The following is a 72,089-nucleotide window of genomic DNA, read 5'->3' on the forward strand; positions in this document are numbered from 1 at the left end:
CCACCACCCCCTGGTGGCGGTGGGCAGGCTTGTGGGGCCCACACGGCTCTGCCGCCCCAACCTCAGGTCTATAAGTTCACTTTCGTCCCAGAAAAAATAAAAAGAGAAGTTTTCGTTGCGTTTGCGATACGGAGGCGCCGCCACAACCTGTTCTTCATCTGGTGGGCAGATTTGGAGTCCGTCTTGGGCTCCGGAGAGGGGAAATCGTCACCATCGTCATCATCAACCTTCTTCCCTCTCCAATTCCATGAAGCTCTTCATCGTTCGTGAGTAATATATTCGTAGGCTCGCTGGGCGGTGCTGAGTAGGATGAGATCTATCATGTAATCGAGTTAGTTTTGATGGGGATCGATCCCTAGTATCCACTATGTTCTGAGATTGATGTTGCTACTACTTTGCCATGCTTAATGCTTGTCACTAGGGCCCGAGTGCCATGATTTCAGATCTGAAATTATTATGTTATCGCCAATATATGTGTGTTTTAGATCCGATCTTGCAAGTTGTAGTTACCTACTATGTGTTATGATCCGGCAACCCCGGAGTGACAATAACCAGAACCACTCCCGGTAATGACCATAGTTTGAGTAGTTCATGTGTTCACCAAGTGCTAATGCGTTGGTCCGGTTCTTTATTAAAAGGAGAACCTTAATATCCCGTAGTTTCCTTTTGGACCCCGCTGCCACGGGAGGGATGGACAATAGATGTCATGCATGTTCTTTTCCCTAAGCACGTATGACGACACACGGAATGCATGCCTACATCACATTGACGAACGGGATCTAGCCACATATCTCTCCGTGTTATAACTGTTGCATGATGAATATCATCCAAACAAATCACCGACCCATTGCCTACGAGTTTGTCCTACTGCTGCTGTTACTTGTCTTGCTTTGCTGCTGTTACTAATGTTGCTACTGTTGTTACTTGTCTTCCTCTGCTATTGTTACTACTGTTACTACTGTTGTTACTTGTCTGCTCTGCTGCTCTCACTTGTCTTTCTCTGCTCCTACTGTTGCTACTACTGTCGCTTGCTACTGTTGCTACTTGTTATTGCTGTCACTACTGCTGTTCCTTGCCACTGCCGTTACTCGCTACTTTGCTGTTACTACTTTGCTTGCAGATACTAATCTTTCAGGTGTGGTTGAATCTGACAAATACAACTGCTAATACTCGAGAGTATTCTCTCACCTCCTGTTTTGGCGATCAACAAATTTGGGTCGAATACTCTACCCCCGAAAACTGCTATGATCCCATGCGCTTGTGGGCCGTCAACAACATTCTTCTAGTTTCGATTGCCGGAGAGTGCTAGCAGCATTCTTCTGGTGCCGTTGCAAGAGAAGGTCTCCTGTTAGGGAGTCAGCATTTTTCTGGCGCTATTGCCAGGGAAGCACAACTGACATCAAGCATTTTTCTGGCGCCGTTGCCGGGGAGGTATTGCTATATTCTCTAAGTCACTTGGGATTTATATCTGCTGATCACTATGAAGAATCTAAAGGATCCGAAGACCAAAGTCTTGCCCTCAACTACGAGGGGAGGTAAGGAATTGACATCTAGCTGTGCACTTGATTCACCTTCAGTTATGAGTAACTTTGCGACATCACCTCCTGCTAGAAATCTTGATATGTCGCATGTGCTTGATGATGCTTATGATACTACTGCTAGAGATGCTATGCTTGATACTGCTAGAGATGCTATGCTTGATACTACTTTGCCTGATGATGCTAGAGATGCTATTTTGCCTGTTGATGCTATGCTTGATACTGCTAGAGATACTACTCTGCCTGATGTTCCACTAGGAGTGTTCCTTGATGCTCATATTGCTAGAGTTACTGCCAATGCTCGTGATGCTTCTGATACTGCCGATACTATTGAGATAGAACCTGCTTTTGCTCCTGCTACATCTAGCTCTCCTATATATGAATTGCCTGATATACCTGAGGGTTACATTATGGAGGGCGAGATAGCTGACGATTTTCTTGCATGTAAGGATGCCTATGACGCTGAGAAATTACTTCTCAAGTGGAAGGAAAAATCTCGGGAAGCTAAGATGAAATACGACCTGAAGTTTGCCACTTCACCTATCTTTATCACCGATAAGGATTATGAATTCTCTGTCGATACTGCGATAATCTCTCTAGTCGAGTCTGATCCTTTTCATGGTTATGAGTCTGATACGGTCATAGCCCATCTTGCCAAACTACATGATATAGCCACCCTTTTCACTAATGAGGAGAAGATCCGCCACTACTATATCCTTAAGTTGTTTCTTTCTCTCTAAAGGGTGATACTAAAGCCTGGTTCACCTCTCTTGCTCCTGGATGTGTGAGTAGTCTCCAAGTGATGGTCTATTACTTCTGTGAGAAATATTTCCCTGCCCATAAGAAGCAAGCTGCCTTGTAGGAAATATACAACTTTGCTCAACTCCAAGAAGAGAGTCTTCCACAAGCTTGGGGGAGGCTCGACCAGCTACAGAATGCTTTGCCTGATCACCCTCTTGAGAAGAATGAGATACTTGATATCCTCTATAACGGACTTACGATGCCTCTAGAGACCACCTAGATAGTTATGCCGGTTGTGTTTTTAGGGAACAAACTGTAGAACAAGCTGAGACTCTACTGAATAACATCTTGATCAACGATAATGCTTGGACTATTCCCGAACCAACTCCTAAGACAACTCCGAAGAAAAGAGGTATTCTATTCCTCAGTCCCGAAGATATGCAAGAAGCCAAGAAATCTATGCACGAGAAAGGCATTAGATCTGAAGATGTCAAAAATCTACCACCTATCGAAGAGATCCATGGTCTCGATAACCCGATACATGTAGTAGAAGTGAATTCTCTGCGTAGGTTTGATGAGAGTGATATTCCTTTTGACAAACCTTCTAGCCTATGCTTTGTTGAATTTGACAACTTTGTTGCCAAACAACGGAGTTTGAATAATTATGTTAGCAGACATTTGGAACAAAGTACTCGTATGCTTAGCCATTTAAGTGCTTGTGTAGACTGAAATATCAATGATCTGAAGCCTCTGAGTAAACATGCCTCTATGATTACTACTCAGGCAGAACAAGTACTTAAAGCTCAGAATGACTTGCTCAATGAATTAAATGACAACTCTGTGAGAGTCATTACTAGAGGAGGCAAAATGACTCAGGAACCTTTGTATCCTGAGGGTCATCCTAAGAGAATTGATCAAGATTCTCAAGGAATCAATGCTTATACCCCAGTCATCCTAAGGAGAAGAAGAAGGATGCTAGAAACCTACATGCCAGTTCACCAAATACTGTCACACCTGAAGAAACTAATGATATTTATGCGTCTAATGCAGAAATACAATCTGATGATGAACATGAACCTGGTAACAATATGGACAGTGATGTTCATAATAATGCTCAACCTAGCAATGATGAGGATGTGGAGATTGAACCTTCGGTTAATCCTGATAACCGACAACCTAAGAAATACGATAAGAATGACTTCACTGCTAGGAAGCATGGTAAAGAAAGGGAGCCATGGGTTGAGAGACCTATGCCCTTCCCTCCTAAGCCATCCAAGAAAAAGGATTATGAGGATTTTGAGCGCTTCGTTCAGATGATAAGACCCGTCTTTCTGCAGATGCGATTAACTGATATGCTCAAGATGTCTCCGTAAGCCAAGTACATGAAAGACATTGTGACTAATAACCGGAAGATACCAGATCTTGAGATCTCCACCATGCTTGCCAATTACACTTTCAAAGGTGGAACTCCTAAGAAACTTGGTGATCCCGGAGTGCCCACTATACCTTGCTCTATTAAAGGAAACTATGTAAGAACTGCCTTATGTGACCTTGGAGCCGGTGTTAGTGTTATGCCGCTCTCTCTTTATCGTAGACTTGAATTGGATAAGTTGACACCCATTGAAATTTATCTGGAAATGGCCGACAAATCAACTAATTTCCCTATCGGCATTTGCGAGGATGTGCATGTTGTGGTTTCTAACACCACTATCTTAACAGACTTTGTTATCTTGGATATTCCCGAGGACGATACCATGGCTGTCATCCTCGAAGGACCCTTTTTAAACACTGCAGGGGATGTTATAGATTGCAACAAAGGCAATGTCACTTTCCATGTCAACTGTAATGAGCACACCGTGCACTTTCCGAAGAAACAATATCAAGTACATTGCATCAATGCTATCGAAAAGACTTCATCGATTCTCATTTGGAGCTTTGAATGCCCTATTCCTCGTGTCAAGATGAAGTATGATTTTCTTGTTGGGGAGATACATATCCCCATTGAGGTGACTTAGTAGTTATTAGAAAATTCTTCGTTCTCTTTTGCGATTCGAGAAGGTTTTGTCATGAGGACTTGATCAATCCCATTGATGGATTTCTTTCGATGACCATGAAACGGATGAATCAAAGAGTCACATACCTCTGTTTTGAGCTTTCATTTTATTTTGCTTAGAAGAAAAATGATAGAATTAGTTTAGCTTTTCCTGTTTTCTGTTTTAGCGTCCCGGAGAAAAATACCTCGAAAATAAAAGTTCTCCGATGGTCCTGAAAATTTAGTATGATTTTTCCTGGAATTTTTGAAAATTACTGGGCGTGAGAGCTGGCCTGGGGGCCAGACCAGTGGGCCACAAGCCCTGCCACCGCCACCTACCCCCTGGTGGCAGAGTGCAAGCTTGTGGGGCCTACAAGCACCCCCTCCACTCATTCCAGTTCCCAGCCTCTTCTTCCACCTCCACAAAAAATTGTTTCGCAGCTCAAACCCGTGTTCTTGCTCATTTGGCTGTGATTTTCGATCTCCTTGCTGAAAGCACCATTCTCCGAACCGTTTTGGGGAAATTACACCTTGGTAAGTGACTCCTCCATTGGTCCAATTAAGTTTTGCTCTAGTGCTTTATCCTTCGCGAAATCTTGCTACCTTGGTGACCCTATTCTTGAGCTAGAAATGTTGATTTTAGCTGGTCCAAAGTAGTTTTAGCGCGTGATACGGTCTCTAGGCACTAGTAGGAGTAGTTGCTACAAGGTGTGGTGGGTATTTATTCACTTTTCTCATGAACATCAAAAATTTCAGCAAAAGGAAATTATGTTGAGGAGGAAGTTTCATGGTGGTTCCTCAAGTAAGAAGGGTCCTCGTCTCTCTTTTCGGGAGCCCGAACCTTTTCAACTATGGGACGCACCGGTACAACCATGTGAATGGCCTTCCAATGAGTTCATGATCGAAGCAGGTTTCAAGGATGAGTTTGATACACATGTCTGGAATGCCGGGTTAGAAGAATTCCTCTCAGATAAATGTGAACAATATGCTATGCTCACTGCCTCTTTCGTGCGTAGATTTAAATTTTCAGTTGGCCGTGACTCATGCATACTGTTTGATCTATACGATAAATCCTATACCGTGGATTTGGAGGATTTCAATAGGATTTGCAAGATACCCGATGGGGCTAGTATTAATGAGCCTTCTAAGTCTTCGGTCAGAGACTTTGTCTCCAGTATAACTGTTGGAGAAACCAGAGATATCACGCAAGCTACCATAGGAAGCATCCATTTCCCTGCCGGTCACTACCTTGCCCTCTTCATAGGTAGGTGCATTAACGGCAAGGATGCACATTGTCACCTATGCGCTTCCGACCTTAGTATCCTTAAGAGCACAGTAACAGGTGACAGGAGCTTCAATATGGGAGCTATAATAGCAAGGAGGCTGAATAAAAATGCCAGTGAGGGGGATTTCTTTTGTGGAGTTTATGCTACCCGCTTAGCAAATTTTCTTGGAGTATCCATCCGTCTAGAAGACCCTCCTTTCCGTACAGCCTACCTTGATCGTGTCACTCTAACACGCTACCAGTTCCTTGAGAGAAATCATGGATCCCTCCTATACCGCTTGATATTTAACCGGCAGCGTGTTTTCCATATTACCCTTCCTGCTCCTGCTTTCTTTGACTTTCAGGTAAAATGAAGATACTACATAACCATAGGAGAGGCAGAGGAGTATGAGAGGGAGGTGACTACTGCTCGACTTCGTGAGGTAGCTATTCAGGCAGTGGCTGCAGCACTCCCGTATAACACCCATTATGACTTTGGGTTTTGCGAGGATCATCCATGGGAGTAGACCAAGCTAGGCCAAAAGCCTAAGCTTGGGGGAGTACGTTTCCTCACCGACTTTACATTCATGCTTACGCTTTCACTTTGTTAGCCGGTGTTTACACTTTGCCACTGTATTATCCATGCTAGTTCATTTTTGTTTTCTTGTTTTCTTGTTTTGTGTCCTTTAGAGAAAACCCAAAAAGATTTTCTTTCTTCTTTTGCTTGTTGGGAGCTTTCCCGTGTAAAAAAGTTTTCTTTTTCTTTGGGTCAAGGTAGAAGATATTGGTTACAATGTTTAGTGGTTCTTGCATGCTTACCTTTTTAGCTTTCAAAGAGCCATATTACTTTGTATTCTCCTTTGTGTTTGCTTGTAGATTCAGCTTAGTCCTATGCGCTTATTATTGTTCACATCGTTCGATCGTGCAAATGAAAGGCAACAATGATGATATATGATGAAGTGACTAATACTGAAAAGCTGGTATGAACTCTATTTATTTTGTTTTTGTAAATCTGACTAGCTTGTCGACCCAGACTTAGCTTTGTTGTGAGAGAAGCATGTTTGCAATGACAACTTAGAGATCATAGTTTATGATGCCATGCTTATTTAGCTGAGAGCTTATAATGGGTTGTCTTGAATGCCAACATGGATTTTGAGATGACTATGATGTAGTATGATAGGATGGTATTCTCCTTTGAATGTTTCAAGTGGTTGACTTGGCGCATGTTCATGCATGTAGTTGAAACAAAATCAACATAGCCTCTAAGATGTTCGTATTCATGGTTATTTATATCCTGTTCATGCTTGCATTCAATGTTAGTCAAACTCATTGCATCTTGATGACTGTTGTCGCTCTCTAGTTGGTCGCTTCCCAGTCTATTGCTAGCCTTCACTTGTACTAAGCAGAATACTGCTTGTGCATCCACTTCTATAAACCCAAAAAAATTTCCACGAGAGTCCACCATACCTACCTATTTGCGGTATCTACCTGCCGTTCTATGTAAATTTGCATGTGCCATTCTCTAAACCTTCAAGAAATAATATGTTTTGCATGCCCGAACCGCTCATGTGATGACAGGGGGCTATTGGTATCTTCCATTCTAGGAGTGTTATCCTCGACATGTATTTATTCACTGTCATTCACGAGAAAGGGGCCGGTAATTGGAATGCACAGTTCCACGCTTAAATCGAAAACATAACTGTAAAACAAGACCCCCCTGGATTGATGTTAGTATGGACGGTACCCGAGGATTCAGCTAGCCATGGAGTGTGATTGATTGGTGGTGGGGGAGTTAAAACTTTACTTTTCTGTTTGGTAACCGCCTATAGCATGAGTAGCATGGAAGATATTGAGAACTCTTGGTCAATGCGTGGACAATGAAAGCATGCCACCCAAAATTATTATCTCTGTTTTCAAAGCTTGAGCTCTGGCACCTCTACAAATCAATGCTTCCCTCTGCGAAGGGCCTGTCTATTTATTTTCCTGTTGAGTCATCCTCCTCTTATATAAGCACCAATTAGAGAGCACCTCTGTCATTTTTATGCTTTGCTTTTGATTGATATTGAGTATGAGTATGACTGGATCTTCGTTGCTATGAATTACAATGTTTAGTCAGCCCTTGATCTTTGAAAGTGCTCTGCATTTATGTTTTGCGGTCTCAGAAAGAGCTAGCGAGATACCACCTATTCATATTGCTTCATGCTTGTGTTGATTGAAGTTTTGGTATTTGAAACTCATTATTATTTGCTCGTTAGCTCATTATGCTATTGATATTAGTTTACCGTGAGACCTTTGTGTCATTTGCTTATGTGGTTAACTTGTGATCTTTCTGAAATTCTGGTTATGAGTTAGACATAGTGGCAACAACAAGATCAAACAGAGTTTGCTAAAGTTTTTCTTTCTCTCTTAGTTTGTCAACTCAGTTGCTTGAGGACAAGCAAGGTTTTAAGCTTGGGGGAGTTGATACGTCTCCATCGTATCTACTTTTCCAAACTCTTTTGCCCTTGTTTTGGACTCTAATATGCATTATTTGAATGGAAATAACCTGGACTGACGTTGTTTTCAGCAGAATTGCCTTGGTGTTATTTTTGTGCAGAAATCGAAGTTCTCCAAACATCCTGAAAATTTACGGGGAGCAGTTTTGGAAAATATGAAAAAAATCTGCGCCAAGTTCCACCTGAGGGGGTGGGCCAGTGGGCCACAAGCCCTGGCTCCACCACCACCCCTGGTGGCGGTGGGCATGCTTTGGGGCCCACACGGCTCTGCCGCCCCCAACCTCAGGTCTATAAGTTCACTTTCGTCCCAGAAAAAATAAAAAGAGAAGTTTTCGTTGCGTTTGCGATACGGAGACGCCGCCACAACCTGTTCTTCATCTGGAGGGCAGGTATGGAGTCCGTCTTGGGCTCCGGAGAGGGGAAATCATCTCCATCATCATCATCAACCTTCTTCCCTCTCCGATTCCATGAAGCTCTTCGTCGTTCGTGAGTAATCTATTCATAGGCTCGCTAGGCTGTGATGAGTAGGATGAGATCTATCATGTAATCGAGTTAGTTTTGATGGGGATTGATCCCTAGTATCCACTATCTTCTGAGATTGATGTTGCTACTACTTTTCCATGCTTAATGCTTGTCACTAGGGCCTGAGTGCCATGATTTCAGATCTGAAGTTATTATGTTGTCACCAATATATGTGTGTTTTAGATCCGATCTTGCAAGTTGTAGTTACCTACTATGTGTTATGATCCGGCAAACCCGGAGTGGCAATAACCGGAACCACTCCCGGTGATGACCATAGTTTGAGGAGTTCATGTGTTCACCAAGTGCTAATGCATTGGTCCGGTTCTTTATTAAAAGGAGAACCTTAATATCCCGTAGTTTCCTTTTGGACCCCGCTGCCACGGGAGGGATGGACAATAGATGTCATGCAAGTTCTTTTCCCTAAGCACGTATGACGACACACAGAATGCATGCCTACATCACATTGACGAACAGGAGCTAGCCACATATCTCTTCGTGTTATAACTGTTGCATGATGAATATCATCCAAACAAATCACCAACCCATTGCCTACGAGTTTGTCCTACTACTGCTGTTACTTGTCTTGCTCTGCTGCTGTTACTACTGTTGCTACTTCTGTTACTTGTCTTGCTCTGATGTTGTTACTATTGTTGCTACTGCTGTTACTTGTCTTGCTCTGCTGCTGTTACTTGTCTTGCTCTACTGCTACTGTTGCTACCACTGTCTCTTGCTACTGTTGCTACTTGCTACTGCTATCACTACTGCCGTTCCTTGCCACTGCCGTTACTCGCTACTTTGATGTTACTACTTTGCTTGTAGATACTAATCTTTCAGGTGTGGTTGAATCTGACAAATTCAACTGCTAATACTCGAGAGTATTCTGTCACCTCCTGTTTTGTCGATCAACAAATTTGGGTCGAATACTCTACCCTCGAAAACTGCTACGATCCCATGCGCTTGTGGGCCGTCAACAACATTCTTCTAGTTTCGATTGCCGGAGAGTGCTAGCAGCATTCTTCTAGTGCTGTTGCAAGGGAAGGTCTGTTGTTACGGAGTCAACATTTTTCTAGCGCTATTGCCAAGGAAGCACAGCTGACATCACCCACCCCTAGCAGCATGAAAGTTATGAAGCAAACCCTTTCCCCTTTGAGGGGAAGGGAAATTTTCTGCGAAGGCTTCGCCATTGGCAGAGTTCAGTCCGACGCGAGTGGGCATGAGGTCTGACAGGGGAAGATATCCTTGAGTTTCGAGTTCGCACAAGCGGAGAAGGGAAATGGAGCAACTCGCTCAGTCCCATGGAAGGGGGCGTCAGGAGGAACGTGCCATGGCTCCGAAGTCCTGTAACCCTAGGGTTTGTTGGTGGCACTAGGAGGGAAATGGAGCCTCGAAACGGATTTTGATTTGCTTATGAAGGGTGTTACCTCCTTTGGTTATAAGGAGCGGTTCCATCAGGAATAACTAAAAGTGCTTGCCTTTATCAAAGCATGCGAAAATCGATAATTGTTATTAACCTTTGTGCAGAGTTAAAGCCTATGGGCCCCGTAATCCTTCGGTAATCATAAGTCACGCGAGGACTAAATCATCATTCTAGGAATCGGAGGGAACACGGGAACTCGCCTCACAAGCTGAGCACTCCGGGCACGAGCATCCGAAGACCGTGTACATCCGTGTTGAAGGCCAGTTCGGGGGCTATTAAGGGAGTCCGGGATTAAGGGGTCCTCACGTAGTTGGCTCGTTTCGTAGAAGGCCGACCTAATGGGCCGTATTAGTTGAAGGCCAGACTGTGTGGTCATCTCGTATTCAAGGAGGAAAGTACCAAAGGCCATCGTGACGTCCATGTAAGGTAGGCTAGGTCGGCCCATCTAAGAGATTCCGGGATTAAGGGGTCCTCGGGTAGTCCGCTTACTATGAAGAGGTCGGCCTAATGGGTCGTACTACTTGGAGGCCGACTTGTGTTGTCATCTCGTGCTCAAGGAGGAAAGCACCAAAGACCGGCGTGACGTCCAAGTAATATAGATTTGGTCAGTTGTATTTAACCCTAGGTCCCTAAGTGATTATATAAATTGGGGGTCCTCATCCATGTACACAGGTTGATTCACCTAGGGTTTAGTATACATGGTATCAAGGTAGACTATGTAGTTATCATCCACATCTATACAATCAAGCAGGACGTAGGTTTTTACCTCCTCAAGAGGGCCCGAACCTGGGTAAACACTGCCTCCCCCTCTTTCTTGCAACCCATCGATCTAAGGTCCACAGTTCAGGACTCCCCTACCCGAGATCTACCGATTTTGACACCGACAATTGTGCTTTCATTTAGAGTTCCACTAATTGGAACGCCAGAAGGATCGATGGCATGCCTAATCATCAGCGAGGAGATCATCAACAGGGATGTCTTTGTCCCCGGACAAATCTTCGCTTTTGGAAGCATCGTTCTACATGCCAATCTGGTCAGCCATCTCGGCCTGGTCGAGAACTTCACCTTCGGTCAGTGTTGGGGATATTACCTGTTAATGACCCGCCCTAGTTGGGTCGGGTTACCAATCAAGCGATTCATCCACACCGTTATTTGGGCCTTGTCCTGGCTGGATCAGGGTCGTATGACGGTTAATGATTTTTGGAAGGTCTCCAAGCTTTGGAAGACGGCGACTTAGAGACCACAGGGGTCACGATTTGTAGAAAGGAAATCACCTTTGTAAACCCTAGGGGTTCGACCTGTATATAAAGGCGAGTCTCAGGGGAGGAGAGGGTAGGTTAGAAATCATCGAGTGCTAGGTCCGGCGAGTTACGCCCTCCTTGTAATCGAAACCACATCAATACAAACCAAAGCAGGACGTAGGCCTTTACCACCTCACGAGGGGCCGAACCTGGGTAAATCACCGCTTTTCTCCTGCTTAACCCCTTTGAGTCGCCACCAAGGTGCGATGGCTCCAGTACTAAGTACTTTCACGAGGACATCTGCCGTGACAAAACCACGACAGTTGGCGCCCACCGTGGGGCCTACGCACGGTGGAGTTGAGTTCTCAAAGGGAGCCCTACCAGGGTTTGGGAGTTACGCGACGGGGCTCATGACTCGGAGCCGCCGCGGGATAACCTACATCGACAACCAGCAATGGGGACCTGAAGCGGATTCTATTGAATCTGGTTACAGGGTCCCCTTCGGCAAGATCAACATCTTCATCGGCATGATTGGATCATCCGCGCCTGAGCCGGACATCTCCGCCGACATCGTCGAGCCGGCCAGGTACGTCCGCCCAGTAATAACGCCAACTCTGACTCGCCCGGTCTTTGTGGGGTTCACGCAGGGACCGGAGGAGCCAGAGCACTCGGCGACTCAGGAAACTACACCGGTCAACTCTGATGATGAATCATCCATGGGCGACTCAGATTCAATTCGGTCTCTGCATGGGGATTGTCTTGGGGGCTTGTCGCTGGCCATGGACCCCGGGGTCCTTGACCGAACTCGCCGCCAGATCGCCATCTACATGGCAGGAGCGACTCAGCCCACACAAAACCCCACTGGAGGCGATGGAACCAGCGAGACGTCCAGGAGCCCGCCGCAGTCCTGGTGGATTTAGCGGCGGAGATCACAAGGCTAATGGCGACTCCCCTCACACCAGAAAACCAGGAGGAGATAAACATGGAACTGGCGAAATTCAGACAGGGAGTGGCAAAGGCTCATCGGGACGACGAGATAGAGTCCGCTAGGATCGAGACTCGGCAAGCTCAAATTACGGCCGAAAGGATGCGTTTAAACACTGACCACTGGCGGCTCGAGAGACAGCAGCGCGCGTCCGATGCCGTCCATCAGCGGAGACACCGGGGTCACCTGCCCCATGATCTCAACCCGACCCGCCTGTTCGACACTCCACGAACCACTGGGGCGGGAGGCGTCCCGGGGGGAGGACCTGGCCGCCCGCCTAACCCTCCGGCTCAGCCAGTTGAGGATCACATTCCCCGATCCCGAACGCGTCAAGGCCACTTTTCCAACCCGGTGGATAACATGCTTGCCGCAACTCGCCATCTGGAGTCTCTTCCGATTCGCAGCAACACCCCTGCCGAAATAGAAGCAAGGAACGCCATCGAGATGTTGAAGACGGCGGTGGTTCAAAACGCCCAGTTCTCACATAGCCTCGAGAGGTTGCACTCCACCCCCCAAGCAAGTTACACCAGGAGTCGGCCAGAGGACCAGCCTGCCGTAAACAGCGGGCCGCGACACGTCCCACAGGACAACCCGCCTGAACCGAACCCACCGGGCCGAGATCTCCGAAACGTCCAAAACACCCCGGCCCCCCTCGTTGGGGGCGGAGGGCGAGTAGGAGTACCATGCTTGGCCCTCGCCCTTCGTAACGAAAGGATGCCCAAAGACTTTAAGGGGCCAAGAAAGGTGCCTAATTACACCCCGGACCTTGAGCCGGCATCATGGATCGAGAGTTATGAGATCGCCATCGACATGCTCGATGTGAACGAGGCGGTTTGCGCCAGATACTTCACAATGATGCTCGACGGGTCAGCACGTACTTGGTTGAAAAACTTACCTCCCAACTCCATCCAGACTTGGGCCGAGTTAAGAGAGCGTTTCCTCAAAAACTTCCGAGGAACTTGCAAACGCCCGATGACGATCATCGATCTACAGGATTGTGTTCAGCGCCCGGATGAGTCGGCTCACCATTGGTCACGGCGGGTCGCAGAAATTATCCATTCGTCAGATGGTATTACGGCGGCTCAGGCTGTGCTGATCCTCGAGCAAAATTGCCATTATGAACCCTTGGTGCAAAAATTGGGCCGACTCAAACGAAAGGTCCAAGACATGGGAGAACTGATGGACACCCTCACTAGGTACGCGGAGGCTGATGACACCAAAGATCCTAGTGAAGATGGCAAGGCCAATTCGCCCAAGAAGGGCGAGTCATCCAAGAATCATACCCGGTTCCAGGGACGTAACCGCCACAATCAATGGACTAACGACAAGCGAAGACCGCAAGAAGAGTTCTCGGACTTGGTCGCCAATACCAACGCCAACAACGGCAAGAAGAAAAACAGGGGGTTTAGCGGGAAGAGGCCGCATAACTACGAACAACTACTCAAATGCCCTTGCCCGCACCATACCATGGCAGACGGTCCGGCGACTCATGCTTGGGAAAACTGCTTCGTGATGCGAGAGTTTCGGGCGGAGGCGATCAAGAAGAGTCAAAACGATGACCCGGACCAGCGCCAGGAGCAGTTCGCCGCACCCAACCAAAGACAGAACCCTTTCGGTGGTTTTCCCGAACAGGGGGCTGAGGGAGGCCCACAGCCAGGTGGCCGCCAATACCCGGTGCACCACCAACGGCGGTATAACCCGCCAGGAGCCTTTCAGCAGCCACCCCCACAGGGGGCTCCGCAGGGTCAGGACGATAATGGGGGCTTCCGCAGCAACCCCAGTCAGTTAAGTAATGGGCAGTATCATGTTTTCACCACTAATACTTGCAGGCGTGATAAGAAGGTGAGTCACCGGGCGTACACTGTGTCTGAACTGGCGCTTCCCAGATACCTCCATTGGTCTGAGCAAACCATAGCATGGAGCACGGAGGATCACCCGCCGAGAGTTGATAACCCCGGCGATTTGGCGTTGGTCGTGGCTCCGCAAGTTGGGGGTTACACCCTATCAAAAGTGCTAATGTATGGTGGCAGCAGCATCAATATCCTATACTTTGACACTTTCCAAAGGATGAACTTACTGGAAAAAGACCTGATGCCTTCAACTACGGTTTTCCACGGAATCGTCCCAGGCAAGTCGGCCTATCCCATAGGCCGAGTCAGGCTCATAGTGGCGTTTGGAACTGCGCAGAATTATAGGTCGGAGTCACTGATCTTCGAGGTGGTCATATTGAAAAGCCCCTACCATGCGCTGTTTGGGCGGCCAGCTTACGCTCGCTTCATGGCTCGCCCATGCTATGTCAACCTCAAGCTCAAAATGCCTGGTCCCAAAGGACCCATCACGGTTGATGGAGATAGAAGGATTGCAAAGGAATGTGAAGAAGGGGACGCGGCTTATGCGGAAGTCGCCTGTGCTGTGGAAGAGCTCGAACACCATCGGGCGAATGTTGACCCGGCGGATATGTCACCCCTGAAGAAACCGACTACAGATTCTGAGTTGCCCCTCAAGTTCAAAGCAACGGATGACACTAAGACGATCGACTTCGTGCCTGGCGATTCATCCAAGCAGTTCACCATTGGGACGGGTCTGGACCCCAAATAGGAAAGTGCGCTCATCGAATTCATTCGTGAGAGTCGGGACATCTTTGCATGGAAACCTGCTAACATGTCTGGTGTGCCGAGAGAATTCACTGAGCACCATCTTAATGTTGACCCAAAGTGCAAACCCATCCAGCAGTACCTTCGCAGATTTAACGAGGAGCGATGCAAGGCGATTGGGGATGAAGTTGCCCGCCTTTTAGCCGCCGGGTTCGTCGTGGAAGTTTTTCACCCCAAATGGCTGGCTAACCCGGTTTTGGTACTCAAGAAGAATGGTACTTTTCGTATGTGTATTGACTACACAGACCTCAACAGAGCTTGTCCAAAAGATCCCTTCGCTCTTCCCCGCATCGACCAAATCATTGACTCGGTGGTGGGATGCGAACGATTGTGCTTTCTGGACGCCTATTCAGGATATCATCAAATCAAGATCGCCGTGGAGGATCAAGAGAAAACAACCTTTATTACCCCCTTCGGGGCCTTTTGTTATGTGTCCATGCCCTTTGGACTCAAGACTGCGGGGCCGATTTATCAACGCTGCATCCAGAATTGCCTCCGTAACCAAATTGGTCGCAACGTCCATGCCTATGTCGACGATATTGTGATCAAGACCCGCCAGGGGGAGACGCTACTGGAGGATCTCAAGGAAACGTTCGATAATCTACGGATTTATCACATGAAGCTAAATCCCACCAAGTGTGTTTTTGGTGTGCCTGCAGGGAAATTGCTGGGTTTCCTGGTATCGGAGCGCGGCATTGAAGCTAACCCGGACAAGATTGAAGCGGTTACATCCCTTGGAAAGCCGGCGAACGTTAATCAAGTTCAACGACTGGCAGGTCGCATTGCAGCCCTAAGTCGTTTTGTGAGTCGCCTGGGGGAGAAGGCGATCCCTCTTTATCATTTATTAAGGAAATCTGATCGGTTTGTTTGGACAAATGAGGCGGACGAGGCGCTCGATGCCCTGAAACACCAATTGGTTAACCCGCCGGTCCTGGCCGCCCCAACTGAAAAGGAGCCCATGCTTCTGTATATCACGGAATATTCCAAAGCACTAAGTGTGGCAGTGGTCGTTGAGAGAAAGGAGGAAGGGAAGGAATACCCAGTGCAACGCCCGGTATATTTTGTCAGCGAGGTGCTAACTCTTTCCAAACAGCGGTACCGACATTGGCAGAAGTTGGTATATGGGGTGTTTATGGCGAGTCGAAAACTTAAGCATTATTTCCAAGAACACCCTATCACAATGGTTAGCTCTGGCCCCCTTGGGGACATCATCCAGAATCGAGAGGCAACAGGGCGAATCGCCAAGTGGGCAATAGAACTTGGGCCCCATCACATACAGTATACTCCCGCACAGCCATCAAGTCCCAGGCCTTAGTTGATTTCGTCAACGACTGGACGGAGTTACAGGCTCCGGAAGACCGGCCTGATCTCAGTTACGGGACTATTTATTTTGATGGGTCTAGGCAGCTGGAAGGCTCGGAGGCTGGTGTGGTGTTGGTATCCCCTCAAGGAGATAAGTTCTGTTTCGTTCTCCGACTCATGTTTCCGTGCACTAACAATGCGGCGGAATACGAAGCTCTGCTTCACGGCTTGCGACTCGCCAAGGAGATGAATCTAACACGAGTCAGATGCTTTGGCAACTCTGATTTGGTGGCACAACAAGTTTCAGGTACCTGGGATTCTCGGGACCCCATGATGGCGGCTTACAGGCGAGCTGTGTCTGATGTGGCGGGTCATTTTCACGGTTATCAGGTGGACCATATTGATCGACGCCTCAACGAGGCGGCTGACGCCCTCTCACGACTTGGCTCCCAAAGAAAGCCGGTCCCTCCTAATGTTTTTCTAGATACCTTATATAAACCATCTGTGATTCTACCATCAGAGGAGGAATTGGCAATACCGGATCCTGAGTCCCAGCTCGTGGCGGCTCTCCATGTCAGTCCGGATTGGGTTCTTCCTTATCTGGCTTATCTCGCTCGAGGCGAGTTGCCAGCAGACGAAGTTCTGGCTCGCCAAATCGTTCGACGCAGCAAATCCATGGTCATCATAAATGGCGAGTTATATAAGCGGAGCGCCTCTGGAGTTTTTGAGCGATACGTTTCCTCCGAAGAAGGATGCATAATCTTAAATGAAATTCATTCCGGAGATTGTGGGCATCATGCCGGGTCACGCTCTTTGGTATCAAAGGCTTTCCGTCATGGTTTCTTTTGGCCGACGGCTCATGCAGACGCGGAAGATATAGTTCGTCGGTGCGAAGGATGCCAACGTTATGGGTGGCAGGCTCATGTGCCGGCTCAAGAATTAAGAATGATCCCCATCACTTGGCCTTTTGCAGTCTGGGGGCTGGACATGGTCGGCCCCTTTAAAATGTCCTCTAACAAGAAGACCCATTTGCTGGTGGCGGTTGATAAGTTCACCAAGTGGGTTGAGGCAGAACCTATTGGAGCTTGCGACGCGGAGACAGCGGTCAAATTCTTGAAAAAGTTAATTTTCCGGTTTGGATACCCGCACAGTATCATTACTGATAATGGTACTAACTTGTCCCAAGGGGCGATGCAGGATTTTTGTCGTCGACAACATATCCGACTTGATGTTTCTACGGTGGCTCACCCGCAATCTAACGGGCAGGCAGAACGGGCGAATCAGGAGGTTTTGCAAGGGATTAAGCCCCGACTCATGGTTCCCCTGGAAAAAACCCCACGGTGTTGGGTTGAAGAGGTGCCTTCAGTATTGTGGAGTATCCGGACCACCCCGAACCGGTCCACGGGTTTCACCCCTTTCTTCCTGGTCTACGGAGCAGAGGCTGTTCTTCCTACTGATATAAGGCGTGATTCCCTTAGTGTCGCCGCATATGTGGAACAAGACAATGAGTTGGCACATCAAGACTCTTTGGACGCCTTAGAAGAGGCACGTCACCTGGCTGCGGCTCGTTCAGCTATCTACCAGCAGGATCTACGACGTTATCACAACCGCCGGGTTACAAGTCGGACCTTTCAGGAAGGGGACTTGGTTCTTCGGTTGATACAAGATCGTGGAGGCATGCATAAGTTGTCACCACCTTGGGAAGGGTCGTTCGTCGTCAGTAAAAATCTCCGCAATGGCTCTTATTATTTGATGGACCTCCGGCCTAACCGGCCAAACACAGAGGCTGAGTCAATTCGCCCCTGGAATATTGCCCACCTGCGGCCTTATTACACTTGAGCTCTTAAGCTCTACATTTTGTAAGTTTTTCAGTTTTATTATAAGGCAATAAAGTTGAGTATACTCCCTGACTTGGGGGCTTCTTCATCAAAAGAACAATTTTTGCCATCCTGTTGCGACCTTATGAGCCGACAGAATCATCATTTTAGGGTGTGTGCTCGAGCTTTCTGACTCGCCTCATCCTGTCGCGACCTTATGAGCCGACGAAACCTGCATTTTAGGGTGTATGCTCGAGCTTTCTGACTCGCCTCATCCTGTCGTGACCTTATGAGCCGACGAAACCTGCATTTTAGGGTGTGTGCTCGAGCTTTCTGACTCGCCTCATCCTGTCGCGACCTTATGAGCTGACAAAACCTGCATTTTAGGGTGTGTGCTCGAGATTTCTGACTCACCTCATCATGTCGCGACCTTATGAGCCGACGAAACCTGCATTTTAGGGTGTGTGCTCAAGCTTTCTGACTCGCCTCATCCTGTCGTGACCTTATGAGCCGACAAAACCTGCATTTTAGGGTGTGTGCTCGAGCTTTCTGACTCGCCTCATCCTGTCGAGACCTTATGAGCCGACGAAACCTGCATTTTAGGGTGTGTGCTCGAGCTTTCTGACTCGCCTCATCCTGTCGCGACCTTATGAGCCGACGAAACCTGCATTTTAGGGTGTGTGTGCTCGATCTTTCTGACTCGCCTCATCCTGTTGCGACCCTATGAGCCGACAAAACCATCATTTAGGGTGTGTGCTCGAGTTTGCTGACACGCCTCATCCTGTCGCGACCTTATGAGCCGATGAAATTGCTGCTTTTATTCATGGCATAGCCTTAAGAGTTTTTTTACCTTCCTTTATGATCCCTCTGGGAAATATTTGTTATCACTTATTTTGTTTCACATATGTTGTTTTCAAAGCCTAAGTCAGGTTGATGATCAGAATTACTTCATCCATGGCGGGTTAAGCATCATAAAGAAGTCTCAAATATTTGAAATCGCCTTATGGGCGATATAAAGATTCTTTCAAAGAGTATCACAGAAGCAGTATCGACTTATGAAAAAGACCTATTACATGGCTCTCAGGCCAAATTGATGAGATTTATTCTGTTGGCGCCTTAGGATCACTTTGCTGCGAGCTTTGGCCGACCTCAATTTGCAAATCGCCCAATACCCAGTTGCACTTAGCCAGAGCTGCGAAGTCATCTTCATCAGTCAAGATTGATGCCAAGTCAGCTTCCAAGTCGAAAGGGTTCTTGGGTCGCCGAGGAGTTAAATTTGTCGTCACAAAGGTTGGCGGGTTGACCTTTTTGTTTTTGCTGTCATAAGCCGCCTGATACTTTGATAAATCAAGACATGCTGCCAGTTGGGTTGCTGCCAGTCGGGAATCCTTGACAACACGTTGATAGTCCTGTTCAACGAATTCTGACCCGTCGTCTTTGAGTTGAGGGAAGCCTGCCGCTACCTCTTCCGGGTTGATCTCTGGGGCATACGCCAAGCAGCGACTCAAGGCAGTCAGAACACCCCTTCGGGCGGCTGACCTAGTTAGCTCGCCAATCTGAGGAGGAAGTGTTGATAGGCAGCCAAGCACTTTCTTTATGGAAGTTATAGGCTCTTTGGCGCCCATCACAGCCTTGACAGTTAAGACACTGCCGGTGTACAGTTGCTCTGTCAGCGTTTAAATCGCCTTCAGCATCAGCACGCAATCTTCCTGAAGGTTGGTGGATCTTGGACCTGAGTAAGGGGTCATGATAATCAGCGACTTATGATAAGAGTTATTTAAAAAGGAAAAAGGAGGCAGAAAAGACCAAAAGTTTGAGTAAGCTTACCAAAGACGGCTTGCATCATGTTTAAGATATGAATCTTTAAGCCGGACAATTCTTGTTGCACAGTGGCCAGCCTGGCTTCAGCCTTTTCTGCTCTTTTTATGGCAGCATCTTGGTCAGCTTGAGCTCTTTTCAGATCGACTTTTAGTTTTTCCAGCTCAGCCAAGGCCAATTGATATTTCTCCTCGGACTTAGCTCGGGCATCTTGCTGACCAGATAAGTTCTTCTTTAAATCGCCAAGCGCCGATTCAGTCTGAGCAAGAGTTTCCTGTTGAAAGTACAAAAAAGGGGGCAAGTCTCAGAACTATTGCAAGCAAATATCCCTGACACTTGGGGGCTAATGTATAATTTTTTTTCAGATGAAATGATACGATATCAAGACCCGGCTCATCTTTTTTACTAATGACCCGACCCTTGGGGGTTACTGGTCGCAAAGTTTTTTCTAAATTTTTCAAGACCCGACTCATCTTTTTACTCATGACCCGGCCCTTGGGGGTTACTGGTTGCAAAGGTTTTCCTAAATTTTTTTACGACCCGGCTCATCTTTTTACTTATGACCCGGCCCTTGGGGGTTATTGGTCGCAATGTTTTTCCTAATTTTTTATCAAGACCTGGCTCATCTTTTTACTGATGACCCGGCCCTTGGGGGTTAATGGGAGTAATACAATATAACAAAACTTACCTCATGTTTGTTTTTTAACATCCGCAGCAGGCTTTTCTCCATCTCGTAGCTCGCCTCCAGGGGACTTGAAAAACCAGAGCAGAGTTCCTTGAACTCCAGATTTTCATATTCAGAAAGCTTCGTCTTGGAGTGTCTAGATTCGGGAATGGCTTGAGAAGAGGATGCCACATGCCTTGACAAAACCGTTGCCGCCGGCTTAGAGAAGCCGGTACTAGTAATAACTACAGCATCCGGGTCTTCTGTTGTCATCAATGGGCTTGGCGACTTAGGGGCATCCATTGCTTCCTTGGGCGAGTTTGGAAGATCCATTTGATTTTCAGGCTTGCCTTGGTCCGGGTTGTCCTTCGTCGGCATTGATTCTTTGATGGGCTCTGAAGTTGTGACAGGAGTTGATCCGCTGGTTTTCCTTTTCTTGGCCTATGCCCTAAAAGAAGGGAGAAGCGCATTAAGGAACTGGAAGTCTATTACCCTCAGAATTCAAAGTAAAATTATCAAAAGACTTACCCAGGAACTCGAATCATTGGCGGAACTGTCGACATCACAGAGTCGCCAGATGTAGGAGGAGAGTTCTACAAGAATTATACGTCAAAGATATAGGCGGGTTAAAGATGTGATCCAAAGAAACATGAAGAATTGTTATTCATAAGTACCTCATTTGGTTTCGTTTTGTTCGTTGCTGGTAAGCCGGACACCAGATCACCGGAATGACTTCGGGTCTTCCGATTTGAAGTATGTTGTGCTTTCTTTAGTAGGAAATTTGGGTCCAAACAAGCATTTGGGTGTGAGAAGGGAACTTCCCCACAAACTCGCTTGTCCGGCTTAGGTGGAGAAGGAGATGAATCGGAGGAAACAGAAATTACCTCAACAGAGTCCTCCTGGCTTTCGTTGTCTTCATTTTATTTCAAGAGAGACAGAGATATAAATACAAAGATTAACAGTAGTGAATTGCAAGTAAAAAGAGGATGTACTTTTACCTCCGAAAGTGCATCGCCGACTTGAGATTCATCGACTTCAGACGGCTCAGCTCTAGCAGCTTTGCCCTTACCCTTGGTTTTCTTTGAAGGCGGCTTAACATTTTTCATGGCTGGCATTTTGGGTTTCCTGGACCAAAACTTATCGCGTTTCTGAAATAGCGTATGTTACAAAAACCACAATACAAATGAAGCATAAGAAGTAAAGACCAAAGGCGGGTTAGATTTGCTCACGTTGGGCGCCGGGTTAATTTTACAGAAAGGCTTGAGGCCGATTTGGCCGCATTTTCCCGCAGGCTCGCCAGTCAGCTTCTTGATAATGGTGACGATGTCCTTTTCTGTTAAAGACGTATGGAAATAACATTGAGGATGATCTAGGGTGCCATCAAATTTGCACATCAGACCGTCCCGACGACTCAGAGGGAGAATACGCCATTCGACCCAGCAGCGGATTAGGTCAACCCCAGTAAGGCCGTTGTTTGTCAAGGATCTTAACTCGAACAGTACTGCGACGAATTCTGATTCCTCCTCCTCGGTAAGCTTGTCTAGAAGCTTGAAGTTCGTTGGAAGGTGATTTTTCCTGTAGCCCAGAAGCTTGTTTTCGCCTACAGGAGAAGTCTCTTGACAGTAGAACCAAGACTCGCCGCAACCTTTGGGATGGCTGGGCATGGCGAGTGAGGGAAATGGGCTATCCCTGCGGTGTTGGACATTGACACCGCCGAGTTCCAGGCTGGGGCAGTTGTGGAATTCCGTTTGGCGATTCAGATGGAAAAAGTGCCAGAATAAAGCAGCAGAGGGCTCAATCCGCAGATAAGCCTCACATAACACTTGGAATTGGCATGAGTTACTTATGGAATTGGGTCCCAAATCCTGGAGGCGGACGTTCATGAAAGCCATGGCGTCTCTAAGAAACTTCGATCTGGGCGGCTTAAAACCTCGCTCCAGGTGTTCAACAAAAATGACTATTTCCCCTTCTTTGGGGTTAGGGAGATCTTCTCCGAACCCGGTACGCCAGCCGATAACATTCTAAGGGTCCAAGTTGCCCGGTTTCACATAGTCTGCCAGTATGGTGTCATCGACCTTGGTAGGAAGCCAGTCACTTTTGAAAACGGCGCCCATGCTACAAAGAAGTAAAGTATGGATTTATACGCATTGAACATCTACTGTAAGGGGTGAAATAAGTTCATCTAACACGCCAAGTAATTTTTTCGCGGACGGAGAGGGAAACTTGACCCGCCATATCAAGAGCCGAGTTGGGTTGCAATGGCAACTTACGAAGTCTGGTTATTCTCGGGAGCTACGTTCTAAGGATGATGGAGACGTTTGTTCAAAACGTCAAAGTGTAAAGACTACAAACAGATTTTTGCAAAACAGTAGGTAAATTATGGATCTACTGGATAGATGGAAAAACATGAGAAAAATGGCTGGGCACAACAAATTTCTCACCGGGACGAGGTGACGCCCTTCACTTGATGAAACGTTATAATAGGTTCGCAAGTAAGAGCGGATAAATAAATATATTCGAAGCATTTGGTTATCTCGTCGGCGTTTGTGCTAATCAGTTCAGGCAACATATGCTCGTGAAGAACATCAAGAACATGGCAGCGCTGGAGCTTCAAACGAGGATTGGATCTATTCTTAAATGGGCGGTGGCCTAACCTGATGCTCTTGGTAAGATAAGGCCGACGGTGACGAAGGTCGTTGGAGAAGCACGGAGGTCCGGTCGAGCGAAGAGATCTTTGACGGTGGTGGAGTTCGTGGCGAACGGCGAGATGGTCGGCGACGGTGTAGTGGTCAATGACGGCGGACGGATCGGCCGCGGTGCGAAGCTTGACGATGGCGAAGGCCTATGGGCGGCGTCGAAGCTTCTCGGGGGAAGGCGGAAAGAACGGTCGGCGGCGGAGCCCTCGGGACACGAGATTGACGAGACTGGTAGGTGGCAAGCGTCAGTCCTGTCCCCACCCGTCTATTTATCAGGGCGGGCATTGGAATCGAGCCACCGCGAGCAGGAATCTTCGGGGAATAAAAAGATTCGCTATAAATGCGTTCCGAAGATTTTGGGATAACGATGCACTAAGATCCGTTGGGGTTATGTCAGTCTTCCCGAAAATCGAGGGATAAGAAGAGGCCAACAAGAAATGGTTTGGCGACTTAAAGAGTTTTCGGTGCCAGATGGTGGGTTACAATTTCTGACGTATGAAGAAAAATGAGGAATGAATCGCCTTCAACTAAGTGGAAGTATTGGCGTGAAAAGAGGTTCAAGTCAATCTGGGGCCTAATGTTGGGGATATTACGTGTTAATGACCCGCCCTAGTTGGGCCGGGTTACCAATCAGGCGATTCATCCAAACCGTTATTTGGGCCTTGTCCTGGCCGGATCAAGGTCGTATGACGGTTAATGATTTCTGGAAGGTCTCCAAGCTTGTAAACCCTTTGTAAACCCTAGGTACAATGGCTGGGTCGCGCATTGGACCTAGTAGAAAGGAAAGCACCTTTGTAAACCCTAGGGGTTCGACCTGTATATAAAGGCGAGTCTCAGGGGAGGAGAGGGTAGGTTAGAAATCATCGAGTGCTAGGTCCGGCGAGTTACGTCCTCCTTGTAATCGAAACCACATCAATACAAACCAAAGCAGGACGTAGGCCTTTACCTCCTCACGAGGGGCCGAACCTGGGTAAATCGCTGTGTTTCTCCCGCTTAACCCTTTTGAGTCGCCACCAAGGTGCGATGGCTCCAGTACTAGGTCATTTCACGACGACATCTGCCGTGACAAATCCACGACAGTCAGGAAGTCAGGTTCGGGAACCTAGAGTTCACCACTGTCCCTTGGGGAGATCTCGCATTAACAAGACTCTTATCTTCTCTCGAGGAACATGCGGGTCCTAATACTTCGGCATCGGAAACTGCAGATCTCACCACTGGGACGACTACGTCCCCACCCCGGCCCTAGAGATCGACGTGGTAAACACGCCTGAGCTCGTCTCAAATGAGGACACTCTGGAAGCGACCTTGAGCGCCACTAGGGCATCAGTGACATGGGCTAATCTTGAACTCGTAAGTGGCGTGAGCTCCGCCGAAACCCTAGTGCTACACGAAGTACTCGATCAGATACAAGTCATGGGCATGATGAACGATGAGGCTATGGTCTGAGAACAGATCGGGCTTAGACCCTACTACAGGGAAATTTATATCCCACCCATCACACACTTGATCAAGATTGTCGAGTGCCCGGTTATAGGCTCCCCGCACGAGTCACCATAGTTGAGGACGGTTTACGTCCCAATAAATGATCATTCGGACTTACCCGATAGTCCAGAGAACCAATCTCGCCCCAACAATGTTTTGGGGCCAGCGGCAGGTCCAATGCGCGACCCAGCCGGGAACGCGACTACTAGGGTCTCTTGCCCACAAATTACGGGAATTCAAAATCTTTTGCCACCAACCACCCAACTCGAGCATAACACGGAAGGGTGCGGTTTTTCAGCCCCACCTGAAATCACACAATGGCCAGAGGAATGAGCACACAACTTTTGCGCCAGATTCCTCCTCAACAATAGGACCGAAGTCAGCGACGTGCATGTGCTTATTCGTGCTTTCCAGCATCATTGTCGCGACATGGGTATCCTCAATGCCATCTCTCGTCGCTGAATTTAAAACCTCACCGAGTTGTCAAGCCTAGTGCTCAAATACTGTGCCATGCAAAGCACTTGGCAAATACAGCAAATGTGCAACGACCCTAGCCTTGCCAGATGAACTAGACAAACTCGGACAAGACATACACCCTTACTCTCGGGGCCAGTCACCACCAGACTCTCAACAAAGAGAAAACGGAAACGGGATAGGTTGGTCCTTGGCATACTACTGGACAAGCCATGCCCCATACATTCTGCCCCGTCTGAATCAAGATCCACCCATAGCCTTAGAGCATGTTGGGTCATCACGCAGGTTGCAAAAAGCAGGTAGAACATCCTTGTGGCAATACTCGTGGAGCACCGGTTAGTAATGCCGCCGGATAAATCCACAGTAATCTTAACGATCAACAAGACATTCACTTGAAAAAATCAGAGAAAGGGAACCTTTCGGGAGCTCCATCAAATCCATCATGTACCAGCAGAAAACCCATGGTCGAACCCACCTATCACCTTCGACGAAGGGGACAAGTCGATGACTAGCATAGGCCGGGTACCTGCCACCCTAGTCCTGAACCCCATAGTTGACGGCTTCAGACTCAACCAAGTACTGATGGATGGGGGCAGCGACCTCAACCTCATCTATGAGGACATACTTGAAAAAATGCAGTTTGACCAATCTCGAATCGAGCCGAGCGTAGCCATCTTCCAGGATATTGTCCCTGGGAGAGAGGCCGCTGCACCGGACGAGTAGCGCTCGATGTGGTACTTCATATACAGATAACTACTGATCTGAAGAGCTCGACTTTCATATTATCCCATTCCACAGTGGTTACCACACACTGTTGGGACGTGAAGCTTTAACATGATTCCAGGCCATACCACACTACGGGTACATGAAGCTCAAAATAGCAGGGCCACATGGAGGGATCACAGTAAATAGTGACCACAAAAGAGCCCTTCGAGCCAGAAAAAACCCAGCATCCCTCGTCCTCGAGGTGCTAGACATCCTTCAAACCTGCGGATGAAATCATCAAGTTCGAGGTACACCCAACAAACCCCAATAAAGTAGCATCTATCGGGGCACAACTGGAGCCCGAAATCGACGAGGCACTACGTGCCTTTCTACGCGAAAATTGGGATATATTTGCCTAGTACCCCTTATACATGCCAGGAATCCCTCGAGGGTTGGCGGAGCACATCCTGAACATAACTGCCAGTTTCAAACCTGTCCAACAGGCCTTACGCCGACTTTCCGAACCTAAGCATCAAGCCATCGGTGAGGAGCTTGCCAAGCTATTGGAAGACGGGTTTATCAAGGAAATTAAGCACCCCGACTGGTTAGCAAACATGGTCGAGGTACCAAAGAAGGATAAATCTTGGCGGCTATGTGTCGATTTTAAAGACCTAAACAAACCCTGCCCCAAAGATCATTTCCCGTTGTCCCGAATAGACCAAATTATCAAAGCTATAGCTGGACACGATTCCTTGTGTTTCCTTGATGCCTACTCCAAATACCATCAGATCAAGATGAAGGAGTCTGATCAGACAGCAACCGCTTTTATAACACCCTACGAGCCATTCTACTTTAGCACAAGGCCGTTAGGGTTTAAAAATGTGGGCGCCACATGCCAGCGCATGATCCAGACATGCTTGGGGAAACTGTTGGGGAACGTAGTAATTTCAAAAAAAATCCTATGCCATGCAAGGATCTATCTATGGAGAAATCAGCAACGAGCGAAGGGGTAGAGCATCTTCATACCTTTGAAGATCGCTAAGCGGAAGCGTTGCTAGAACGCGGTTGATGGAGTCATACTCGTAGTGATTATGATCGATGTGGATTCCAATCTATGCACCGAACGTTGGTGCCTCCGCATTGAACACACGTACAGCCCGGTGACGTCTCCAACGCCTTGATCAAGCAAGGAGGGAGGAGAGGTTGAGGGAGAGCTCCGGCAGCACAACGGCGTGGTGACGATGGAGCTACGTGGTACTTCGGCAGGGCTTCGCCAAGCACTACGGAGGACGAGGACGAGGAGGTGTAGGGTTGCGCCGACCGAGAGAGAGAAGTTGTCTCAAATCAGCCCCAAAACCTCCACTATTTATAGGAGGAGAGGGAGGAGGGTGCCACCCCCTTAGGGCTTTCCACCCTAAGGGGTGCGGCAGCCCTAGATGGGTTTGGGGTGGCGGCCAAGGAGTTGGCGCCCTAAGGTGGGCCTTGAGGCCCAAGGTGGCCTCCCCATGCTAAGGGTTTTGCCCCTCTCCACCCTTGCTGCACCTTGGGCCTCTTGTGGTGGCGCACTAGCCCACATATGGGCTGGTTCTTGATGACCCACAAGTATAGGGGATCAATCGTAGTCCTTTCGATAAGTAAGAGTGTCGAACCCAACGAGGAGCATAAGGATCTGAGAAGTGGTTTTCAGCAAGGTAATATCTGCAAGCACTGAAATTATCGGTAACAAGTGATTGTGTGGTGAGATGATTCGTAGCAAGCAACAAGTAACAAAAGTAACAACGGTGCAGCAAAGTGGCCCAATCCCTTTTGTAGCAAGGGACAAGCCTGGACAAAGTCTTATAGGAGGAAAAACGCTCCCGAGGACACATGGGAATTTCTGTCATGCTAGTTTTCATCATATTCATATGATTCGTGTTCGTTACTTTGATAGTTTGATATGTGGGTGGACCGGCGCTTGGGTACTGCCCTTACTTGGACAAGCATCCCACTTATGATTAACCCCTCCCGTAAGCATCCGCAACTACGAAAGAAGAATTAAGACAAGGTCTAACCATAGCATTAAACTAGTGGATCCAAATCAGCTCCTTACGAAACAACGCATAAACTAGGGTTTAAGCATCTGTCACTCTAGCAACCCATCATCTACTTACTACTTTCCAATGCCTTCCTCTAGGCCCAAATAATGGTGAACTTTTATGTAGTCGACGTTCACATAACACAACTAGAGGAAAAACAACATACAACACATCAAAATATCGAACGAATACCAAATTCACATGACTACTTATAGCATGACTTATCCCATGTCCTCAGGAACAAAAGTAACTACTCACAAAGCATAGTCATATTCATGACCAGAGAGGTAATGAGTAGCATCAAGGATCTGAACATAAACTCTTCCACCAAGTAATCCAACTAGCATCAATTACAAAGAGTAATTAACACTACTAGCAACCTTACAAGTACCAATCGGAGTCGTGAGACGGAGATTGGTTACAAGTGATGAACTAGAGTTTGGACATCAGATGGTGTTGATGACGATGTTGATGGTGATGAGTCCCCTCCGATGAGAGGAGTTATGGTGATGACGATGGCGACGATTTCCCCCTCCGGGAGGGAAGTTTCCCCGGCAGGATCGTCCTGCCGGAGCTCTAGATTGGTTCTGCTCAAGTTCCGCCTCGTGGCGGCGGCGAATCCATGAAAAAGCCTCTTGATTTTTTCCACGACAAAACCCTTCTTGTAGCAAAAGGGGGGAGCCATAGGGCCAGCTTGGTGCCCACAAGCCCCCTTGGCGCGGCCAGGGGGAGGTCACGCCTAGCAGGCTTGTGGCCACCTGCTGGCGCCCCTCTAGCACTTCTTCGGCCCAGTATTTTTTATAAATCCCGAAAAAATCCTCATTCATTTTCACGGCGTTTGGAGTTGCGCAGAATAGGTATCTCAAACTTGCTACACTTTCAGGCCAGAATACCAGCTGCCGGCATTCTCCCTCTTCATGTAAACCTTGCAAAATAAGAGAGAAAAGGCATAAGTATTGTACCGTGAAGTGAAATAACAGCCCAAAAAGCAATAAATATCAACATGAAAACATGATGCAAAATGGACGTATCAGTTCTCACGCACTCTTAGCCCATGTAGCAACTTGGGGCTGGTGGCCCTTGCTGGTGGACCCCCGGAACTCTTCCGGTGGTCCCGGTACATTACGAGTGTCGCCCGAAACACTTCCGGTGACCAAATCCTCACTTCCTATGTGACGCCCCGGTAAATTAAACTACAGTAAACCTATGCAAATGGTGTCACGTTACCGGGATTATTATTTGTAATCTCACATAGCTTCAAACCGATTCAAATTCAAGTATAAAATAAAATCAAAAGAATAAAAGTTTTCGAATCTTAAAATAAAAATGTCGGAGGAGTTCTAATAATTTTCTAATAAATTATAAAAGTAAGTCGGGCATTCTTAAAATTATTTAAAACCCCTATGTATTTAAAACATAAACTATATACGAATAATAATAGCTAAAAGAAAGTAATTAAAAAAAACAAAAAACAAAGCCCCTGGCCCAACTGGGCCAAAGGTGGCCAGCCGGCCACACCCATCGAGCCCCCCAAGGGGAAACCCTAATCACGCTGCGCCCCAGCACCCCTGGTTCCCATCTCCCGTCGCCGCCACTCCCTCCCCTAGTCCCGTCGCTCGCCTCACCTAACGCCAGCTCCCACGTGGGGATCGAGCCCCACGTCACCCGCTCTCTCTCCCTCCAGTCGCTACCTCCCTACATTACCAGTGTCGCCCGAAACACTTCCGGTGACCAAATCCTCACTTCCTATGTGACGCCCCGGTAAATTAAACAACAGTAAACCTATGCAAATGGTGTCACGTTACCGGGATTACTATTGGTAATCTCGCGTAGCTTCAAACCGATTCAAATTCAAGTTTAAAATAAAATCAAAACAATAAAAGTTTTCGAATCTTAAAATAAAAATGTCGGAGGAGTTATAAATTTTTTCTAATAAATTATAAAAGTAAGTCGGGCATTCTTAAAATTATTTAAAACCCCTGTGTATTTGAAACATCAACTATATATGAATAATAATAGCTAAAATAAAGTAATTAAAAAAACAAAAAAACAAACAAAGCCCCTGGCCCAACTAGACCAAAGGGGCCCAGCCGGCCACACCTACCGAGCCCACCTAGGGGAAACCCTAATCGCGCCGCGCCCAGCACCCCTGGTTTCCATCTCCCGTTGCCGCCACTCCCTCCCCTAGTCCCGTCGCTCGCCCCACCTAACGCTAGCTCCCATGTGGGGATCGAGCCCCATGTCGCCCGCTCTCTCTCCCTCCAGTTGCTACCTCCCCACCCTCACGAGCGCACCCCCGTGTCGCTACCTCCCCACCCGTCGCTCCCCATCGCCCCGTGCCCCCCTCGCCGTTTGGCTCCCTACCCGGTAGCCCTCGCGCGGGCCCTACTGCTCCGCCGTCACCGGCTCCCTTCTCCTCCCTGGCGCCTATCCCCCTGTAACGCCCCGAACACACCCGCCGATGGTCGTTACTCCTCGCAGGATCTAGACTGGCCTCACATATCAATACTAGTCTTTTCTGCGCACTTTGTCCTCACTCTTGCGCACCCGGGATCAACTTCCCGATCGGTCACCCATCCTAGAATTACTCCAAGCTGAGAACGCTTAACCTGGGAGTTCTGTTCAAATGGGCTCCCGGAAAAAAAGGAATTCCTTATTGACATGAGTAGTCTATCATCCTTAATAAGCCAGGCTATCACATGCACCACCACCCAGAGGAACCGACGTCCTCGTCGGGCCACATGAGCGTTCCCTCTTGGTACAAACATTTGTGCATCCAGTCCAGTACATGAACAACATGACCGCACACCTGTCGGCAAACATCCGTGTAACCGCGAGGGTCGGCTCTAATACCAACTTGTAATGCCCCGGACACACCCGCCGACGGTCGTTACTCCCCCCAGGATCTAGACTCGCCTCACATATCAATACTAGTCTTTTCTAGGCACTTTGTCCTCACTCATGCACACCCGGGATCAACTTCCCGGTCGATCACCCATCCTAGAACTACTCCAAGCTGAGCACGCTTAACATGGGAGTTCTGTTCGAATGGGCTCCAGGAAATGAAGGAATTCCTTATTGATATGAGTACTCTATCATCCCTAATAAGCCAGACTATCACAACCCCACAGCCCCCCAGTCTCCTTGTCCTCTCCCAGCGTCCCCCAACGATCGGCCGCCGCCACCAGGGGCCCCCTCCGCCGGCCGGGTCCCTCCGCCGCGCGCCACCGACCCCGGCGGACCCCCTCGTCGGATCCACCTCGACGGACAGCCCCGACACCGAGCTACAACCTCGGCCTCTTCCTCGCTGCTACGACAACAAAAGTTCTTTCTCGGCAATGGTGCCAGAAATCCTTCTATCGTCTCTTGAGCTTGCGTTGGTGTTTCCCTTGAAGAGGAAAGGGCAATGCAGCATAGGAGCAGTAAGTATTTCCCTCAGTTTGAGAACCAAGGTATTAATCCAGTAGGAGAATCTCATCAAGTCCAGAGTCCCTGCACAAACACAAAGAGCTTGCACCCAATGATATAAAGGGGTTGTCAATCCCTTCAAGATTGATTGCAAAGTGAGATCTAAAGGCGGAAAGTGCAACGATGTAAAAAGTGTAAGGCTGAAAATATGGTGTGGAGTAGACCCGGGAGCCATAGTGTTCACTAGAGGCTTCTCTCAAAATAGAAAATATCACGGTGGGTGAACAAATTACTGTCGAGCAATTGATAGAACCACGCAAAGTCATGACGATATCTAAGGCAATGATCATCCATATAGGCATCACGTCCGAGACAAGTAGACCGATACTTTCTGCATCTACTACTATTACTCCACACATCGACCGCTATCCAGCATGCATCTAGTGTATTGAGTTCATAAAGAACAGAGTAACGCCTTAAGCAAAATTACATGATGTAGAGGGATAAACTCAAACCAATGATGAAAACCCCATCTTTTTACCTTGATGGAAACAACACGATGTGTGCCTCGCTACCCCTTCTGTCACTGGATGAGGTCACCACACAGTATGAACCCGAAACCAAGCATTTCTCCCATTGCAAGAATCATAGATCTAGTTGGCCAAACAAAACCCACAACTTGAAGAGAATTACAAGGATATGAAATCATGCATAAGAGAGATCGGAAGAAACTCAAATAAGATTCATAGATAATATGATCATAAATCCACAATTCATCGGATCTTGACAAACACACCGCAAAAGAAGATTACATCGGATAGATCTCCATGAAGATCATGGAGAACTTTGTATTGAAGATCCAAGAGAGAGAAGAAGCCATCTAGCTACTAGCTATGGACCCGTAGGTCTATGGTGAACCACTCACGCATCAACGGAGAGGTCATGGTGTTGATAAAGAAGCCCTCCGTATCCGAGTCCCCCCTCCGGTAGAGCACCGGAACGTGCCCCAGATGGGATCTTGCGGAGACAGAAGCTTGCGGCGGCGGAAAAGTACTTGCGACGATCTCCTGATTTTTTTTGGGATTTTAGGGAATTTATAGGCGAAAGTCCTAGGGCAGAGGTGGCCGAGGGAGCCCACAAGCCAGGGAGGCTAGGGAGCTTCTGGGGTCCCTGCAGGCCCCCTGCCCTGATTCTCAGGCTTCCCGATCTTTTTCTGTTTCGGAAAAAATCTTTTTGGCAGTTTCGTTCCGTTTGGACTCCGTTCAAAATCCTCCTCTGAAAGGGGTCAACAACATGGAAAAACAGGAACTAGCACTTGGCACTCAGTTATATAATGAAGATTCTCACTAGCATATGGTAGTGCCAAAGCAAGAAGCTCTCAATCAAGAAGAACATGGTGCTATTATGAAGCACAAGTGTGGAAAAAGATAGTAGCATTGTCCCTTCTCTCTTTTTTTTATTTGGGCTCTTCGTCCTCTTTTCTTGTATGGGCTCTTTGGCCTCTCTTTTTTATTTCCTCACATGTGACAATGCTCTAATAATGATGATTATCACACTTTTATTTACTCACAGCTCAAAGCTTAGGACGATAATGACTCTATAGGAAATGCCTCCGGCAGTATATCGGGATGTGCAACGATCTAGCTTGGCGTATGACGTTGAAACATCTCGCTAGCTATCTTACGATCATGCAATGGCAATATGAGAGTGACGGCACAAGTCATGAGACGGAACGGTGGGAGTTGCATGGCAATATATCTCGAACGGCTATGAAAATGCCATAGTAGGTAGGTATGGTGGCTGTTTTGAGGAAGGCATATGGTGGGTTTTTGTACCGCCGAGAATTGCGTGGCACTAGAGAGGCTAGCAATGGTGGAAGGTGAAAGTGCATCTATACCATGGACTCCCATTAGTCATGAAGAACTCACATACTTGTTGCGAAAGTTTTTATTAGTAATCGAAACAAAGTGCTAAACGCATACTCCTAGGGGAAGGGTTGGTAGGTGTTAACCATCGCGCGTTCCCGACCTCAACACAAAGGATAACAATCAATGGATCAATTATGCTCCGACTTCCTAACATAGCGGTTCACCATACATGCATGCTACGGGAATCACTAACTTCAACACAAGTATTTCTAGATTCACAACACCCTACTAACATAACTCTTAATATCACCAAATCCATGTCTCAACACTAATTGAGAGGAATCAAAACTTATCTTTCTACTCAATGCACATGAAGATGGAGGTTTTTGTATCCTCTATGGGTACCTATTACCTTTGGGACTACTATCATAGCATAAGCCAACTACCAAGTCACGCACTGTCGTGCTCTAAAAGATCTAAGTGAAGCACATAGAGCAGGATTATCTAGCTCAAAAGATATAAGTGAAGCACTATGAGCATTCTAGCAAAATCGTGGTGAGTCCATGTCTCTCTCTACAGGTATGCAGAAAGGATGATTGTGACACAACAAAAAGAAAAAGACTCCTACGATACAAGACGATCCAAGCAAAACACATATCATGTGGTGAATAAAAATGTAGCTCCAAGTAATGTTACCGATGGATTAAAGATGAAAGAGGGGATGCCTTCCCGGGGAATCCCCAAGCTTAGGCTTTTTGGTGTCCTTGAATTTGTCTTGGTATGCCTTGGGCATCCCCAAGCTTGAGCTCTTTCCACTCCTTATCTCTTTGCCATGAGAACATCACCCAAAACTTGAAAACTTCACAACACAAAACTTAAACAGAAACTTGTGATAACATTAGCACAAGAAAACAAATTACCACCCCTTTAGGTACTGTAGCAATCTTGAATTCTATTTATGTTGGTGTTGGGCTACTGTATTCTCTCTTTTCCATGGCTATTACCCCTCGATACTATCCAGAGTTTCATCAAAACAAGCAACCAACTCAACAAAAACAGAATCTGTCAAAAAAAGACCAGTCTGTAGCAATCTGTATACTTTGTATACTTCTGGTACCTCAAAAATTCTGAAAAATTACGACTGACTGGGAAAAAGGCATATCAACCAGAAGCAAAATGAATCAACTCAAAATCTCTGTCTGAATAAAAATGAAAAATAATCTCGTGAGCGAAAAGTTTCTGTCTTTTCCAGCAGGATCAAACAACCATCACCAAACTAGTCATAACGGTTTTGCTCGGCTCAAACACAAAAAGAAACAAAAAATACACGATCATAAAAGAATTATAATGGTGTGGACACAACAAAACCGAAAGAAAAATTAGCAAAGATAAATTCATTGGGTTGCCTCCCAACAAGCGCTATTGTTTAACGCCCTTAGCTAGGCATTGATAAATCAATGATGCTCACACAAAAGACAAGAATTGAAGCACAACGAGAGCATCGTAAAGCATGTGAAAATCACATCTAAGTCTAACATACTTCCTATGCATAGGCATTTATAGGAGAACAATTTGGCAAGACAACCAATAGTTACCAAATGCAAGGAAGAAGAAAGAGACAATAGCAATCTCAACATAACGAGAGGTGATTTGGTAACATGAAAGTTTCTACCACAATATTTTCCTCTCTCATAGCAATTATATGTGTGATCATAATCAAATTCAACAATATAGATATCACATAGGATATTCTTTTCATGATCCACATGCATGCAAAGTTGATGCTCTTCAAAAATAGTGGGATTATCATCAACTAAAGTCATGACTTCTCCAATCCCACTTTCAATAATATTGCAAATATCATAATTATCATGAGGCTTAAACAAATTTTCAAGATCAAAAGAAAAATCATTACCCCAATCATGATCATTGCAACAAGTAGTGGACATAGCAAAACTAGCATCCCCAAGCTTAGGGTTTTGCATATCTTTAGCATGATTGTCACTAATAGAATTTATAGTGAAACCATTGCAATCATGCTTTTCATTCAAGGAGCCCTCGTGAATCACTTCATGAATTTCTTCATCACGATTTTCAGATTCACGCATCTCAAGCAAAACTCCATAGAGAAAGTCAAGTGCACTCCACTCACTAGCAATTGGATCAACATAATTGGATCTATTAAAGAGATTAGCAAGCGGGTGAGGATCCAAATCACTAGATTTTCAGCAAGCAAAGATGCAAGCATATTGAAGGCACATAGCACACAAGCAACAGAAAGCAAGCGAGAGAAAAGGGCGAAAGAAAAAGGCAAACGAAAAAGGCAAATCTTTTTGTAAATTTTTGTTTTTCACAAGTGGGGAGAGGAAAACGAGAGGCAAAAAAGTAAATGCAAGAGATGAGTTTGCGATACTTACTTGGATGATTTCTTGACTTGATCCTCCCCGGCAACGGCAGCAGAAATTCTTCTGCTACGGCAATAAAAGTTCTTTCCCGGCAATGGTGCCAGAAATCCTTCTGTCATCTCTTGAGCTTGCGTTGGTTTTTCCCTTGAAGAGGAAAGGGCGATGCAGCAAGTATTTCCCTCAGTTTGAGAATCAAGGTATCAATCCGGTAGGAGAATCTCGTCAAGTCCAGAGTACCTGCACAAACACAAAGAGCTTGTATCCAACGCTATAAAGGGGTGGTCAATTCCTTCAAGATTGATTGCAAAGTGAGATCTGAAGGCGGAAAGTGCAACGAAGTAAAAAGTGTAAGGCTGAAAATATGGTGTGGAGTAGACCCGGGGGCCATAGTGTTCACTAGAGGCTTCTCTCAAAATAGCAAATATCACGGTGGGTGAACAAATTACTATCGAGCAATTGATAGAACCGCGCAAAGTCATGACGATATCTAAGGCAATGATCATACATATAGGCATCACGTCCGAGGCAAGTAGACCCATACTTTCTGCATCTACTACTATTACTCCACACATCGACCGCTATCTAGCATGCATCTAGTGTATTGAGTTCATGACGCGTAGAGTAACGCCTTAATCAAGATGACATGATGTAGAGGGATAAATTCAAACCAATGATGAAAACCCCATATTTTTACCCTTGATTGCAACAACATGATGCGTGCCTCGCTACCCCTTCTGTCACGCGGTGAGGTCACCGCATGGTATGAACCCAAAACCAAGCAATTCTCCTATTGCAAGAATCATAGATCTAGTTGGCCAAACAAAACCCACAACTTGAAGAGAATTACAAGGATATGAAATCATGCATACGAGAGATCAGAAGAAACTCAAATAAGATTCATAGATAATCTGATCATAAATCCACAATTCATCAGATCTCGACAAACACACCACAAAAAATGATTACATCGGATAGATCTCCATGAAGATCATGGAGAACTTTGTATTGAATATCCAAGAGAGAGAAGAAGCCATCTAGCTACTAGCTATGGACCCGTAGGTCTATGGTGAACTACTCACGCATCATCGGAGAGGTCATGGTGTTGATGAAGAAGCCCTCCGTATCCGAATCCCCCCTCCGGCAGGGCACCAGAACGTGCCCAGATGGGATCTTGCGGAGACAGAAGCTTCCGGCGGTGGAAAAGTACTTTCGATGATCTCCTGATTTTTTCTGGGATTTTAGGGAATTTATAGGCGAAAGTCCTAGGGCAGAGGTGGCCCAGGGAGCCCACAAGCCAGGGAGGCACGGTGCCCCCTGGCCACGGCTAGGGGGCTTGTGGGCTCCCTGCAGGCCCCCAGCCCTCATTCTCAGGCTTCCAGATCTTTTTCTATTTCGGAAAAAATCTTTTTGCCAGTTTCATTCCGTTTGGACTCCGTTCAAAATCCTCCTCTGAAAGGGGTCAAAAACTTGGAAAAAACAGGAACTGGCACTTGGCACTGAGTTAATTAGTTAGTCCCAAAATATATATAAAAGGCATACAAAACATCCAAAGTTTGACAAGATAATAGCATGAAACCATCAAAAATTATAGATACGTTGGAGACGTATCACTCGCCGGAACCGCGCCACCACCACCGCATCGGCCTCCTCCATCGGCTTCCCCGTCCTCCTCCTCAACGGCTCCACCGAGTCTCGCCGCCCGAGTCCCCGGAAAAGCCGGTGAGCTCCGGGCCCCGGCCGCTCTCTCCTCCTTACCCCCGTTCCAGTTCCGTTCCGGCGAACACCGTCGCGTTCCGGCGCTGTTGAGGTCTTGTAGGTGGAGGTGGAGGTTGCCTCCTCTCTCTCTCTCTCTCTGGTGAGAGGGATGTGAGCACAGAGATGTGAGAGAGATGTGAGAGAGAAAAGAAAATAAGAAGAAAAAGATAATGTATGTATGTATGTATTAATGTATGTATGTATGTACGTATTGCGTATGTATGCATGTATGTAGAAAAAGAAAAAAGGCATAAAAAAAATATAAATATATATATATATGTTTTTATTAATAAAATAAATAAATAAATAGATATATTAGTTAATTAATTAAATAGATAAATAGATAATATATTAATTAGATAATTAAATTATCCTATTAGAGTATCACACGTGGGTCCCTCACTAAATTAATCTCATTAATTAATAATTAAATCTAATTAAAAAATTGTGTCTATGACACGTAGGACCCACTGGTCAGTTGACCAGTCAACTGCTGATTTCAGCATGACATCATGTTGATGTCATGATAGTATTTAAATAATTAATTTAATCTGTTATTAATTCCTAATTATTGAATAAAACTTTAAAAAATAATATTATATAAACTGTAACTCACATCAAAATATTTTCAACGTGAAAGTTGATCAGCACAACGAGACGAACCCGGATACACGGTCCATTCGTTTGTCACGCGTCCCTAGCATAGCAAACGTGGAACTTTTCCTTTGTTTTCAGTCTGACCGGTAGCAGCCAAAGACCCGGAAAATATCTTGTGATATTTTGCCAACCCATCTAAGACGGATGTTACTGCGTTAGCTCATGCCTAGCCTGCATATTGCCATGTCATGCTTACGGTTGCACATGTTGCTATTATTTATTGTTTCTCCCCCCCCCCCCTCTTCTTACCGGTAGACCCCGAGACTGCCGCTGCTGCCGGGTACATCTACGAGCCTCCCGACTAGCCCTTTGCCGTAGAGCAACATGGCAAGCAAACCCCCCTTGATCATTCCTATTCGCCCATTTCTTTCTCCCTCATGCTTGCATTAGTATTTTGCTAATTTATAGTTAGATCCTATATCTGATGCATAGCCTAATTATTGTTGAACTGCCACTTTCAGTCCTATACTTCTAATCTGCTTTGTATAGGTGGAGCAGTCATCCCCTCTGACCCCTTAATTCAGTTGCCCCGCTTTATTGTCGAGTCTCGATCCCTGATCGACGAGCCAGACCTAGTACAACACTTACACCCCCTTAGTTGTGCGATGCTACAGAGATACTGTCGGGTACCGAGAGTGACACCTCGCGAAGTACTCATGATGATACCTCTGTAGTACACCTAGTCGATCATGGTTGTCGAGGGTGATTCCTCTTTCACCATTCCCGATGATGCCTCTGTCGTGCAACCCCTCAAGTGTGGGACCATCGAGGGTGATTCATCTAGGTCCACCTTGACGGATACATCGTTCGGAATCCAACGAGGGTGATACCTCGGATTCCCCCTGATGTTTCTACCACACAGTTACTTGACCATGTTACTGGGATCTTTGATGAATAGATGTTAGGCGGGTGGATTCCCGTGTGTTTGTTTCGATGGATTAATTAAAATGATAATGGATTTGGGTATTTGATCTGGGTTGGATGGAGACCTTTTCGCACTAACTAGCTACGCGGGAAGAATTATGGGTACTCGACGTCGCGGTATCAGCCGAAGCTCTTTAGACATCAGCAATGGAGCGGCGCGCACCCGAGTGGTCCCAAGATGCATAGAGCTTGTGATTAAGGGGTGCTAGGACTAACCTCGGCCGCCCACGCATCGTGCAGGAGCACGGAGGGCAAGTGGGCCCATGAACCCTTTGTGCTTAGGAGTTAGACCGGTGGGCTAGCCTCTTTGCTGAGCTTATATGGGGCTGCGACGTGTCGATATTCCGAGGCCGGGCATGACCAAAGAAAGTGTGTCCGGCCAGAGTGTTATCGAACGTGACGGGAAACTTGGTGCACCCCTGCAGCGATGAAAAGTCGTGTCCACGGTTACAGTACAACTTGGAGTTGTGCCCTGATCTTATACAACTACAACTGTTACTTAACTGGAATTAGTTGCCCCGGGATTGCTTCCTCGGAGGGAGTCGAGGGAGGATCTCTGGGCGTGACCTCATATTAATATTGCTCCAACAATATGACTATAATATTTGTGTTACCCTATTCTACTCTCGTCTATTGCTTCAGGACCCTGAAGATGCTAGTCTACGATAGGACTAGGCCTTTTCTCTCTGTTCTCGCATTGCTGCAGTCAGTCCACATATAAACCCCTTTCTTTGATACTGTTGCATACATAGCTTAGTTCTGATATAAGTCTTGCGAGTACTTTGGATGAGTACTCACCGTTGCTTTGCTTCCCCTTTGCCCCCTTGATCCGTTGCTGCGACCAGATGATGGAGCCCAGGAGATGGAGTTTCCTACCGACTCCTTTCACCCCGTTGGTGACTTCTTCATGGAGGCCGTTGAAGACCAGGAGTAGTTAGGAGGTTCCCAGGCATGAGGCCTCGCCTCGTTCGATCGTTGTATCTTTTGTGCTAGCCTTCTCTAAGGCACCCCATGTTTTATGTATGTACTCAGATATTGTTGCTTCCGCTGACTCGTGTGTTTATCGAGCTTATGTATTCTAGCCCTCGAGGCCCCTGGCTTGTAATATGAAGCTTGTATGTTTTATTTGTGTCTAGAGTTGTGTTGTGATATCTTCTCGGGAGTCCTTCAGTTTGATCATATGCATTTCCGTGTATGATTAGCGTACGTTTAAATCGATGGCGTCACAAGTTGGTATCAGAGACGACTGCCTGTAGGTAGCCCCTTTCCAACTCCTTGGCCGCAGTTGAGTCTAGTGTTTGAAAAACTTTACTAACACTGATGTTGTGGCTTACGGGCCCACATCTTTCCTATAGTCTTTTAGTCCTTTCCTATACTCTGGGTTCTACTCTCTCTTATCTTTCGGGTTAAAGGTTTTACTAACTCTAACTCTAGGTTCTCGTAAATACATCCTCCCGGAGAGCCCCGTATTCCAGACGATGGCTTGATCCGTGAGAAGACTTTGATGATACTCTCTGATGTTTCTCTCAAGAACTTGTGCCCATCGCTCTTGCAATTTCCTTTCCTCTGTCAGCCACTATGGATGACTACATACAAATTTCATTCATACTTTTCTTTTCCAGTTGATCTTGTTTTACAAGATGCAACGAATTATCTTATTGGGGATTCGTTCGTCATCAGTTTGCATGGGTTTCGAAGGTTCTTCGAATTTCTATTCGATCTTTCGGAATCCCCAGCAGCCTTTTTCTCTTGACCTTTCTCACCTGCTTGCATTATGGTTAAACCCATATGTCTAGCAAAATTCATTAAAACCCTTGGTGATTTTCCTATGATCTTATTCATTCTACATTGGTGTGCATTCACACAATCATCTGTTGTGACTCATAAATTATCTTCCGGCTCACACGTCCTTCCAGACAGAGCTGGTTCTCGACAAATCAACTTTGGTTGGTTGTCTATCTAAGTTCATTCAACTTGCTTGTATTTGATCGGAGCACCTGATTATGATACACCAACCTGGGAATCCTAATTCCTTTGGTAATTAAGTATCAATATTTTTCAGATGTTCTATAATCCGATGTCTTGCGTCTTACCCCCCTCTGATTGAGTACCAATACTCGCATCAGGTCTTTTGTGGACTGCTAGACCCATTGCTGGGATATTATCCGACGACATCCTTTACATTCAAAAAATTATGTGATATTGTTCCCTTGATACATAATGCCATTGGTAAATTGTGTCTTCTCCTTCGGATGAGTTGTATCATATGTCCTTGTCAGCCATGCTCTTCAAGCATGTATTAATTACTCTTGAAGTTTGCGGTATATGTTCCTAAGATGCCCCGACGGGTTGAACCTATGCCTTCATAAAACAATATGATCCGACGAGTTTTCATGAGTCTTGCTCTTCTAGTATTTTGCCAGATAATCTTGCCAAGCTACAACCTCATCAAAGGCGAGGAGTAAATGGCAGGTGATGCATTGAGGAAGTGGGAGTCGGCCTTGAACTATGTGTTCATGCCCATGGAAACGGCGTTGATCATGTCATAGAAACTTCTCGTATCAATAATCACTCATTCTGTTGTTTATATCTGGTATTTGTGATCTTGTCCTTCGCAATCATGGTTCTGACCATGTTGTCCTACCTTGATTTCATTCTTAGACGAGTTAAAGTACTTGTCTTCTTCATATCAATACATTGGTCCAAGCTTTAATGTTGGTCTACCATTGAGTATTATTCCTTGTAGCTTGAGGATATCATGGAGCTATATAACTTCTTGTGAGCTCCTCGTCAACTATGATATTTCATTAATTCCAGTTTCCTCGTGTTTGAGTTGTTCGGCACTCAAGGACACTGATAACTGAATTGAGTACGCATCGCGATTCAACAACTCTTAGTAATCTTCTTTGCTTATGAGTTTGTACTCGATCATGTCTTTCCAAGCTATTATGCTACATCATCATTGTCATGCTAAAGCTTGACCATGCTATCTCTGTCCTTCATCCCCGGAACAGATTTTCAACTGTGCGATAAGCTTACATCGATCTTTCAACATCATGTTGGTTGTCTTAAAAGGCAATTTCGGTTCTGAGCTAGCAGTCTTATATATGGTTCCGACAACCTTTAGCTTCACCATTCCTTTGCTTGCTGTCGTCACTGATCTATTACATCTTCGTGAAGTTTCTCGACAAATGTGTCGTGTTCATCATCAGCATTCTGAGATCTTCCAGGGTATCGATCGAATGCATGATGAGAAATACCATCCTTGACCCTCGATGATTTGTGTAATCATCTACATCCTTCTTGCCTCCCCTCCAACACAAACATGTTCATGTTTTGTGTTGTCCCTTAAGTTCCTTACTACTCAACTTATGTTATCTTCTACCTTGGAGTATTACTATCTGGTATGTCAAGAATGTCGTGAAACTTGCACACATCTCAATAATTCTTGATATAGTAATACTTCTCGCCATCACCATTCATTTCTTGGTCATGTGTTGTTTCAAACCGGAATACCAACAAGTGAACTCTGATGTGTGATCCCAATACTTCTGGCAACCTGATTACCTTCAGGTTAACAACTGATTGTTTCATTCTTAGTGTGTTGGGTGTTGACTCATCATTTTTGACATTGGTTGTGCTACTCCGTCCGTATTTCCGAGCGCACCATTCAACCAGTGTCTAATTGTTGTTGATCCCTCGAGCATACGACATTATACCATTTGACTTGACAAATGCTATCTCCTTGATATTATAAATTTTTGGAATTCATCCTTGTCAATATCTTGAGGGATTGTTGCTGAGCCCATCGGTCGGACCCTCAAGTTATCAATGGTTCGTGGTGAAGCTTTTGACAGCACAATCCTTCTGCCTAGCTCATGAAGAATAGGTTGGGTACAAGAAGTGTATTTACCAAAGTTCACGTGCACTCTCTCAGCCGTGGATATGTGAAAGTTTTGTTTCGCTTCCTCTTGGGAAATACCAAATAATTCATGCATGTGTGAAGTGTTATATGTTTTGAAGATTTGTTATCTTCACTTCATATAATTTCTCTTAGCACGCCAAGCCACTGACTGACTTGATCGAGGAAAAGAGGTTTCTTCATCAGAGCTAATTGAGGCCTACGCAAGGGCCTTGATATCCTTGATGATGGTTCTCAAATCACAACTCACTTGCATTTCGTCATAAGAATTCTATGTGGGCACGAATGTCTTGACATTGTGTTCATATGTATTAAATCGAACTCTTGATTCAATAATTGCTTGTGTAGCTCATATCATGAGAATCTGGCATCTTCATCCTTGTTCTCAGACATCTTGAGTCTGAGGTGTCCCTACACCAATCAGATATGAATCTCGGGCAGATATGATGGTTGGAACATTTACCAATAATTATAAGTTTGGTCTTATATAACCTGGCACGATGATGTCTTGACTGGCATACCTTGCCGAAGGACCTATTGTTACAATTTCTTCCATGTGTAAGGATGGCCAATTCTACAATGAGGAAATTGTAGGACTAAGTTTTATAAGTTGTTCCTCATGGATCCTTGATACGTCCATTTTGCATCATGCTTTCATGTTGATATTTACCGCTTTTTGGGCTGTTATTTCACTTCACGGTACAATACGTATGCCTTTTCTCTCTTATTTTGCAAGGTTTACATGAAGAGGGAGAATGCCGGCAACTGGAATTCTGGTCTGAAAAAGGAGCAAGTTTGAGATGCCTATTCTGCACAACTCCAAAAGCCGTGAAAATCAACGTGGATTTTTTTTGGGATTTATAAAAAATAATGGACCGAAGAAGTGCCTGAGGGGCGCCAGCAAGTGGCCACAAGACTGCTAGGCACGGCCACCCCCCTGGCCGCGCCTAGGGGCACTACTAAAATTCAGAATTTTGTCGGCTGCCATGGCAGACGGAAAGGGGGGAACCACGGACGGCAAAGGCTTTGCCGTCAGTCAGCAGATGGCAATGTAGACGGCAAAAAGTATCCGGTGAAGAGGTTCTTTGCCGTCTGCTTTTTTAAAGCGGACGGCAAAGAATCTTTGCCACGAGGGGGCAGGCCGCAAATTAAATGGGACGGCACATACACCAACGGCCCCGTTAAGTGTTAACGGCAGGCCTCCTCTCTTTGCCGTCTGCCATCCCCCCTTTGCCATGTGGGAGCAGACGGTAAAGAGGGGAACCAGCCCCCTCTCTCTCCCCTCTTTGCCGTCTGCCATCCCCCCTTTGTCATGTGGGGGCAGACGGCAAAGGGGGGAACCAGCCCCCTCTCCCCCCCTCTTTGCCGTCTGCCATCCACCCTTTGCCATGTGGGGGCAGATGGCAAAGGGGGGAACCAGCCCCTTCTCTCTCCCCTCTTTGCCGTCTGCCATCCACCCTTTGCCTTGTGGGGGCAGACGGCAAAGGGGGAACCAGCTCCTTTTTATTTTATTTCTTATTATATCCAGTATTTTTCACAATAATCAGGATATATATATATATTTGACATAAATAAATTTCTTTCCGTACTCATAACCATACTAAAATAACTTTCATCCATAGTACATAAATATTATGCAAGTTCCATCCGTACCAAACCATATATTACACCAGTTTCGTCCACATGCATACAAAGTTTCGTATATATCCATATACTACAATAGTTTCAATACAAGCTTCCGTGAAGCCATGGTGCAAGAAATCATCTTCAAGCATTCCATCAATATAATCCAAGCTTCCCATGAAGTGAATGTAATCTACAAAATGGCAAATAAGAAAGTTAGAAGAATAATACTAGATGAAGTATATAGGTTATTTCGGAGAGAAATTAGCTAAGTATAGGCCATTTAATAGCTAAGTTACGTGGAATAGGTCATCTTGGAGCTACACAGCCTTATTATGTCATTTAGAAAAGAACTTAGCTAAGTATAGGTCATTCTAGAGCTAACTTGGATAAAATATGTCATTTTGTAACCAACTATGATTATTAATCCATTTTGACCTATTATGTCATTTTGGAGCTAAATTAGTCATTTTAATGAGCTAACCAAGGTTCTTATGATGTTTTTACCTAAATATGCTAATTATGTCATTTTGGAGGATAATTAGCTAAGTATGTCTTTGTTGGGGAAAATAACCTATGTAGAAGAAGAAAGAGAAGAAGTAAGAAGAGAAGAAGCAAGAAGAGAAGAAGAAGGGGAAGAAAAAGAAGAAGAAGGAGGAGGAGGAGGAGGAGGAGGAGGAGAAGGACGAGGACAAGGAGAAGAAGAAGAAAAGAAGAAGGACAAGAAGAAGGAGAAGGAGGAGGAGAAGAAGGAGAAGGAGCTTCTCTCCTCCTTCTCCTTCTCCTTCTTCTTCCTCCTTCTCCTTCTCCTTCTTCTTCCTCCTTCTCCTTCTTCTTCTCTTCTTCTTCTTCTTCCTTCCTTTCACTTTTCCTCTTTCTTCTCCTCTTGTCCCCTTCTTCGGGCTAAATTAGCTAAGAATGCCTTTTTGTAGCTAATTATGTCATTTCGAGGATAATTAGCTAAGTATAGGTCATGTTTTATTAAATAGACCATTTTGGAGCTAACTAAGCTAATTATGTCATTTAGTACGATAATTAGCCAATTTAGTCTTTCTTTGATGAGTCTAAGCTACGTAGAAGAAGAGAAAGAGAAGAAGAAAGAAGAGAAGAAGAAGTAAAAGAAGGAGGAGGAGGAGGAGAATGAGAAGGAAGAGGAGAAGAAGAAGAAAAGAAGAAGGAGAAGGAGAAGGAGGAAGAAGAAGAAGAAGAAGTTGGAGCTCATTCTCCTTCTTGTCCTCCTTCTTCTCCATCTCCTTATCCTTCTTCTTCTCTTCTTCTTCTTCTTCCTTCCTTCATTTTTCCTCTTTCGTCTCCTCTTGTCCCCTTCTTCGGCCTAAATTAGCTAAGAATGCCTTTTTGGAGCTAATTATGTCATTTCGAGGATAATTAGCTAACTATAGGTCATGTTTTATTAAATAGACCATTTTTGAGCTAACTAAGCTAATTATGTCATTTAGGTGGAAGCCTAGCTAACTATAGGTCGTTTCGGAGCTAACTTGGGTAAAATAGGTCATTCCGGAGCAAAATATGCTTATTAAGCTATTTTGGATCTAGCTAGGCTAATTATAGGCCATTTAATTCCTAAGTTAGGGGGAATAGGTCATCTTGCAGCTACGTAAGCCTTATTATGTCATTTAGGAGAGAACTTAGCTAAGTATAGGTCATGTTTTATTAAATAGACCATTTTGGAGCTACCTAAGCTAATTATGTCATTTTGTAGGATAATTAGCCAATTTAGTCTTTCTTGGATGAGTCTAAGCTACGTCTAAGAAGAGAAAGAGAAGAAGCAAGAAGTGAAGAAGAAGTAAAATAAGAAGAAGGAGGAGGAGGAGGAGGAGGAGAAGGAGAAGGAAGAGGAGAAGAAGAAGAAAAGAAGAAGGAGAAGGAGAAGGAGGAAGAACGAGGAAGAAGAAGGAGAAGGAGAAGGAGGAAGAAGGAGGAAGAAGAAGGAGAAGGAGGAGCTCCTTCTCCTTTTTCTCCTCCTTCTTCTCCTTCTCCTTATCCTTCTTCTTCTCTTATTCTTCTTCTCTTCTTCTTCCTTCCTTTCTTTTTTCCTCTATCTTCTCCTCTTGTCCCCTTCTTCGGGCTAAATTAGCTAAGAATGCCTTTTTGGGGCTAATTATGTCATTTCAAGGATAATTAGCTAAGTATAGGTCATGTTTTATTAAATAGACCATTTTGGAGCTAACTAAGCTAAGTATGTCATTTAGGTGGAAGCCTAGCTAACTATAGGTCGTTTCGGAGCTAACTTGGGTAAAATAGGTCATTCCAGAGCAAACTATGCTTATTAAGCCATTTTGGATCTAGCTTGGATAATTATAGGCCATTTAATACCTAAGTTGGGGGGAATAGGTCATCTTGCAGCTACGTAAGCCTTATTATGTCATTTAGGAGAGAACTTAGCTAACTATAGGGAATTTTTTTTATTAAATAGATCATTTAGGACCTAACTAAGCTAATTATGTCATTTTGTAGGATAATTAGCCAAATTAGTCTTTCTTGGATGAGTCCAAGCTACGTAGAAGCAGAGAAAGAGAAGAAGCAAGAAGAGAAGAAGAAGTAAAAGAAGAAGAAGGAGGAGGAGGAGAAGGAGAAGGAAGAGGAGAAGGAGAAGGAGAAGGAGGAAGAAGGAGGAAGAAGGAGGAGAAGGAGGAGCTCCTTCTCCTTCTTCTCCTCCTTCTTCTCCTTCTCCTTATCCTTCTTCTTCTCTTCTTCTTCTTCTCTTCTTCTTCTTCTTCCTTCCTTTCATTTTTCCTCTTTGTTCTCCTCTTGTCCCCTTCTTCGGGCTAAATAAGCTAAGAATGCCTTTTTGGAGCTAATTATGTCATTTCGAGGATAATTAGCTAAGTATAGGTCATGTTTTATTAGATAGAGCATTTTTAGCTAACTAAGCTAATTATGTCATTTAGGTGGAAGCCTAGCGAACTATAGGTCGCTTCGGAGCTAACTTGGGTAAAATAGGTCATTCCGGACCAAACTATGCTTATTAAGCCATTTTGGATCTAGTCACTACAAGAAATATGCTCATATGTGATGTTTTTTAAAATGTCGTTGACGAATTCGTCATAAATCTATGACGATTTCATCCGAGATCATCGTAAACCGTTTAAGGGGATCAAATCTACATATAAATTACGACGATGTGAGTCAAAACGTCGTAACCGCATAAGATGAGATCGTCATAACTTTTACGACGATTGTAAAAATGTCGTAACATGTTCTAACTATGTTGACATGTCACTCGTGGGTCCATTCTATCCCACCTCATCCTAGTTTGTGAAGCAACCTACTATTCTATCATTCCGAAAATTCTCGAAAAATTCTCATAAATACTTTGGACTATATATTTCTCAAATATGTGAAAACCCTCCCTTCCATAGTTCAAAAATAATTCAAAAATATCAATTTTCCTATTCTGTTCAGAATAGCACTTTGTGAAGGAAGTGCTATTTCTATTTCTTGGATTACCCTCATATTGTTTGGGCACTCTTTCCTATCCAAATCATTGCGTCATGAAAACTTTCGTAACGATTTGCCTAGTAAATATTTCTCAGCAAATTTCCAAAGTTTGTGTTCAGCTAACAGCTTTGTGAAGGAAGTACTAGATAAGAATATCCTGATGAGTTGAATTTTTTCCACATCGTCTATGTGCCCAAAACATAGCTCTCCATAAAATTTTAGCCACATCTACCAATCCACGTGAGCTCATCATCCAATCTTTGTGTCTGGTAATATTTTCATTTTGTGAAGCAACTAGACTTTATATTGCTTTATAGTTGATGAAAATTTACCACGGGATGACACTGACCATATAACCTCACTCCACCAAATTTTAACACATTTAATTCAGCCAGTTACCCTCAATATTTTTCCCAATATTCTGTTCAGTAGAGACCATTGTGAAGGAAGTATAATTTTTCTTTATCCAAATTTTATGAAATTTTTACAGTACCTTAATGTGCCCAAATTATCATGCTCCTCCAAATTTCAGCTCAATCCAATCATCTATGTGAACCCAGTTTCAATTACCATTTTCTGTCCAGATTGGCACATTGTAAAGGAAGTGTCACTTTTGCATGTCCAAATGTTATAATTTTTATACAGTGCCTTCATACACCCAAATTAACATCATACACTGTCGGGACCCCGATCCTAGGCCATAGGAATCCAACCTGTAACACATCGCATCCCTTTGTGGTCTCACGCACGGTTAACTCCACGGCTGCAGCCTTACCTTAGCCGGGACCGTTTGCGTCTTTTGACTCACGTATGCGATAGTGTTGCTAGCAATCCAATGTCAAAGAACCCGGATCGACATGTCTAGTCTTAAACCAAAGTCGCAGTACCGCACAAGGACAGGCATACATGACCCAACAAAGCAGGTGTCGGTCATCGGCGAATGTAGACGAGTCGTAGCAAGCTACAAGGACTCCATTACATCGCGTGACATTTCCCCAAAGGGGACAGACACAGTAGCTAAGAAGGACACATGCCGGTCAACCAATGTGTCCGGAGCAGTAGCGAACTACCAAGGCTCGTTGGATCACAAAGGGGCATTTCCTTGTAAGGAGTGCTACTAAGGTTCACGACTAGGTAATCGAACCCCATACATATCAAGTACGACACACGTACGCATGGCATACCGATATGTATAGATACATCGATGGCATCACAACATAACCATAAACATACAACCTTTATTTAAGAGGCTCGGAAGAGCCACACACATAATATTACACATTAAGGGTCTCACGACCCGTAATAACAGTAATACAATTACAAGCCAGCGGAAGAGTTATAAACTGTCTGGGTACAGACAGGGCAACTAGAAGGCACATGGCCTGACTATACTACAGAGCCGACGTAGGGCCAGATCGTAGCTGGGACACCAGCTACTCGTCGTCGTCGATGTCTACGAAGAACCCTCCATTAGGGTCATTAGCAACCTCTGCAACATTTATTAAGAAAACATGAGTACGAAGGTACTCAGCAATACTTTAGGATGACTAACTACTCATGCAAGGTATCAAAAGGTATTGTGGGGTTTCATGCGGAAAGCCGGCATTTGACTCGTGGCTAGACAACTTGCATTTTTAAAAAAAAATTGATAACTTGATTTCTCGCACACGAGTCCACTAACACCACAACAATACACTATCGTGGAATCATTCCGTCGCCGTACAGAAATGCCGTCCACGACACTCACGCTTATCTTGGCAATTTTACGAGTAGCCATTGGAGTTATCTATGAACAACATATGTCTCCAAGTAGTCCATATCCTCGGACGCGGCTATTCGAATAGATCATAACCCTGCAGGGGTGTACTTCTTCACACACGCTCTCGCCACTTATCGCCATGTGCACGTCATGCACCTCGGCAACCTTCAAGCGGAAGCCCAGCGAGGGAGTCGGCCACGACCGTTAACCACACTAGTACCTAGTCCAGGTTAATCGCCTATCTGAGAGTAACCCGTACGGAAGTCCGGCCGAGGTTTCTGCCACGGCCTCAAACGATGTGCACAGGGTTCCCAAGCCCACCATACACAACTCTAAGCATAGCATGCATAGCAGGATAAGGCACATCATAGCTCAAGCAACTACCAGGTATACTAGGTTGCAAGGTTCGGCTATTTACCGTGAAAAGGTTAAGTCATGCAAAGGAAGTGGGTTCAACTATCGTGGCAAAAGCAGTTGAAGCATTTGATCTTAAATGCAATAATTAGGTGCAGGAGCAAGAACATGGGAGATATCGGGATGATCAAAGGGGTTGCTTGCCTTGTTGCTTATAGGAGGAACGATATCCGTGAGACGGATATTCGGTGGAATCAGGGGGTGCGGAGCCTACCGAAATGAATGGCAACATTCAATAACAATCATATGCACTCAAAATGATGCATGAGCATGGCATGAGAATGCAAGATGATAAGTTATTATTTTCAACATGTATTAGATTTAGAGTTGATTTGAATCGAATTCGAATATCAATTCCAAACGGGGGTATTCTCGGATACCGGTTTAATTGATTCGACCTGATGCTCAGATCAACTTGATGTTAACATGCATGAAATGTCATGTTATGATACTGATTTGTAATTAGGACAGTGGTGAACACTGTATATATAATGGAATTTGAATATTTTTGCAATTTCCATTTAAAAAGTGATTATAAGAATTGAATTATTCCTTATTCCACAATTTAGGGTTCTGTAACTTTTTCAAACATAGTTGAAAATAGCATAATCAGAATCCTTGAATTTTTCTGATACTTTTTCATATATAAATTATTTTCATTGGAGTTACAGATTAATTTCTATGATTTTTACAAATTTTAGCAATTTCCTGAATTAGTTTTATACTGGAAATTCTAATTATTGCATCAGACTGATGTCAGCAGGTTAGCCGACCTGTTCAGGTCAAACCTGACAGGGGGGCCCCACTGGTCAGCCTCTCTGGGACTAATCCCGCGCTGACCAGCCCTAATTGAGGTTTGACTTGGCCTTGGGCCCACTTGTCAGCGAGTGATTAAGTCCTGAGCTGCTGGGTTAGCTTTGCCACGTCGACCCCCACCGGAGGGTGGTCGCCAGCGACCAGGCCTGCGGCGGAGGGCTCGCCGGAGGCGACCTAAACGGCGCTGCACAGCACCAAAACGCACGCGGTTTGCAGCTACGGCACGCTGGCGAAGTGGCCGATCTGACAGGAGCATCAGGGGAGGCTAGGGTCGCCGGAAGAGGCGCCGGCGACGAGCCGGAGCGGCGGCCGAAGCTCGGCCTTCTATGAGAGACGGCTCTAGGGCACGGGGAGGGCAGCTGGAGGGCTCGACACGCTCCTGGAGGCTCCAGGAGCTCGAATCCTAGCTCGAGCGTGTGGATCGGACACCACAGCGACGGCGACGACATAGCCGGTGGCGAGGAGCTCTCGACCTTGGTGGGGAACTAGGCTACGATGCACGGGAGAGTGTGTGGTGAGAGGGGAAACGACGACGAGCTCACGGCGGTTCCGATGGTGCTGAAGAGGGGCTTGGGGATGCGCCGGAGGGAGCGAATTGACGGGAGAGGTCCGGCGGCCGGAGGTGGAAGACAACGGCGTTGGGGGCGATGCAGAGCTTGGGGAAACTTCGGCTTCTGCAGAGATGACCAGGGCGACGAGGCGGAGCTAACGGACTACTCGGAGGAGGGTTCCCATGGCTAGAGGTGCTGCGGCTCGAGCTCGAGCTCGGCTCCAATGGCGGCAGGAGGAGGGAGGGCAAGATCCGAGAGGAGAGGAAGAACGATGCTGGGGAACGGATAGAGGAGACCTCCGGGGGCTTATTCCCAGCCTTGCCAGCGCAAGGCGGCGGCCAGGCAGGCGCACAGGTGCGTGGCCGCGCCGGAGGAGGCGGCGGCCACCTCCTGCTGCCTACTGGCGCGAGGGAGGGGACGAGCGAGGGAGATGGGTCGGGCTAGGCTAGGCGACAGGTAAGGGTTTTCCCATTTTTTTTCGGTTTTTGTTTTTCTGTTTTGCTAACTATTGTTTTTCTAATTATTTCAGCTCCAAAACAAAAAGTAAAAACTATTTTAGACCTCGTGAAATATTGTTATAACATCCCAACCATTTCCAAAGTTTTCAACATTTTTGGAAATTTATTGATTCTAATTTCAAATTTAAAACTTGAAACCAGTAGCCTTTTGCATTTATTTAAAATGCTTAAAGTGTCAAGAAAATAGTTTTCTCCAATGCTCATTTACTTTCATGATTTATCAGAAAGTTTGAACATTTCTTGAGGCCATTTTGGGTTCATTGATTTGAACTAGTTTGAGATTTTCTTTAATTGAAATGGTGGCTAGGGTTTTGAGTTTTTCCTTTGCCACTTTGTTGTTTTTGTTGAAACTTCTTAGATGCAAATGCAAAGAAGACATGAGCACAAGACTAACTTGCTTAGGGGTTAGGGATGTGACAACTCACCCCCACTCAAAAGAATCTCGTCCCGAGATTTAGAAGTCGTCGGGAATAACGTAGGATATTCAAGTCGGAGACGATCCTCTCTTTCCCAAGTTGCCTCCTTTTCAGAATGATTTGACCACTGAACTTTAAGAAACTTGAGGTTTCGACGTCGAGTGGTACGCTCAGCTTGATCAAGAATACACACGGGGTATTCTCGGTATGAAAGGTTATCTTGGAGATCAAGCGTTTCGTGGTCCACTTCACGGATAGGATCCGAAAAGCAACGCCTGAGTTGCGAGACGTGGAAAACATCATGAACCTTGGAAAGATGCGGAGGAAGTTCCAACTGGTAGGCAACTTCTCCTCGTTTGGCAAGAATGCGAAAAGGACCAATGTAACGAGGAGCCAATTTGCCCTTGATACCGAATCGATGGGTACCCTTCAAAGGTGTAACCCGAAGGTAAGCCTTCTCATCAACTTCAAAGGTCACAGCCTTATGATGACGATCATATTGGCTCTTTTGACGAGACTGGGCTGTTTTCAACTTTTCACGAATAATGCGAACCTTCTCTTCTGCATCCTGGATCATATCCGGACCAAAGAGTTGCCTCTCTCTGGTTTCCGACCAATTAAGAGGTGTTCGACATCTTCATCCATAGAGAACTTCAAAAGGGGATTTGCCCAAGCTTGATTGATAACTATTGTTATAAGCGAATTCGGCGAATGGAAGGCACTTCTCCCAATTCATACCGAACGAAATAACACAAGCTCGAAGCATATCTTCTAGGATTTGATTCACTCTTTCTACTTGACCACTTGATTGGGGATGGAAAGCAGTGCTAAAAGATAAGTGAGTCCCCATGGCATTTCCTTGTAAGGAGTGCTAGTAAGGTTCACGACTAGGTAATCGAACCCCATACATATCAAGTACGACACACGTACGCATGGCATACCGATATGTATAGATACATCGATGGCATCACAACGTAACCATAAACATACAACCTTTATTTAAGAGGCTCGGAAGAGCCACACACATAATATTACACATTAAGGGTCTCACGACCCGTAATAACAGTAATAAAATTACAAGCCAGCGGAAGAGTTATAAACTGTCTGGGTACAGACAGGGCAACTAGAAGGCACATGGCCTGACTATACTACAGAGCCGACGTAGGGCCAGATCGTAGCTGGGACACCAGCTACTCGTCGTCGTCGATGTCTACGAAGAACCCTCCATTAGGGTCATTAGCAACCTCTGCAACATTTATTAAGCAAACATGAGTACGAAGGTACTTAGCAATACTTTAGGATGACTAACTACTCATGCAAGGTATCAAAAGGTATTGTGGGGTTTCATGCGGAAAGCCGGCATTTGACTCGTGGCTAGACAACTTGCATTTTTTAAATAATTTTGACAACTTGATTTCTCGCACACGAGTCCACTAACACCACAACAATACACTATCGTGGAATCATTCCGTCGCCGTACAGAAATGCCGTCCACGACACTCACGCTTATCTTGGCAATTTTACGAGTAGCCATTGGAGTTATCTATGAACAACATATGTCTCCAAGTAGTCCATATCCGCGGACGCGGCTATTCGAATAGATCATAACCCTGCAGGGGTGTACTTCTTCACACACGCTCTCGCCACTTATCGCCATGTGCACGTCATGCACCTCGGCAACCTTCAAGCGGAAGCCCAGCGAGGGAGTCGGCCACGACCGTTAACCACACTAGTACCTAGTCCAGGTTAATCGCCTATCTGAGAGTAACCCGTACGGAAGTCCGGCCGAGGTTTTCCGCCACGGCCTCAAACGATGTGCACAGGGTTCCCAAGCCCACCATACACAACTCTAAGCATAGCATGCATAGCAGGATAAGGCACATCATAGCTCAAGCAACTACCAGGTATGCTAGGTTGCAAGGTTCGGCTATTTACCGTGACAAGGTTAAGTCATGCAAAGGAAGTGGGTTCAACTATCGTGGCAAAAGCAGTTGAAGCATTGGATCTTAAATGCAATAATTAGGTGCAGGAGCAAGAACATGGGAGATATCGGGATGATCAAAGGGGTTGCTTGCCCTGTTGCTCAGAGGAGGAACGATATCTGTCAAACGGATATTCGGTGGAATCCGGGGGTGCGGAGCCTACCGAAATGAATGGCAACATTCAATAACAATCATATGCACTCAAAATGATGCATGAGCATGGCATGAGTATGCAAGGTGATAAGTTATTATTTTCAACATGTATTAGATTTAGAGTTGATTTGAATCGAATTCAAATATCAATTCCAAACGGGGGTATTCTCGGATACCGGTTTAATTGATTCGACCTGATGCTCAGATCAACTTGATGTTAACATGCATGAAATGTCATGTTATGATACTGATTTGTAATTAGGACAGTGGTGAACACTGTATATATAATGGAATTTGAATATTTTTGCAATTTCCATTTAAAAAGTGATTATAAGAATTGAATTATTCCTTATTCCACAATTTAGGGTTCTGTAACTTTTTCAAACATAGTTGAAAATAGCATAATCAGAATCCTTCAATTTTTCTGATACTTTTTCATATATAAATTATTTTCATTGGAGTTATAGATTAATTTCTATGATTTTTACAAGTTTTAGCAATTTCCTGAATTAGTTTTATAGTGGAAATTCTAATTATTGCATCAGACTGATGTCAGCAGGTTAGCCGACCTGTTCAGGTCAAACCTGACAGGGGGGCCCCACTCGTCAGCCTCTCTGGGACTAATCCCGCGCTGACCAGCCCTAATTGAGGTTTGACTTGGCCTTGGGCCCACTTGTTAGCGAGTGATTAAGTCCTGAGCTGCTGGGTTAGCTTTGCCACGTCGACCCCCACCGGAGGGTGGTCGCCAGCGACCAGGCCCGCGACGGAGGGCTCGCCGGAGGCGACCTAAACGGCGCTGCACAGCACCAAAACGCACGCGGTTTGCAGCTACGGCACGCTGGCGAAGTGGCCGATCTGGCAGGAGCATCAGGGGAGGCTAGGGTCGCCAGAAGAGGCGCCGGCGACGAGCCGGAGCGGCGGCCGAAGCTCGGCCTTCTATGAGAGACGGCTCTAGGGCACGGGGAGGGCAGCTGAGGGCTCGACACGCTCCTGGAGGCTCCAGGAGCTCGAATCCTAACTCGAGCGTGTGGATCGGACACCACAGCGACGGCGACGACATAGCCGGTGGCGAGGAGCTCTCGGCCTTGGTGGGGAACTAGGCTACGATGCACGGGAGAGCGTGGGGTGAGAGGGGAAACGACGACGAGCTCATGGCGGTTCCGATGGTGCTGAAGAGGGGCTCGGGGATGCGCCAGAGGGAGCGAATTGACGGGAGAGGTCCGGCGGCCGGAGGTGGAAGACAATGGCGTTGGGGGCGATGCAGAGCTTGGGGAAGCTTGGTCTTCTGCAGAGATGACCAGGGCGACGAGGCGGAGCTAACGGACTACTCGGAGGAGGGTTCCCATGGCTAGAGGTGCTGCAGCTCGAGCTCGAGCTCGGCTCCAATGGCGGCAGCAGGAGGGAGGGCAAGATCCGAGAGGAGAGGAAGAACGGTGCTGGGGAACGGATAGAGGAGACCTCCGGGGGCTTATTCCCAGCCTTGCCAGCGCGAGGCGGCGGCCAGGCAGGCGCACAGGTGCGTGGCCGCGTCGGAGGAGGCGGCGGCCACCTCCTGCTGCCTACTGGCGCGAGGGAGGGGACGAGCGAGGGAGATGGGTCGGGCCAGGCTAGGCGACAGGTAAGGGTTTTCCCATTTTTTTTCTGTTTTTGTTTTTCTGTTTTGCTAACTATTGTTTTTCTAATTATTTCAGCTCCAAAACAAAAAGTAAAAACTATTTTAGACCTCCTGAAATATTGTTATAACATCCCAACCATTTCCAAAGTTTTCAACATTTTTGGAAATTTATTGATTCTAATTTCAAATTTAAAACTTGAAACCAGTAGCCTTTTGCATTTATTTAAAATGCTTAAAGTGTCAAGAAAATAGTTTTCTCCAATGCTCATTTACTTTCATGATTTATCAGAAAGTTTGAACATTTCTTGAGGCCATTTTGGGTTCATTGATTTGAACTAGTTTGAGATTTTCTTTAATTGAAATGGTAGCTAGGGTTTTGAGTTTTTCCTTTGCCACTTTGTTGTTTTTGTTGAAACTTCTTAGATGCAAATGCAAAGAAGACATGAGCACAAGACTAACTTGCTTAGGGGTTAGGGATGTGACAACTCACCCCCACTCAAAAGAATCTCGTCCCGAGATTTAGAAGTCGTCGGGAATAACGCAGGATATTCAAGTCGGAGACGATCCTCTCTTTCCCAAGTTGCCTCCTTTTCAGAATGATTTGACCATTGAACTTTAAGAAACTTGAGGTTTCGACGTCGAGTGGTACGCTCAGCTTGATCAAGAATACACACGGGGTATTCTCGGTATGAAAGGTTATCTTGGAGATCAAGCGTTTCGTGGTCCACTTCACGGATAGGATCCAAAAAGCAACGCATGAGTTGCGAGACGTGGAAAACATCATGAACCTTGGAAAGATGCGGAGGAAGTTCCAACTGGTAGGCAACTTCTCCTCGTTTGGCAATAATGCGAAAAGGACCAATGTAACGAGGAGCCAATTTGCCCTTGATACCGAATCGATGGGTACCCTTCAAAGGTGTAACCCGAAGGTAAGCCTTCTCATCAACTTCAAAGGTCACAGCCTTATGATGACGATCATATTGGCTCTTTTGACGAGACTGGGTTGTTTTCAACTTTTCACGAATAATGCGAACCTGCTCTTCTGCATCCTGGATCATATCCGGACCAAAGAGTTGCCTCTCTCTGGTTTCCGACCAATTAAGAGGTGTTCGACATCTTCATCCATAGAGAACTTCAAAAGGGGCTTTGCCCAAGCTTGATTGATAACTATTGTTATAAGCGAATTCGGCAAATGGAAGGCACTTCTCCCAATTCATACCGAACGAAATAACACAAGCTCGAAGCATATCTTCTAGGATTTGATTCACTCTTTCTACTTGACCACTTGATTGGGGATGGAAAGCAGTGCTAAAAGGTAAGTGAGTCCCCATGGCATTCTGAAAACTTTCCCAGAAGCGAGAAGTAAAGATACTTCCACGGTCCGAGTTAATTTCCTGGGGAACACCATGAAGAGACACTATTCGAGAGATATATAACTCTGCTAGCTAGCTAGCTGTTATACTCTCACGAACAGGAAGAAAATGAGCCACTTTGGAAAGACGGTCAATGACCACAAAGATAGCATTATTTCCTTTCTTGGTCTTGGGAAATCCGGTAATGAAATCCATGCTAACTTTATCCCATTTCCATTCAGGAATAGCTAAAGGTTGAAGGGTGCCAGCAGGCCTTTGATGTTCTGCCTTAACTCGACGACAAACGTCACAGTTAGCAAAGAACTCAGCAATTTCTCTCTTCATCCTAGTCCACCAGAACCTATGGCGTAGGTCCTGATACATCTTAGTACTACCGGGATGAATGGTGAGAGGAGAATCATGAGCCTCCTTAAGGATTAACTGCCTTAGATGTGGGTTCTTAGGAACCACTAAACGATTCTGGAAGAACACAACACCTTGATCGTTCATGGAAAATTCTTTAGCGTTTCCGCTAAAAATATTCTCCTTGATCCATGATATACCCTTGTCACGCTTTTGGCCAGCTATAATTTGATCCTTAAGAGCAGGCTTCGCCACCAGGGTAGAAAGGAATCCTTGGGGAACAATATGAAGATTCAACTTTCGAAAGTCCTCATGGAGATGTGGTTGACCTTGTTGTAGCATCAAATTGTTACAATAAGATTTACGACTTAGCGCATCGGCCATAACATTGGCCTTCCCCGGGGTGTAAGTTATCCCTAAGTCGTAATCCGAGATCAACTCAACCCACCGTCTTTGCCTGAGATTCAAATCCGGCTGGGTGAAAATATATTTCAGACTTTGGTGATCAGTGAATATTTCGCAACGATTACCCACAAGGTAATGTCGCCAGGTTTTTAGTGCATGGACCACAGCTGCAAGCTCAAGGTCATGTGTGGGATAATTATCCTCATGTGGATGCAACTGTCGAGATGCGTATGCGATCACATGACGATCTTGCATGAGAATGCAACCCAATCCTTGTCGCAAGGCGTCGCAATAGATAACAAAGTCCTTAGAAAAATCTGGTGGTAGCAACACAGGTGCGGAAGTCACGCGTCTTTTCAGTTCCTGAAAACTATGCTCGCACTGTGGTGTCCACTCGAACTTTTTATCTTTCTTGAGGAGTTCAGTTAGAGGCTTTGCAACCTTGGAGAAATTCTCGACGAAGCGGCGACAATAGCTCGCTAAACCAAGAAAACTGCTAACTTGCTTAACCGATTCAGGTTGAGTCCAATCAAGGACAGCTTGAACTCTCTCGGGATTGACAGTAAACCCTTACCACAGATTACGTGTCCTAGATAGGTCACTTCCGGTAACCAGAATTCACATTTTGAAAACTTGGCATAAAGGCGATGCTCTCGAAGTTTCATCAATACCAGCCTTAGATGCTCGGCATGTTCTTGTTCATTCTTCGAGTAGATGAGAATATCATCGAGGTATACCATGACGAATTTATCCAAATACTCCATGAAGATTGAATTCATCAGCCGAGAGAAGGTGGCTGGGGCATTGGTTAAACCGAAGGACATAACGGTGTACTCATATTGGCCATAACGAGTAACAAAAGCCGTTTTTGGAATGTCCCCGTTCTTAATCTTGATTTGATGGTATCCCAACCTCAAATCCACTTTGGAGAAGACTAAGGATCCAGCGAGCTGATCGTACAGATCGTTGATCCTGGGGAGCGGATACTTGTTCTTTATGGTGACCAGATTAACTGGTTGGTAATCTACAACCATCCGATCCGTTCCGTCTTTCTTCTTGACGAAGAGGACGGGGCAAGCCCAGGGAGAAGAGCTAGGATGAATGAAACCTTTGTTCAAGGCCTCATCTAGTTGCTTCTTAAGTTCGGATAGCTCCAGGGGTGCCATCTTATATGGTCTTTTGGCTATTGGGACAGTTCCCGGAACAAGATCTATTACAAACTCTACATCTCTGTCAGGTGGAATTCCTGGCAGTTCCTCTGGAAAAACTTCCGGAAAGTCACGGACTACCGGAATGTCTTCAAGTTCCGGAAGAGGGTTGGCATTTAGGGAATAAAGCTGGCATTTGGCAACTCGAGTAGAGACATTTACCATCTCACCCGAGGAATGGGTAAGCTGGACATTTCTAGAGTGAGTATCAATCTTGGCATAGTGAGCTGACATCCAGTCCATGCCCAAGATGATATTAATATCCAAAGATTTCAATGCTATCAATGAGGCTAGAAAAACTAGCCTGTCTACTAGAATTTCATTGTCATAGGTTATCCTAGAGGTTTGCCATTTACTACCAGGGGTTTGGACAACCAATGGGATTGGCATATCACAAAATGACATGTTATGCAACTGTGCATAACTTTCTGAAATGAAGGAATGAGAAGACCCAGTGTCAAAGAGAACGGACGCTGGGTGATGATTAACAAGAAGCGTACCTAGCATGACGTCGGGATCCTCTGCAGCTTCTTCTGCTGACACATAGTTCACACGGCCACGTGCAGGAGTTGGCTTCACATAGAACGCTTTGCCCGACTTGGCCTGCCCGACGGACTTTCCGGGTTGCTTGGCACCCACATTCTGAGGACACTCACGGGAATAGTTTCCTGGTTCTCCACACTTGTAGCATATCACCTGGTTGGCACGTGGTGCAGCATTGCTAGCTGGACCACCATAAGCTTTTGCTGGAGGGTTGGCCTGATTCGTCTGAGGTGCCACGTAGGATGGCCTCGGAGTGTATCTTGGCGGCAGAGAACTGTTTGGAACCCACAGCCTGCGTTTTGGAAACGCGGAACCAGAAGATGAGCCAAAGTCACGGGAGTGCTTCCTTGTGGCTTCGAAGTCAGTATGACCAGTCTCCGCACTGATCGCCTTGTTGACTAGGGCTTGAAAACTTGCACACTCATGGAGGCGCAGGTCACGACGGAGCTCAGGGCTCAGACCCTTACGGAATCTTGCTTGCTTCTTGGCGTCAGTAGACACCTCCTATGTTGCATAGCAGGCGAGGTTACCGAATTCGCGGCTATAGACATCCAGAGACAACTTGCCCTGAGTGAAGGCACAGAACTCCTCTCTCTTTCTGTCCATCAGGCCCTCTGGAATATGGTGCAGACAGAAAGCTGCACTGAAATCTGCCCATGTGGCCACTGGTTCAGCGGGACGCATAGCTTCAAAATTCTCCCACTACAGATTGGCGGGTCCCTCGAGGAAATACGCCGCAAAGGTCACCTTGTCGGCCTCAGACACATTCGCAGAGCGAATCTTGCGCGAGATGCTGCATAGCCAGTCATCAGCGTCGAGGGGATCGACAAAATGATGAAACTTTGGAGGATTCAGCTTCACAAAGTCATTGAGGGACACTGCAGCATTCCTAGGCTGTCGAGCCGTATTCTGCTCAATACGCTCTAGCAGTCGATTGGTCTCCCTTTTATTTCATTCTGCCTCAAGCATCACTTCTACCAGAGAAGGCGGGTGAGGCAGGTCTTCCTGCGACGCTTGACTACCCTCACCTTGCTCATGAGCAGGGGCACGGTTCAACCTGGTGAACACCATCCTGACAAACAAACTCATAGCTTAGACCAATATCATATCAATACTAGCTATGGATTAAGAATGTACTGAACACACGGAATGCGGAAATGAATATCCGAACAGCATGGTAACAAGCAACTGCTATATATACACCATGGTTCATACACACCCTTACATAGTTCAGTACACCCTTAACCGAAGAGCAAACTACTGGAATTGTGAAACTACTCATCAGAGGCTTACAAGCTTCCTATACATTATTTATCTAGGCCTCCGGAATTCATTTCACAGTACAACCATACTTCACAAGTCACGCAGAACTGTGAACGTACGGCTACTACCATAATATCCTTCCGCTCACAGCTCAGGCATCTGCATAGAACATCTCATAGAGATTACCTCCATGACCTGGAAGCTCAACCTGCGGATCAGGAAACACTCTAGCATGAGATCCCTGGGATCCATAAGGACACGAATGTGGCCTTGGTCCCCTGACTGGTGGTAAGAGGGGTCCCCGAAGAGGTGTGACTCCTCCCATGGTTGGCCAGTCGATGTGGGCCGGAAGATGGTTCCTAACAGGGTTCAGCATCTCCATCTCTCCATACCCTGTCTGGACTACCGGTGCCAGCTGCGTCAGAGCTGTCCACAGACGGGCATGGGTAGCATAAAGCTCCATGCGGAGAGCACGAGCATCCCTGTCTCTGTTCTCTAGCATCTCAACAGTGGACTGCAGTAGTAGATCCTCCATAGAAGAATCAAAATAGACTCCACTGAGGTATCCCTCTTCACCAGGCGGAGAGGCCGGAACATAGCAGAACTCTGAATTCTGCAGCAGTGCATGTCTCGCTCTCATAATGTTCAGCATTGAATAGGCAGCATCCTGTACTTCCATGTCAACGGTGACCCCAACCCATAGGACCAATGGATTGGCTTCTCAGCTCCAAGGTAGTCTGGAAATACCCTAACAGCGCAGATGTACTGGCTCTGGTTGAAGTCTCGGTACTGTTCCTCCACTGTGTACTCGGGGTACCAGCGGTAACCGCACACCGACATCACCCTGACCAGCATGGCCGTATGACCCGGTACATCAATGCACCTGGTCAGACATACCACCTGACGAGAAGGACGGCCAGGCATCAGTAAATAGAGAGTAATGCAAAAGCATTAGAGCTCCGAGTGCAAAATTGGGTAGCATAACGGCTCTAAATGCTCAAAAACAAATTTTGAGACAACCCAAAATGGAATAGCGTAACCACTCAACTATCAAGTTCAACTCTCTGATCATCAAACTTACTTCCTGCTTCCTAGGAATAAAAGAAACCCAATATCTCTCGACCCGTAGTCCTATAGTTTACCGATCAGAAACACGAGACTAGGAGAAGATGAGTAACCTACTCCTTAATTCCCGCAGAAAAGACGAGGATGACCAGAATAGAATGACTTGAGAAGAGAACAAGAGTCTTACGTTCCCTTCCACAAACAATTCCCTTCTATATAACTAAAGCAATTCTAGACTCAACTTCGACCAGTTTGGCTTAGTAATCCTACAGTCAGTCAGGCTCTGATATCAACGCTGTCGGGACCCCGATCCTAGGCCATAGGAATCCAACCTGTAACACATCGCATCCCTTTGTGGTCTCACGCACGGTTAACTCCACGGCTGCAGCCTTACCTTAGCCGGGACCGTTTGCGTCTTTTGACTCACGTATGCGATAGTGTCGCTAGCAATCCAATGTCAAAGAACCCGGATCGACATGTCTAGTCTTAAACCAAAGTGGCAGTACCGCACAAGGACAGGCATACATGACCCAACAAAGCAGGTGTCGGTCATCGGTGAATGTAGACGAGTCGTAGCAAGCTACAAGGACTCCATTACATCGCGTGACATTTCCCCAAAGGGGACAGACACAGCAGCTAAGAAGGACACATGCCGGTCAACCAATGTGTCCGGAGCAGTAGCGAACTACCAAGGCTCGTTGGATCACAAAGGGGCATTTCCTTGTAAGGAGTGCTACTAAGGTTCACGACTAGGTAATCGAACCCCATACATATCAAGTACGACACACGTACGCATGGCATACCGATATGTATAGATACATCAATGGCATCACAACATAACCATAAACATACAACCTTTATTTAAGAGGCTCGGAAGTGCCACACACATAATATTACACATTAAGGGTCTCACGACCCGTAATAACAGTAATACAATTACAAGCCAGCGGAAGAGTTATAAACTGTCTGGGTACAGACAGGGCAACTAGAAGGCACATGGCCTGACTATACTACAGAGCCGACGTAGGGCCAGATCGTAGCTAGGACACCAGCTACTCGTCGTCGTCGATGTCTACGAAGAACCCTCCATTAGGGTCATTAGCAACCTCTGCAACATTTATTAAGCAAACATGAGTACGAAGGTACTCAGCAAGACTTTAGGATGACTAACTACTCATGCAAGGTATCAAAAGGTATTGTGGGGTTTCATGCGGAAAGCCAGCATTTGACTCGTGGCTAGACAACTTGCATTTTTTAAATAATTTTGACAACTTGATTTCTCGCACACGAGTCCACTAACACCACAACAATACACTATCGTGGAATCATTCCGTCGCCATACGGAAATGCCGTCCACGACACTCACGCTTATCTTGGCAATTTTACGAGTAGCCATTGAAGTTATCTATGAACAACATATGTCTCCAAGTAGTCCATATCCGCGGACGCGGCTATTCGAATAGATCATAACCCTGCAGGGGTGTACTTCTTCACACACGCTCTCGCCACTTATCGCCATGTGCACGTCATGCACCTCGGCAACCTTCAAGCGGAAGCCCAGCGAGGGAGTCGGCCACGACCGTTAACCACACTAGTACCTAGTCCAGGTTTATCGCCTATCTGAGAGTAACCCGTACGGAAGTCCGGCCGAGGTTTCCGCCACGGCCTCAAACGATGTGCGCAGGGTTCCCAAGCCCACCATCTGGGTGCCACTTGGTACACCGTGCCACTGCCTACCGTATCACGGCCCACCTCTCAGGTCTGCACCATGCACGGCCTCCAGCATTACTATAAACACCAGAAACTACTTGCAACTCCTGGACCGGGTACTACGCGATTAATAGGCCGAACGGGGTCATATTTCAGGGCCCAGCATGTGGTACTATCTAGTCTTGGAATACATACACGGAACTCAGTTCCTAAGGACGGTTCCACTGAAACAACCCGCCATGTACTCCTACACGGCCTTTCACCGGTACCTTTACCAAAACAGGTTCAACACACAACCTTTGCTCACCAAACACATTCCACAATTCTTTTCATCTCCCAGATGACAGACCATACACAACTCTAAGCATAGCATGCATAGCAGGATAAGGCACATCATAGCTCAAGCAACTACCAGGTATGCTAGGTTGCAAGGTTCGGCTATTTACTGTGACAAGGTTAAGTCATGCAAAGGAAGTGGGTTCAACTATCATGGCAAAAGCAGTTGAAGCATTTGATCTTAAATGCAATAATTAGGTGCAGGAGCAAGAACATGGGAGTTATCGGGATGATCAAAGGGGTTGCTTGCCTTGTTGCTTATAGGAGGAACGTTATCCGTCAGACGGATATTCGGTGGAATCCGGGGGTGCGGAGCCTACCAAATGAATGGCAACATTCAATAACAATCATATGCACTCAAAATGATGCATGAGCATGGCATGAGAATGCAAGGTGATAAGTTATTATTTTCAACATGTATTAGATTTAGAGTTGATTTGAATCGCATTCGAATATCAATTCCAAATGGGGGTATTCTCGGATACCGGTTTAATTGATTCGACCTGATGCTCAGATCAACTTGATGTTAACATGCATGAAATGTCATGTTATGATACTGATTTGTAATTAGAACAGTGGTGAACACTGTATATATAATGGAATTTGAATATTTTTGCAATTTCCATTTAAAAAGTGATTATAAGAATTGAATTATTCCTTATTCCACAATTTAGGGTTCTGTAACTTTTTCAAACATAGTTTAAAATAGCATAATCAGAATCCTTGAATTTTTCTGATACTTTTTCATATATAAATTATTTTCATTGGAGTTACAGATTAATTTCTATGATTTTTACAAGTTTTAGCAATTTCCTGAATTAGTTATATACTGGAAATTCTAATTATTGCATCAGACTGACGTCAGCAGGTCAGCCGACCTATTCAGGTCAAACCTGACAGGGGGGCCCCACTGGTCAGCCTCTCTGGGACTAATCCCGCGCTGACCAGCCCTAATTGAGGTTTGACTTGGCCTTGGGCCCACTTGTCAGCGAGTGATTAAGTCCTGAGCTGCTGGGTTAGCTTTGCCACGTCGACCCCCACCGGAGGGTGGTCGCCGGCGACCAGGCCCACGGCAGAGGGCTCGCCGGAGGCGACCTAAACGGTGCTGCACAACACCAAAACGCACGCGGTTTGCAGCTACGGCACGCTGGCGAAGTGGCCGATCTGGCAGGATCATCAGGGGAGGCTAGGGTCGCCGGAAGAGGCGCCGGCGACGAGGCGGAGCGGCGGCCGAAGCTCGGCCTTCTATGAGAGACGGCTCTAGGGCACGGGGAGGGCAGCTGGAGGGCTCGACACGCTCCTGGAGGCTCCAGGAGCTCGAATCCTAGCTCGAGCGTGTGGATCGGACACCACAGCGACGACGACGACATGGCCGACGGCGAGGAGCTCTCGGCCTTGGTGGGGAACTAGGCTACGATGCACGGGAGAGCGTGGGGCGAGAGGGGAAACGAAAGCGACCTCACGGCGGTTCCGATGGTGCTGAGGAGGGGCTCGGGGATGCGCCGGAGGGAGCGAATCGACGGGAGAGGCCGGCGGCCGGAGGTGGAAGACGACGGCGTTGGGGGCGATGCAGAACTTGGGGAAGCTTCGGCTTCTGCATAGATGACCAGGGCGACGAGGCGGAGCTAACGGACTACTCAGAGGAGGGTTCCCATGGCTAGAGGTGCTGCGGCTCGAGCTCGAGCTCGGCTCCAATGGCGGCAGCAGGAGGGAGGGCAAGATCCGAGAGGAGAGGAAGAACGGTGTTGGGGAATGGATAGAGGAGACCTCAGGGGGCTTATCCCCAGCCTTGCCAGCACGAGGCGGCGGCTAGGCAGGCGCACAGGTGCGTGGCCGCGCCGGAGGAGGCGGCGGCCACCTCCTGCTGCCTACTGGCGCGAGGGAGGGGACAAGCGAGGGAGATGGGCCGGGCCAGGCTAGGCGACAGGTAAGGGTTTTCCCATTTTTTCTGTTTTTGTTTTTTTGTTTTGCTAACTATTGTTTTGCTAATTATTTCAGCTCCAAAACAAAAAGTAAAAACTATTTTAGACCTCGTGAAATATTGTTATAACATTCCCAACCATTTCCAAAGTTTTCAACATTTTTGGAAGTTTATAGATTCTGATTTCAAATTTAAAACATGAAACCAGTAGCCTTTTGCATTTATTTAAAATTCTTAAAGTGTCAAGAAAATAGTTTTCTCCAATGCTCATTTACTTTCATGATTTATCAGAAAGTTTGAACATTTCTTGAGGCCATTTTGGGTTCATTGATTTGAACTAGTTTGAGATTTTCTTTAATTGAAATGGTGGCTAGGGTTTTGAGTTTTTCCTTTGCCACTTTGTTGTTTTTGTTGAAACTTCTTAGATGCAAATGCAAAGAAGACATGAGCACAAGACTAACTTGCTTAGGGGTTATGGATGTGACAACTCACCCCCACTCAAAAGAATCTCGTCCCGAGATTTAGAAGTCGTCGGGACATACACCAAATTTTAGCTCAATCCATTCATTCATTTGATCCCATCTTCAACATCCATATTTCTGCACAATGTGTTAGTTTGCAAAGCAAGTGCCACCTAGATTCATCCATTTGAGCTAAAAATTTGCCAAGAGAGTCTCCTTAGTAGACGATCATACTCAGCCAAAATTTAGTCCCATTGTCTATGTGAATTACCCGGACCGCTAATCAAACACTTGGCTGCTAATTTATGTTTGAGCTTAGTTCAGTCTCCTCGTGAGATTCTTCTATTGTATTCTTATTGCTAACACCTACCGAGGGATTGTCCAACCCACCACACATGCCTATTCCACCTAGAACGTGTGGCAACGCAACGGTCAGGCGGTGACCATGCGGCTGGCATGCAAGTTCACACGCTTTGGAGTTGGGGCCCTCGACCACCATCCAAACCTCGATGTCAAGGCACCACACCATGTATTTCTAATTAAATAGATACTTATATACCTATAAATGATTTTTGGGAAAAATAAAGAGCAAACTATAATGCAGCTGCAGTTCAAATTTAACCCGCTTCCAACTGAATCGACATAAATTTGTCTTTTCACGAGAGGTGGATAAAAGATTTTAACACCCAACCATTTTGTCAATTGTACATTCAATATGGACTAGTATTTTATAAAAATAATTTGGTCCAAGTTTGAAACAAATATATGGTAGGTCCTTCACAAATTTGGTCCAACTGCAGCCGTCTACTTTGTAGATGAAACCCTTGTTTTGTCCTCCTCGCATTTTTCATCGACCCCCCCCCCCCCGCCTCCCTTCTTCCTCTCTTCTTCTTCCTCCCTTCCTCCCGAGCTCCTTCCTTTCCAGCTCCCCGGTTGACAAAAATATTTTTTTTGTCCAAAGAAAATGAATACAAGTTGGTGATAATCCATGAAATATGATATACCTTGAGTGGTAATTTTAGTGACGTCATTTTACAATACACTCGTTATACTTGCTTCACAAACACACATGTTTTTAACACTTCAAAATTATTTTTAGTGCTACATATCTCAGACCAAGCAAAACGCAGAACTACCCTTCCCACGGATCATGCAGCAAACACCGTTGGATGCTTTGAGATCCAACGTCAGCCATCAATCCCACCCCCTCTCACCCACGTAGCCCTATCCTCTCGTCCCTTCTCCCCCACACAGCCACCACCCCGAACCCTAGCGCCCCAGCCACATCCCCATTCCACAACCAAGCCAAAGCTACAGCTCCATCCTTCCATGATGCCGGCGTACCACAGCCACCCGTCACCTTTCCCCTTGGCTCCCAACTACTCCCGCGCCAGCGCCACCTTCCCCGACCACCACTACGCCGGCCCCCTCCTGACGCGGCCTTTCATCCGCGAGCACGTCGCCCCCGTGCCGCGTCACTACCAGGGGCATCGGCGCGTGGCCATGCTCGACCCCGAGAAACTGTATTCGCAGGCGGTGCACAGCTTCAACGACAGGCACAAGGCCGTGGCCAGGACGGGCAAGGGAGGACCCGCGCCTCACCGTCTCCTGCCGGCGGCCCCGCCGTGCAGGCCACGGGGGCAGGGGCTGCGGGCCAGGGGCAGGGGCAAGGCGTACGCGCCGGCCGCGCGCGCCGGGGGGCGGGAGAGGTCGTCGTCGCCGGCGCTCACGCGGCGGAGGGCCTGGCCGGTGCTCACGCGGCGGAGGGCCTGGCTGGTGCCCCCGCCGGCCTGGCATGGTCGTGGCCACACCACCATCATGATCTGCAACATCCCCAACAAGCTCTCATAAGCGATCGACCAACTGCTACGTACGTTGCGTTCGTTCTCCATCTTGTTGGTTAGATCTCCATTTCTTGCTTTCGTTTTAGCTGAGGACGGATCTCTCGTGTTTTGGTGTCCTCCCAGCCGCCCCTCGATGATGAAGCTGCTCGACGACCACTGCGCTCGCTTGAACAGGCCGCACGGCGCCGTGGCCGCCGCGTACGATTTCCTCTACCTGCCCATGGATTTTAGGTGACGGATTCATCTCTCGTGCTTGTTCTTCTCTCTCACGGTCACGATCTGATCTTCATTCTTGTTGTGTCGTCGCAACGCGCAAACTAAGCAGCAACAGGCAGCGGTGCAGCAACAAGGGGTACGCCTTCGTCAACTTCACGACGGCCGACGCGGCACGCAGGCTGCACTACGCCCTCTAGTATCCCTTTTGACCTGTGAATATATGTTTTTTTTGATGTTCCACAATGGCTACAAAGCTACAGAAGCTTCTCACCAAACAAATGCTCTTAGCTAACCCCTAGGAGAGCCCTTCTCATTTTTGTGTTTTGTCATCATATTGCAGCTTACACCATGCATGGCGTTCTATGATACCATGCTAAGCCTAAAGAGTCCAATTGGTACATACCGACTTCCTTCTGGTATTTTTTTATTTTTTATACCAACTATATGCTTGTTCTGCTGCTATTTATACCGTGTAGGGTTCACGTACTGGTATGCCTCTTTGTCGTGTTTCACTTAAGTCACCTGCTGGAGCAGCTTGAGGCCAGGTCTGGGCTTTAGCAGAAGCTTACTGACCAGTTTGTTGTGAAAAATCCATATGGTGTACAGTTATTGTTGTTATTGCTGAAGTATCTTATCATATGCTTCTTTTCTCCTATAGGCTGATGATAGTAGAGCACACGGGTCAGTCTGTTGAAAAGGTCAGCATTTTCTGTTGAATGTTCCTGCCACTCTATCGCTCATCACCTGGAGTTACAGTTAGCTTTCAATTACTAGCTTCACTTGTTGTGCTTGTTCATGTAATTATCTCTGTCATCGTACCAATTGACGGATGATTTCGAGTTTTGATGATCACGTCGAGTGGCTCTGTACATTAGTGACCTATAATATATAGCTTTTCGATGGATTGGGAATATTTAGAAGATGTTCGTTTCGAGTGGCTTTGTACATTAGTGACCTCTATATATACATGGTGCTTTGTGTATTTGTTGATGCTTTGTTAATATACACTATATTGTTGGCATAAGTGGCGTTTCTTATATGGGATGCTTTGTTAATACTTAAGAACATGCGTGATGACCTGTTTCTGACCTGTCTCTGCAAAAAATGGAACAAGAGAAGCTGGAGAAGCTTGCACGCAAGGTATGCCAACATCCAGTTTCTTGAACCGATAAATTGGCTAGTGGACATTGATGTTTTATGTACATAGTTCTTCTCTGCTTGTGAATTAGCATCATTATTGAAAAAATTATGTGTGCCCAATGCATATGTATCTTTTGGCTTCCCATAAGTTGAAATGCACTAATATATATGTTCTGTGAGGGTCATGAAACTGATGATATGTCTTGACTGATTTTGTGTACAACAAATTAGCATCCTTATTAACAGAAGTTATATATGTCCAACGGATAATTATGTTTTAGCTTTCAATTGAGTATAATTATGATCATACATGAATGCTTGCTTTAGCTAGGAAACAGTGATGCTCCTCCTCCTCTACAAGGAGAGATGGTCCTCTGTTTTGTTATACATGCATGATGCTATACTATTTATGTGGGTGGGAGTGGATCATTCAGTAATCAACAATGTTGACTCATGCATTGCGTTTTTCTGTCACTACTTGTATTTATTCTTGGTATATGTCTTTCTCGCAATTGTGTATCAAGTCAGTGTGCTGAACATTGATGGATTCTACGATCAACTGGTGCATCATACTTGTTTTCCTTCAAAGTTTTCCTGAATATTATTATTTTTATGTGCAACTTATCTTAGAGTGACCATGTATGTCAGTATACTCAAGTAACTGAATGTATTCACGTTAACTCTGTTAAGTACTAGTAGATTCAGAAATGTAGTTCTTAGAATTAATGGTAGGAGCAGTAAACGAGTCAAACAAAAATATCCATATGCAAATGTTGGTCTATGTTTGATTCAATTTGGTTTGCTCTGCTACTGAAGCTCCTATCCGGTTTAATGTTTTTTGTTTTGTCTCTTTTTCTGTTGCTAGGAAAGTGATGAGAAGATGTTGTCGATGCCTACTGGGGACATTCAAATCAACACAACATAAAAATTTCTGAACCTATGTCTCATAGGAGAGTGGAATGAACTCCATTGTTAGCAGATGTGTCATTGTTTTATTTTGCAATTATGTCCGTTCTTGCTATATTCCTATGTAAGGAAATGTATTTATGAGATGATTTATTGTGTTATGTAAACCTGGGAGATGTATTATGTGATGTTATATGATGGATGATGTTAATTTGAGTTGGAGTATTCTTGATTTGAATATGAAATAGTGCTGGATTTAATATTGGACAAATAATTGGGTTGCAAAGGCCCAACAAATAGAAATGAAACCAAGTTCAGGAACAAAAAGTTGCTGAATTCAAAAATGAAAAAGGCCAAAACTGAAACTGGACCAAATGTATTTGGGCACTAAAAGGCCAGGGCCCAAATTAGAATGATAATTTTTTTTGAAAAAAACATGCTAAAGTGGTTGTAAATAGGCTAAGGCCCAAAAGAAGTCCAATAAGAAAAAGCCCAAAAAAATAAAACCACCCCATGTGATCAATTGAAATGGGTTGGGCTGATTTCAACTATGATGTTTTGATTTCGTCGTAACTTTGCCACGTAGGACTGCCACGTAGGACTGGGTTATATTGTCAATGATGATTTAGGATCGTCGTAAAGGTTACGACGATCCAGGAATCGTCATAGAAGTTACGACGATTTCGATCAAAACGTCGGTGCTGTTCATTTCTGACGCTCCGTTTTCGACGCTTGGTTTTTCGTCGTGAGATCGTCGTAAACTAAAAACCGTGACGATGTAGCGACGAAAATATAGCGTCGTGTATTAGCATATTCCTTGTAGTGAGTTAGGCTAATTATAGTCCATTTAATACCTAAGTTAGGGGGAATAGGTCATCTTGCAGCTACGTAAGCCTTATCATGTCATCTAGGAGAGAACTTAGCTAACTATAGGTCATTTTTTATTAAATAGGACATTTAGGAGCTAACTAAGATAATTATGTCATTTTGTAGGATAATTAGCCAATTTAGTCTTTCTTGGATGAGTCTAAGCTACTTATGAGAAGAGAAAGAGAAGAAGCAAGAAGAAAAGAAGAAGTAAAAGAAGAAGGAGGAGGAGGAGGAAGAGGAAGAAGGAGGAACAAGAAGGAGAAGGAGGAAGAAGGATGAAGAAGAAGGAGAAGGAGGAGCTCCTTCTCCTTCTTCTCCT

The sequence above is a fragment of the Hordeum vulgare genome, chromosome 4H (assembly GCF_904849725.1).
Source record: "Hordeum vulgare subsp. vulgare chromosome 4H, MorexV3_pseudomolecules_assembly, whole genome shotgun sequence".
NCBI lineage: Eukaryota > Viridiplantae > Streptophyta > Magnoliopsida > Poales > Poaceae > Hordeum > Hordeum vulgare.